Raw genomic sequence first — 72,089 nt, forward strand, 5'->3', positions numbered from 1 at the left:
GGGGGTAGGAGGGGAAAGGGTGTGAGGGAAAGGGGGTAGGAGGGGAAAGGGTGTGAGGGAGGGGAAAGGGTGTGAGGGGGAGGAAAGGGTGTGGGGGATGTCACAGTAGGGGAAGCCGGCCTCACATAATAAAGGTGAAGCCCGGCTGGCTGCCCCTGAAACCGAGTGCAATGGGCTGTTTAGGTACGCCCATAGGGCCGGGTTTTAACTGCATCTCCTGTAAATCATGTTTCCCTAGCCATCTCTGTAAGCTCATAAGTTGGGTAACCTTGTGTGTGTTAGACCCCGTATGGGAAATAGCTGTAGAACTGGGACTTTGGGAACAGGAGTTTAAGGGTGGATGTTGGGGGGCAAAAAGGGTTAAATGTGTATAAAGTGTTGCTGACCGGTTGTACCGGTAGTACTGTAATTGTACCTGCAAATCGTGCATGTTTAGCGGGTACGTGCCTGTGTATAAAGACCAAACCCAGCCCAAGTTTTAAAACTGTATTTTGTAGAAAATGTGTATATATCTCTATGGAGGCAGTCCCGGTAATTCGATTAGCCGGGATGCCTGCATAGAGTTCATTGATCAAAAGGTGAGGATGGGAGTCGAGAGGTGTCGGACCATCTGGTGAGCGGTGAAGGGCGGAGAACCAGGTCCAGAGACAAGGCTCCCAGCGGGGAGACACTTTGTTCTCTGCAGACACTGTGGAGCCTACCAGCGGGAGGTATGGGGCTGGCAAGGGGAAGCCGTTGCCCGTAGGCACGGTTCCCATTGGCCAGTTCGAATTTCTAGCTCGCTGGCTACCCGAGTCCCTGGATACGCCCCCTCCTCTGACGAGTTCAACAAGCCAAGCTTCCCGTTTGTGAGTGGTGGTTGCACTACGATCCGTGCGCTGGTTGGACGGCAGTCCCTGTTCCATGTTAGTCATAGGACACTGAGGTCTATGTAAGGCGACTGCCAATCAGAGAACAAGAATATCTTGGGACTTGGTCCAGTGAAGAGCTGGCGGGCTTTTCAGAGGTGCTTTGCTCGCAATAGCAAGGAATTAGGCATTGAGGTGCTGGAAAAGCCTAGCTTAGCGGAGGACAGTTGTACAGTCGTGACCAAATTTTGAGCGGAGAACGTAGGGCCGGTGTCCAGCGGGGAGAGCCAGGTAGCGATCCCGAAGATAGTACCGTGGTGTTCCTGGACGTGGAGCAGACAGGGTAAGCCTTCCTGAAGCAGGCGCCCAGCACCTAGTTGAGGCTAGTTTTCTCCCCCCAGATGATATGTATTTCCCTGTTTTTGTGCATTTTTGTATGTCTGCTGGCCTTGCTGGAATAAACTCATTTATTCAACGTCTTTGTTCCGTCTGGTGTAAATGATCCCGGAAGGTAAAGGTGAACAAAAGTACTGGTCCCCCGTAACAGGGTTAGAGGGGGCAGGGGGAAGGGGTGAGGGGGCAAGGAGGTAAAGGGGGAGAGGGGAAAAAGGGCATTGAGAAGGGGAAAAGGGAGTTGAGAGAGGGAAAAGGGCGTTGAGAGGGGGGAAAGGGAGGTGAAACAGGGGGAAAGGGAGTGAGACAGGGGGGAAAGGGAGTGAGACAGGGGGGGAAACATGGGGGCAAAGGGGTGAGACAGTGGGGGAAAGGGAGTGAGACAGGGGGAAAAGGGAGTGAGACAGGGGGGAATGGGAGTGAGACAGGGGGGGAAACAGGGGGGCAAAGGGGTGAGACAGTGGGGGAAAGGGAGTGAGACAGGGGGAAAAGGGAGTGAGACAGGGGGGAAAGGGGGTGAGACAGGGGGGGAGACAGTGGGGCAAAGGGGTGAGACGGAGGAAAGGGGGTGAGACAGGGGGGAAGGGGGTGAGAAAGGGGGTGACAGGGGGGCAAGGGGGTGAGACAGGGGGGCAAGGGGGTGAGACAGGGGGGCAAGGGGGTGAGATAGGGGGGCAAGGGGGTAAGATAGGGGGGGAAAGGGGGTGAGACAGGGGGGGAAAGGGGGTGAGACAGGGGGGGAAAGGGGGTGAGACAGGGGGGGAAAGGGGGTGAGACGGGGGGAAAGGGGGTGAGACAACGGGGAAAGGGGTGAGGCAGGGGGTGAGAGAAGAGGGGAAAGGGGTGAGAGAAGAGGGGAAAGGGGTGAGAGAAGGGGGGAAAGGGTGTGAGAGAAGGGGGGAAAGGGTGTGAGAGAAGGGGGAAAGGGGGTGAGGGAAGGGGGAAAGGGAGTGGGGATGGAAAGAGGGTGACATGGGGGGGAAAGAGGGTGACACGGGGGGGTGGGAGAGGGTGACACGGGGGGAGGGGGAGAGAGGGTGACACGGGGGAGGGGGAGAGAGGGTGACACGGGGGGAGGGGGAGAGAGGGTGACACGGGGGGAGGGGGAAAGAGGGTGACACAGGGGGAGGGGGAGAGAGGGTGACACAGGGAGAGGGGTAGAGAGGGTGACACGGGGGGAGGTGAAGAGAGGGTGACACGGGGGGAGAGGGTGACACAGGGGGGGGAGGGGGTGACACGGGGGGGAGATGGGGTGACACGGGGGGTGAGAGAGGGTGACACGGGGGAGAGAGGGTGACACGGGGGGAGAGAGAGTGACACAGGGGGGGAAGAGGGTGACAAGGGGGGGAGAGGGGGTGACACGGGGGGAGAGGGTGACACGGGGGGGAAAGGGGGTGACACGGGGGGGGAGAGGGTGACACGGGGGGTGAGAGAGGGTGACACGGGGGGTGAGAGAGGGTGACACGGGGGGAGAGAGAGTGACACAGGGGGGGGGAAGAGGGTGACAGGGGGGGGGGAGAGGGGGTGACAGTGAGCTACAGAGCTTAACCTGACACAGAGTATACTACCTGACAGAGCGTACAAGTGGGAGGGATTGGGAAGAAGAGGTGACACATAGGGGATGATAGGTGACAGAGGGGCAGCAAGGGCAGTGATGGGGACACAGTGCTGGAGAAAACCTTGTCCTAGTCTAATCTCCACTCCCGTGCTCTCAGCTGCATGCAGCTGCGGGGCCCAGCAGGTGTCGCTGCTCTCAGCACTGCAGCAGAGAGCTGGTCAGGGGCGCTCTGGCCGCTCCGCTGCCCCTCTGCTGTATTATGAATCGGATCCCGGGGAGGAGAGACCCGGTACTGCGCTGTCACTGGGCTGTTGTTTTTATCCGTCAGTGTTATCATTTCCCGGTTTTTGACATTTGATCGCGGTCCGGGGTCACATTTCCCGGTAAGTGGAAACACTGGTGTCAAGACACCAAATGGCCTGCGCCCGTATCTTGGGGAAGCCATGTTATTATAACTCTGAGGGTGAAAGCTGATGGGCTGTGACATGCTACATGGGACTGATGGGCTGTGTCATGCTACATGGGACTGATGGGCTGTGACATGCTACATGGGACTGATGGGCTGTGTCATGCTACAGGGGACTGATGGGCTGTGTCATGCTACAGGGGACTGATGGGCTGTGTCATGCTACAGGGGACTGATGGGCTGTGTCATGCTACAGGGGACTGATGGGCTGTGTCATGCTACAGGGGACTGATTGACTGTGTCATGCTACATGGGACTGATGGGCTGTGACATGTTACATGGGACTGATGGGCTGTGTCATGCTACCTGGGACTGATGGGCTGTGTCATGCTACATGGGACTGATGGGCTGTGTCATGCTACATGGGACTGATGGGCTGTGTCATGCTACATGGGACTGATGGGCTGTGTCATGCTACATGGGACTGATGGGCTGTGTCATGCTACATGGGACTGATGGGCTGTGTCATGCTACATGGGACTGATGGGCTGTGTCATGCTACATGGGACTGATGGGCTGTGTCATGCTACATGGGACTGATGGGCTGTGTCATGCTACATGGGACTGATGGGCTGTGTCATGCTACAGGGGACTGATGGGTTTGTCATGCTACATGGGACTGATGTGCTGTGTCATGCTACATGGGACTGATGGGCTGTGTCATGCTACAGGGGACTGATGGGCTGTGTCATGCTACATGGAACTGATGGGCTGTGTCATGCTACATGGGACTGATGGGCTGTGTCATGCTACAGGGGACTGATGGGCTGTGTCATGCTACATGGGACTGATGGGTTGTGTCATGCTACATGGGACTGATGGGCTGTGACATGCTACATGGGACTGATGGGCTGTGTCATGCTACAGGGGACTGATGGGCTGTGTCATGCTACAGGGGACTGATGGGCTGTGTCATGCTACATGGGACTGATGGGCTGTGACATGCTACATGGGACTGATGGGCTGTGTCATGCTACCTGGGACTGATGGGCTGTGTCATGCTACATGGGACTGATGGGCTGTGTCATGCTACATGGGACTGATGGGCTGTGTCATGCTACATGGGACTGATGGGCTGTGTCATGCTACATGGGACTGATGGGCTGTGTCATGCTACATGGGACTGATGGGCTGTGTCATGCTACAGGGGACTGATGGGCTGTGTCATGCTACATGGGACTGATGGGCTGTGTCATGCTACATGGGACTGATGGGCTGTGTCATGCTACATGGGACTGATGGGCTGTGTCATGCTACAGGGGACTGATGGGCTGTGTCATGCTACATGGAACTGATGGGCTGTGTCATGCTACATGGGACTGATGGGCTGTGTCATGCTACAGGGGACTGATGGGCTGTGTCATGCTACAGGGGACTGATGGGCTGTGACATGCTACATGGGACTGATGGGCTGTGACATGCTACAGGGGACTGATGGGCTGTGACATGCTACAGGGGACCTATCGGCTGTGACATGCTACATGGGACTGATGGGCTGTGTCATGCTACAGGGAACTGATGTGCTGTGTCATGCTACATGGGACTGATGGGCTGTGTCATGCTACATGGGACTGATGGGCTGTGTCATGCTACATGGGACTGATGGGCTGTCATGCTACATGGGACTGATGGGCTGTGTCATGCTACATGGGACTGATGGGCTGTGACATGCTACATGGGACTGATGGGCTGTGACATGCTACATGGGACTGATGGGCTGTGACATGCTACATGGGACTGATGGGCTGTGATATGCTACATGGAACTGATGGGCTGTGTCATGCTACAGGGGACTGATGGGCTGTGACATGCTACAGGGGACTGATGGACTGTCATGCTACATGGAACTGATGGGTTTTGTCATGCTACATGGGGACTGATGGGCTGTGTCATGCTACATGGGGACTGATGGGCTGTGTCATTCTACATGGGGACTGATGGCCTGTGTCATGCTACATGGGACTGATGGGCCGCGTCATGCTACAGGGGACTGATGGCCTGTGTCATATTGATGGGCTGCATCATATCCCACTGATAGACTGTCTTACATCTGAAATTGATTCTTGTCATACTTCATTGTACTACATTGCATACCTTAGATACAGATTGGCTGTGTCATATCCATGTGCTATGTCATATTGATGGGGTGAGACACATCCTTGATGGGCTGTTTCATAATTATGAGATGTATTATGCAATCAGTGGGGGAGAGGGGAGGGGAAAATCCTGCTCAGCTCAAAATAGACTTTCTAGGGAGGTGCTATCAGGGTGAAACATAAGCGTATTGGGGGAGAGAGGAAAGAACCCTATGTGATGCACTCAACCCTACTAGATGAAAATAATAAACTTTTATTAATGTAATTGAAAGAAGCAAACAGAACAAATATATTTAAAACCTAAATAGTGTACTGTGCAGTTCTGATGTGAAATCACTCTAGATGACCAGGTGGTGTCATAACTAGTGTGATACACAGTAGAATAGAGTTACTGTTGATTCTCACAATACTTGTATGGGAATAGTTCAGTAGATGAACAGAAAATATAACCCTGTCAGGGAAGTAATTGGTGTACAATCTACACAAGTATTGTGATACACAAGAACACTGGGAGCATTGGTAATGCAGCACTGTGTTACAAAGCTGCAGTAGGGCACATAGCACTGCTGCATACACAGATAGCTAAATGCAGATCCAGGCTGGAAGGGACCCCCGTGGTGATAGATCAATGGGAGCGCTGCTGGGAGGTAGGTGCAAGTAAGTAAACCCCGTGATCAACCTGTTACAACAGGGCATAAGGGGACCCCAGACTGATAACTCGCACTCACGCTTTTGCAGCTGCTTCCAGGGGGGGGGGGGGGAAGAGTTACGTCTCAACCCTTCTGTGTATATATACTCTGGGCTATCCAGTGCCAGCAGGAGGTCTAGTATACCTAGTTGCTAGCTAGTGGGATCCACATTGGTGGCCCACATCAAAGTATTAAGCTATTCTACAAATCGGAAGCAAACTCCTGTGAGTTTGACACTGCAGTAGTACACCGGACGTCGCTATGATTATTATTATTATTTTCATCTAGTAGGGTTGAGTGCATCACATGAGATGTATTATACCTGGAAACTTATGGTCTGTATCACACCTGTACTATACAGCTGAGGGGCAGCGTCACGTCTGTACGAGGGAGAAGGAGGGACTCAGTGAGTACAGACACAGACTGTAAACAATGAGTTTGAATCAGGGGAACCTGGTTCAATTCCCGGTGTCTGCTCCTTGTGACTTTATCTCCCTGTGCCTCAGGCACCAACATCATAGAGTGTAAGCTCACCTGGGCAAGGACTGTGTCTGTAACAATCCCATGTGCTGCGTCCCACCCACGTTACAGTAAGCCTGCGCTTCTAGTGACGGCGACGCGACGTCGCGCCAAAACAAATGCATTGCTGCCATTGCGTGCGCTTACAGTATAAGCGACGCAGCGACGGCTTGATTGCTGGAAGTCAAGTCCATTTGATTTTTCCAGCGACCGCAACGTGACGTCGCCGGCACTATAAGCGCAGCCTAATTGTGAAACACTTTGAGTCCCATTGGGAGAAAAGCGCTATATGAAATAAAGTCATTATTAATAGACAACTGAGAGGGCTGTGTTGCACCTCTTAGGACTGATTGGCTCCATCGTTGCTATGTTTGTTTCCTTTGCATGAAAGCATTAACTTGATTTTATACCATCCACTCCCTTCAGCTGCAGCTGTGTTTCAAAGGTGCCAGGTATGAGAGATGATCATGTATCTGTATTATATGGTTGTAACTGCTAAAAAGGAGTAGCCGGTCTGCTCAGCTTTATATCTTATTTAATAGACTCTAGCCATTTCAGAGGATTTATGGACATATGTTACCGAGGAGTTTTATCACACACAGGTTATGTTTCACACTCAGCGTATCTGTGCATCACTTTTTTTTATTTTTTTATCGTCTCTCTGCACACACAAAACTCCAGGCTAACTATGCATCAAATCTAAGAAACTTTTCCTACACTTGAGGCAAACAGAGATGCATCAAAACAAACTTCTATTTGCGTTTTCTTTATGTGGATGCATCTTCAACGTATCTTCTCTGTGCTTGCAGTGTTTTGTTGTGCTTTATTGAACTGTGTCCTGCAAGAGCAAGGTTTTAATTAGAGCTACATTTTCCTTAGTTCGGTGTTTTTTCACCAATTTTTTGGTTAAGGAACCCTATAATTATATTGTGAAATTCTGCAGAACCCCAACCCTCTCTAATAGCGCGTCTGAGATCACATGCATTGTAAGGAACCCCAACCCTCACTAAGGCTGCGTCCATACAGGGTCAGACCGAGCGATCAGACTGCCTAAAGGCAGTGATCGCGTCTATACAGCGTGTGCGCGGAAGCGGGAGGGGGCGCGCGATGCGCGATAAATCAGTCAAAACTTGCGCGATAAATCAGTCAAAACTCGCACGATAGGGCCGTCACATGAGCGGTTCGCACAATGAGGGCGAACCAGCTCCGTGACGTCACTGGCCCGCCCATAGACACGCCCCCGGACGGCGCGCGTACTAAGACCAGGGAAAGCACCCGCTTTCCCTCAGCCTCTGTTCGCCTCCGCACGGCTGCAGTGTCTATGGACGCAGCCTAATAGCGCGTCTAAGGTCAGATGCCTTGTAAGGACCCTCAACCCTCTTTAATAGCGCGTCTGAGATCAGATGCATTTTAAGGGAACCCCAACTCACTCTAATGGCACATATGAGATCAGATGCATTTTAAGGAACCCCAACCCTCTCTAATAGCATACCTGAGATCAGATGCATTTTAAGGAACCCCAACCCTCTCTAATAGCGCGTCTGAGATCAGATGCATTGTAAGGAACCAAAATGCTCTCTAGTAGCGGTCTAGGACATGTGGCAGCCATGGCTCTTTGGCCGTGACCAAAACATCGCTGACTTTACGTCACCGGAACATTTCGCCGCGATGTCCACTTCCGTGCCCGACCTCACAAGCCAAGTCTGCCGCGCCCACTATGACAACGTCCCAAAGGACATTTAAAGATGCTGTGTTGGAGCAGCCTCTCAAGGCAGTGTTGCGGGATATTTAAACATGCAGTTGTCCGAGCAGCAGACCTGGCTTGGTCGGTCGGAAGCAGGAACGGACATCGCGGTGAAATGTCCCAGCAGCAAGCTGCCCCGTGGAAAACTGTCCTGGCAGTGTTTTGTTCACGGCTAAATGTCCCATTCTGTCTAATAGCGCGTCTGAGATAAGATGCATTGTATGGAAACCCCAACCCTCTCTAGTAGCGCGTCTGAGACCAGATGCATTGTAAGGAACCCCAACCCTCTCTAATAGCGTGTCTGAGATCAGATGCATTGTAAGGAGCCCCAATCCTCTCTAATAGCGCGTCTGAGATCAGATGCATTGTAAGGAATCCCCAACCCTCTCTAATAGCGTGTCTGAGATCAGATGCATTGTAAGAAACCCCAACCCTCTCTAATAGCGTGTCTGAGATCAGATGCATTGTAAGAAACCCCAACCCTCTCTAATAGCGCGTCTGAGATAATATGCATTGTATGGAAACCCCAACCCTCTCTAAGAGTGCGTCTGAGATCAGATGCATTGTATGGAAACCCCAACCCTCTCTAATAGTGCATCTGAGATCAGATGCATAAGGATCCCCGAAACCTTGTGCGTTTTCAACCTGCAAATAAAACAGTTTATTATGCTATAATGTCTGGTGTAAGACTTTATTAGAACAGTTTGGCAAGAAGATATCCAGCTCTAATAGCGCGTCTGAGATCAGATGCATTGTAAGGAACCCCAACCCTCTCTAATAGCGTGTCTGAGATCAGATGCATTGTAAGGAACCCCAACCCTCTCTAATAGCGTGTCTGAGATCAGATGCATTGTAAGAAACCCCAACCCTCTCTAATAGCGTGTTTGAGATCAGATACATTGTAAGGAACCCTCTCTAATAGCGTGTCTGAAATCAGATGCATTGTAAGGAACCCCAACCCTCTCTAATAGCGTGTCTGAGATCAGATGCATTGTAAGGAACCCCAACCCTCTCTAATAGCGCGTCTGAGATCAGATGCATTGTAAGGTACCCCAACCCCCTCTAATAGCGCGTCTGAGATCAGATGCATTGTAAATTCTTCTGTATTTGGTACAATTTTCAAATGTCCTGAAAATGGCAGGGAACTTTTTAGGGGTGCCCGGGGAACTCAAGGGTGCGCAGTATCCTCTGTTGAAAAACACTGCTTTAGACGGCTGGTTGTTTTTAATTACCAATGTTGTCCTTCGAAAGGTACATCAACATGTATATGTAATGGCTGACGGCACACATTCTATTCAAATTTCTAATTGCAATCTATTGAATTAGATTTTGTGTACTCTCAAATTACTGCAATTTCACTGCCTTTTTGTGTTTCAACCTTATATATTTCACTTGCCATTAGCAGATGACATGAAACCTGTGTAGTTTTGTAACTGCAGTTGTTCTTGTGTAACATCTTGCATTAAACACGCTCAACTATAAGCCACTTACAAGTGATCCCAGATGGTTTATGTGAACAGAACAGAACTGTTCATCAGGAATGAAATCTTAGCCTAGAATTTTAATCTGGTGTTACCCTGCCTAATCTCCCTACCAAAAGGCACACTTGTTAAATCACTGTTGCAAGCCCTTCTTATTCACAGAAAGCTAAATTGTTCCCAGGGAAAATTCAATAATGAGAGACACCGTGGATTGAGAGTTCGTGTAGATTCTGACGCCATTAATCTCTGTTTTTATTCATTCAAATGTCACTTTGCATCAGTGATCAAACAATGCATTGTCCGTGCTGGACTCGTTGCTGATTGTTATGGAAACGGTGAAAGTTCCTGAAGGGTCATAATTGGGTTTTTCAATGTTTTTAACCCCTTCGCTGCCCGGGAAGCTTGCCACGCAATGCGCTTTTCACCAAAAGACTTGAGATACAAACTGAACACCCTCCAAATCATTTTGTTTACAAGGGAAATGCTTTAAAAATGTTAAAATACTGATTTCTATTTCTTCAAAAAGTGTAATTGGAACCGATAAACACGTTGCCCGTAGTTCACTTTTATCGGAGGTAGGACCGTCCCTTTTAAAGCTGCAAGATATAGCAAATAAACAAACAAACAAACAGACAAACAAAATGTGTTCCCTGGGTCTAATGGGCCTTTTTCTGGTGGTTTTGTGTCTTTTATTATCTTTCTTTGCATTAGAATTTCTAATTCATACTTTTATTTTTTCAGAGTTTTGGGGAGTAGATAAAGTTGTTGTTATTAACAACAACTTTATTTCATGTAGTGCTTTTCTCTCAATGGGACTCAAAGTGCTTCACTATTACAGTATAATGTGCAGTACGCAGCACATGGGATTGTTACAGACACAGTCCCTGCCCAGATGAGCTTACACTCTGTTTTTGGTGCCTGAGGTACAGGGAGATAAAGGGACTTTAAAGTGACCAGGGATTTTTAACCCGGTTCCCCTGATTCAAAGTGTGTGTCTTTGTTTACAGAGTCCAGTGTCTTTACTCGCTGAGCTGCTTCTTCAGCGCAGTCATAGTTCTGTCCTAGTAAATAATGTTATTGCTGCCTATTAATGAAAGTGCTTATTACAAACATTCCATGGAGATATTAAAAGTGGTGAATATTTTTATTAGAATTTTGCTTACAGTACTTATGGGTTTAGTTAGAAACTGCATCTTGAGTCTAAACAGCATAAGTGAGGGGCAACAACACAAAGGATTACACATTTGCTGAAACCCAGCAGTTCATGTGGAGCCTGATATACAGGAGATTTCCTCCCTTCTGTGCATCAGCCATTAAATAATCCACAATATATTTGACAAAGGAAAAGAAAAGAGGATGGGTGCACCAGGTTGTAAAAAATTAATCTAATTTTATTGATCCAAAGGCTTATAAATGTAGCAATATAGAAAAGTTCACATAAAAATATACATATGTATTGTACACCAACCTCTCATGTGCCGCAGAAAGATCTAAAAATAGTGCAAATTGCATCAGATCTTGGGAGTTACTGCAGGGGTCTGGTAGAAAAGCCGACGTCCGTTTCGCATTCAAACCGAACGCTTTGTTTTGTTAGACCCTGACGACATTGTTTGACCTGTGATAAATTACACATATGTCTGCTCTTGCTTACTTCCCTAGTGGTGGAGATGGACCCCAGCAGTCTGTGCCCTAATTCAATGAGACTGGATCCACAACTGAATCTCCAGTAAGTTGGTGTGGGGTTCCATACTGGATGACGGGGGATTGGTGCATTGGCTTTAGTACTAATTGACAACCAGCAGTGTCTATCCAAAAAAGCATGATGACCCTCCACGTAACTCTGCATGGGTTTGTAGGTACATTTAGGGGCTTATTCAAAAAGCAGCTGATCGCACTGCGATTGGCTTAAAACTCCCATTGACTTGAATAAGCCCCTTCCTTTCATATGTATTATATAATGGAGGGGTTTTCTAAACATTTGGGAAGGGTTAATAATTTGCTAAATCCAGAATATGAAACCAATTTGTAGGACTACAGATAACATAAAACAATGTCAACTGTTGACTGAAATGATTAGTTAACGGCTATATTTTTGAGAAAAGGAGGAAAAAATAAAGTATGTGGTGGTAGATGAGGGAATTTGATCAGTAAGAAATGAAAGAGTATCTGCTTAATAGTGTTACGTTTTGAGAAAAGTTACTTAATGACCTGTTGGATGAGCAGATATGACAGTAGTAGGATGGATTTGGTTTCCTACTGGCTGACAGTGAAGAGGTTGGATATTCGGTTTTTCTGCATACCAAATGAAGGGGAATGCAATACAGTGTGTTTTTATAACTTAACCCCAGCACTCTTCAGAGCTGGGCAGGAATGCAGAACACATGGCAGATCTCATGCATGACCTGCACAAGTCTATGGGATCTATTGATGATTTATTTAAGGCGCTGGTATTAATTGAGGAGTGTGATTGTCTCAGCCCTCCTCATACTGTAGCTATTCAGTTCCCCAGTAATGAGCTGTCATGTGGCACAAACAATGTGGTGGGGGGGGGGGAGAGAGAGAGGAAGGGGGGAGCTGCTGAAGTTACAAGGAGAGTCTTAAAGCTACCGACTTCATTATTGGAATCAGGGACAAAGTGCTATATTCCCCATTTACTTCCAGCTAAAATGTGGCACAGAATGAGGGTCACTATAATATATAAGCTGTGTATATATTTAGAGATTAACTCTGACGTTGACCTCCCTTTCCATTGATGTTAAATTTAGCACTTCTGATTTTCCCACATTAACTTTATACCCAGCCAACTCCCCAAACCTCCGGAGAGCGGATTGTAAATTCGGGAGAGATGTCAATGGGTTAGCTATAGTAAGACTAATATAATCCACAAAAAGTGATAATTTGTAACACTCATCTTTTATATTGATCCCTTGTATATTTGGGGAAGCTCTGATTGTTGCCACGAGGGGTTCAATTGTCAGGGCAAAAAGAAGAGAGGCGGCACCCCTGTCTAGTCCCGTTCTTAATTGTTATCAGATTCCTCTCCCCGTCCTGCCCCGATCTTCAGAGTGGCTGTTGGCGCCTGGTAGAGGGCCCAAACCCCTTGTAAAAAAAAACCTGAAAATCCAAATGGCTCCAACGTCCTATCTAAAAAATCCCATCTTTTCCTATCAAACGCCTTCTCCGCATCCAGGGTCAACAAGACTGCTTTCGTCTTAGATTTATGTATCTGATCTATCACATGAATAATTTTCCTTGTGTTATCTTGACGCCTGGCGTTCGCTCACAAAACCCACCTGGTCATAATAGTTACTCTAGGGAGTATTGGGTTCAACCCGCTGGCAATTTTTTTTTGCTATAAATGTTCAGCTCCGTATTGAGCAATTATATTGGTCTGTAGCTACCACAACATAAGGGGTGTTTACCCTCTTTAGGGATCACCACTATATTGGCTTTCGTCATCTGTGGGGGGATTTGTTTTCCGCTAAGAAAATCATTGAATAAATCTAGTAAACATGGCCCTAGGATTCCTATAACATTTTTATAATACAGATTTGAGAAACCATCTGGACCCGGAGCCTTTGATGGCTTCAATGAGCTGCCCTTACTAACTCTAACTGGGTTATTTTTTCATTTAAAACGTTGTGGTCTTCCTCCGATAATTTTGGGAGGTTACAATCTCTATGGTAGGCCTCAATCTGGGTCAGGTCCGGGGCTTTAGCATTCGGAGTTGAATTGTCGCGGTCATAGAGATCCGTATAAAATTTAGCAAATTCCTCTGCTTTCTTTGAGGGGTTGTAAGCCACTTCTCCCCCTTTTAACCGAATAGCAGGGACTAATGCTCTCGACGAGATCCATATGAATAGCACTGTGGATATTCTGAACACATGATACATAAAGCTTGGCCCCCTGCAGACGCACTTGCCAGAACTCCCTCCTACTGTCTCTGTACGTTCTCCCTACCTACCAATTAGACTGTACGCTCCTCGGGGCAGGGACTCCTCTTCCTTAATGTTACTTTTATGTCTAAAGCACTTATCCCAATGACCTGTTATTTATATTATCTGTTATTTATTTGATTACCACTTGTATTACTACTGTGAAGCGCTATGTACATTAATGGCGCTATATAAATAAAGACATACAATACAATGCAATCCCTCTAAGTTTATTAGATAATAATTGTTGTTGCAGCGCTATGGTGCGCTCAGCTTTATTCTTCCTTCTCTCAGCTGCCGCTGGCTGTCCGCGGCTGTTGCGGGAGAGATCTGGGGTCCCCGGCTTCTGCGTTTTCTTTTGTGCCATCGCCGCTTGTTCCCCCGGCTGGTGCGGTGTCGCACGGGGCTGATCGGAGCGGTGATCAGGGGTTATAGTGTATTGTAACGGCGCAGTGCGCGGAGCGTCCCTGGCTCGGGGGAACCGCGGTGACGTCATTGTACATTTTCATAAATCGTCTTCTGGAACAGAAAGACAAATCGTGGTCCATTTAAGTCCTATATCAAAGCGCCACCACCTACCTGTTTCATAAATTAACTGGCTTTGCAAATGTAGGTACTTATTGTATAGGGCAGGGGTGCGCACAGTTTCTCTCATGCACCCCCCCCCCCTGTCTCCTCTTTCCTCCGGCTCGCTCCCTCCTGCACGACCCGACTCCGGCGTCTGATGACGTCACAGTGTCGTTTAACGCTGGTTGCCATGGAGACGCGTCGCTGGAACTTCAGGTAAATGAAAAGTTACAGAGGCCTTGCGCGATCCCCGGCTTTTATTTTAAATGCTTTCGGGGGAAGTGCGGGGCCTCTGTAACAGCCGTGCCCCCCACTTTGAGCAGCCCTGGTTTTCAACTTTCTTTGGTTAAGGAACCGTCTAATTATATTGGCAAATTCTGCGGAATTCCAACCCTCTCTAATAGCGCATCTGAGATCAGATGCATTGTAAGGAACCCCAACCCTCTCTAATAGCGCGTCTGAGATCAGATGCATTGTAAGGAACCCCAACCCTCTCTAACAGAGCGTCTGAGATCAGATGCATTGTAAGGAACCCCAACCCTCTCTAACAGCGCGTCTGAGATCTGATGCATTGTAAGGAACCCCGACCCTCTCTAATAGTGCGTCTGAGATCAGATGCATTGTAAGGAACCCCAACCCTCTCTAATAGTGCGTCTGAGATCAGATGCATTGTAAGGAACCCCAACCCTCTCTAATAGCGCGTCTGAGATCAGATGCATTGTAAGGAACCCCAACCCTCTCTAACAGAGCGTCTGAGATCAGATGCATTGTAAGGAACCCCAACCCTCTCTAACAGCGCGTCTGAGATCTGATGCATTGTAAGGAACCCCGACCCTCTCTAATAGTGCGTCTGAGATCAGATGCATTGTAAGGAACCCCAACCCTCTCTAATAGTGCGTCTGAGATCAGATGCATTGTAAGGAACCCCAACCCTCTCTAATAGCGCGTCTGAGATCAGATGCATTGTAAGGAACCCCAACCCTCTCTAATAGCGTGTCTGAGATCAGATGCATTGTAAGGAACCCCAACCCTCTCTAATAGCGCGTCTGAGATCAGATGCATTGTAAGGAACCCCAACCCTCTCTAATGTGCGTTTGAGATCAGATGAAATGTAAATTCTTCAGTATTTGGTACCATTTTCAAGTTACCTGAAAATTGCATGGAACCCTTTAGAGTTGCTTTGGAGGACCCAAGGGTGCCTAGGAACTGTTGAAAACACTGGTATAAGCTGTGATTATCCACTTTTGCATTATTGTTTTTTTTCTAACTTAAGGAGATCTTTGTGCCATTTCAACTCTGTTTTTGTTTGTTTTTTAAATCTGGTGTTCTGTTCAGGAGATATAAGCATTTGAAATATTAAGTGTCTGGGACGTTAAAATGGAGCTCTCCCCAGAGCAGTCTGAAGGCTACCATGGTATAATCTCACAAATCATGATTTTTAACACACACCTTTTTTTGGGTGTGTTTGTTTCTGAGCAGGACATGTTTAGGGCAAGGTAATAACATTACAGTATATGAGTTACACTCATACAGCCTAGTTGCTAAATTCAAATGTAATAGCATTGGATTGGAAATGAATACAGTTTTTGTTAGGGGGCACTTTTCAGGATTTTAAACGTACCCTAGTGAAAGGATGCAGCAATCGCAAATCTATGGGTGTCAGCGTTGGCATACAATGCCATGTTTAGGAACTGTTAACACCATGTAGGAAGAGCCTATGCAGGAAAAAAAGTTTGATCATCTCAAACCACTTGGAGATTTCACAATTACGAATTTGATCAGCAAGAAATCTGCAAATAAATAATGTTAAATAAATAAAAAAAATAGACTGGGGCTTTCCTTCACATCGCCCTCCAGCCGACAGCACCACGCACCGGTCGCGCCACCCCCGCCGCCTATACCGCGCAGATACAATGGCTGTCCCTCCATCCTACACTGATCTTGGCAAATTTGCCAGAGATATCTTTAACAAAGGCTATGGATTTGGGCAGGTGAAACTCGATGTGAAAACCAAATCTGCAAGCGGAGTGGAATTCACAACATCTGGGAACTCCAACACCGACTCCGGCAAAGTGAACGGGAGCCTGGAGACCAAATACAAATGGGCGTAGTACGGCCTGACCTTCACGGAGAAGTGGAACACGGATAACACCCTGGGACAGAAATCACCATTGAAGACCAGATTACTAAAAGCTTGAAGCTGACATTCGACACAACCTTTTCACCGAACACGGGCAAGAAGTGCGGTAAGGTTAAGGCGGCTTACATGCGCGAGTTCGTCAACCTGGGCTGCGATGTGGATTTCAATTTCGCCAGCCCCGCCATCCACGGCTCTGCTGTCATTGGTTACGAGGGTTGGCTGGCAGGCTACCAGATGACCTTTGACACTGCCAAATCCAAGCTGACCAGGAACAACTTCGCTGTCGGTTACAAGACGGCCGATTTCCAGCTGCACACCAACGTCAACGACGGGACTGAATTTGCTGGCTCCATCTACCAGAAAATCAGCGACAACATGGAGACCTCGGTCAACCTGGCCTGGACCGCTGGGAACAACAGCACACGCTTCGGTATCGCGGCGAAGTACCAGCTGGACTCCAACGCATCCATCTCTGCAAAGGTGAACAATTCCAGCCTTGTTGGTGTCAGCTACACCCAAACCCTGAGGCCAGGGGTGAAGGTCACTCACTCCGCCCTGGTAGATGGAAAGAACATAAACTCCGGAGGACACAAGCTGGGTCTGGGCCTGGAATTGGAGGCGTAAGCGCAGCTCCCATCTGTTTGCAAACAGCCGCCAAGGGATATCCAGGAAAATAGGCCTTACCTATATATTTGTTTTCAAAACCATAACCAGCAAAGCTTCCTTTGACCTCCCTCTTTTCCTCACCCTCCCTCTCCCCACCCCACAAAGATCATAGGACAGGAGCTGTATTGAAGTAGAACTTTTTCCGTGTTATCTGGCCTAACCTAGTTAAAGTCGCCCCAGTAAAACCCTCCTCCTTGGGGACCTGCAGTGAGGCATTCCTTTATACGTTATTTAAATGTGTATTTAACGATTTAGTCGTGCTTCACACCACTGAGGATATAGATCTCTCCTGAATGGTAAAAACAAGATGTACATGTGTATGCATGTTTGTTTTTATGTTCCTTTTAACATTTGATAAAGCCAAGTCCGACACATGAGCAACGGAGACGTAGAACTTTTTCACCGAGAGGGACAGCAGTTTTGCGTAAATTAAATCACCTTTTATTTCGTGAGGATTTTTGATATCCCGTAAAGTAAAAATGATGAATAAAAAAACGAACTTACATGTGAAAAAAAAAAAAAAATAATAATAGACTGGCTAAATGCAGCTGCAACTTTCAAGAGGATGGTACTGTGGGAGCTTGGAAGAATATATATATGATGTAGAAAAGTGCTTCCTCCGCCCAAAGACACAATGCCACTTTAACCTGTTGACTGCCAGACGCCCTTATTCCTATCCTCTGGCAGCAAAGGGATTACACGTTGTCACATCATGTTGCTAGTATAGCCATGGTGGGATTGTATTAGAGAGAGAACACTACATGTTTAGAATGGGAGTTTGTTACATAGCATTCCACACAAAGGCCTCTCTTGTGTTAGGATTAAAGAAAAGTACATTCTGAAGTGGAAAGCTTGATTTAGGCTCGCGAGATTAGTGCGCCCGTTGGAGTCCCAGTGATATTGCTTCTTGGTCTGAATGTGTCAGGATGGAAAGGCACAGTCCGGAGCGTTCCGAAGCGGATTCCTTGCCCCTCACCCTGTCCAACTTGGAGAGCCTTCACCAGGACCGCGGGCGCTCCGACAGCCTGAGCAGCGCTGGTTCCTGCGGGAGGTTTGTGCTGCGGCAGAGAGTGGCCCAGCTCATGACCTGCATGGAAGATGTGAGCTCCGACGACGACCTCCACGAAGTGCTCTCCCGCTCCCTCGATCAGGCTTTTCTGATCTGCGGGAAAAGGATGGCTCCAAAGACTCAGGATTTCAGGTTCCAGTAATCGACTTGGCGCCGGTTCCCCCACATTAACCATTTATTTATTCATTTACTAATTCTGTAATTTCATACATTCTATAAATAGTGGAAATTCTTCTCGGATTACACAATGCTTTCATTAAGTTTCAAGTTGTTGGTCGGGTTGCAAAAGTGGAATAATACTAGAAAGTGGTGTGTGTGTGTATGTATGTATATGTATATGTATATGTATATATGTGTGTGTGTGTGTGTGTGTGTGTGTGTGTGTGTGTGTGTATATCACGCACACGTGTGTGTGAGATATATATATATATATATACACACACACATACACATACAAATACACACACACACACTGTATGTATGTATATACACACACACACACATACATATTTTTTTTTTTGTTTAACTTTAATGCTGCAGGGACCTGGGCATTATAAAGATAATCTTCTTACATTTCATTTTTTTCTCGGCATTAAAGGAGTTACTGAAAGGTAAGAACTTAATGCTGATATAGATCTATGTAAACACACACACACACTTTATTTTGCGGCCCCTCCAGCACTGAAAATGTTAAGACGATACATCAAGTAAAACCCCTTCTACTTATAGGATGTGGCACCAGCTGCAAATATGTTTAATTTACATATTTAAGTGTGACAACATATATTGTGTATATTAGCTCTTTAAAAGGATGTATGCAGTCTGGGCCTAAACCCGGATCATACAGCTGTCTCCAATTCCTCAATCCTTTCTGTTTTGGATGGTCAAGCAATGCACTATTTTGATACGAATACTTGGTGCTTTGCTTTATTCTGTTCTTATTCATATCCAAAATAAGCCCTGTATAGATATTTTTGTGTGTATGAATTGCGTCCTCTTTAGACTGCTACCAGCCTCAGTTTGCTCATGCTTACACCCAGCACTTATACCACTTACTGTTTAAGGGTTTGCTTGTACTTCTGCGTTTCTCCATTTTAGAAGCACACATCACGTCTTGCTTGTTTAAATGATTTTCGGCTTTCAATCTTGTGTTTCCTTCTAGGCTGCACTTAGTCACTTGGAACGTGGGGACAGCGCCTCCCCCACGAGATGTCGGCTCCTTACTGCTGCTGGATACGTCCGGCTCAGACATTGATATGTATGTCATCGGGTAGGTACACGCGAGTCGTTCCTGTTTCTGCCGCTCACACGCGGGAGGCCTGGGAAAGGCACTCCTGTCATGATTCAGATGCAGTTCTACCTTATTGCTAACATTTCAGTCCTTGAGAAAGGTCTACTGCGCGTGGACCATTGTTCGCACCTGAATGGAGTGCTGAAATTGACCGCACTGAAATTGACCTTACCTGAATGCAGTTCTACTCTTCTTCTGCATGAATCACGTGATTGTTACCAGAGACGGGGCCCAGGATAAATGAAAGGAACAGGACTTCCAGCTGTTAAACCCCCCCCCCCCCCCAAGCCCACGAAGCACAGGGGAGATCACTTCTTGCCCTTTCCAGTCTGATGCTGTTAAAATTGAGCTCTTCCCAAAGCCCAATGCAGCCTTACGTCTTAGCAGGACATTCTCAGGGGGAAGGATACCAACATATGATTTAAACTCGGCTTCTGGGGGGATCGCTACTTTACTAAAAGCACATTTTTTATTTTATTAATCTAGACACGTGCATATATATGTATTTGTATATAAAATTATACCTCTATTGAGACTGTGAGAATGGCTTAGATTTAATTCTATTTCAGGTTGCAGGAAGTCAATGCGAAGATTGTCAATTTTCTGTCTGATTTGGCCTTCGATGACCCATGGAGTCTCTTCCTCATGGATATATTGGCTCCACTTGGTTATGTCAAGGTAACGTATCCATTTATACTTCAGTAGAAGATAACGCTCCTCTAGATACGTGCACCATGCTACAAGGTCGTGTTTTGTCTATACACATTTTTTTTATATATTTGACACTTTTTTACATCAGTATTCAAAATAAAATTCTCCTGGAGAAGCTCATATTTTCATACTTGTATACCTACATACTTGTATACCTACATACTTGCATACCTACATACTTACATACCTACATACTTACATACCTACACACTTACACACTTACATACCTACATACTTACATACCTACACACTTACATACCTACACACTTACATACCTACATAGTAGATGAGGTAGGAAAAAGACATATGTCCATCAAGTTCAACCTATGCTAAATTTAGACGACAGATACTTATCCTATATTTGTATTTACAGTATTTTGATCCAGAGGAAGACAAACAAAAAAAAAAACCCAGTGACATATCATCCAATGCTGTCTCAAAAGAGGAAATCAAATTCCTTCCTAACGCCAAATATTTGCAATCAGATTTCTCCCTGGGTCAACATCCTTCCCATGTTTACTTATTTAATATATCCCTGTATATCTTTCCTTTCTAAAAAGATGTCCATAGTGGTAATCAGATAGGTTGCCCCCGCTTCAGCTTAGAGTAGGTTGGGGGCGGTGCGCATGGCTAGGTAACTGATAATGAATCAAAGATAGAGAAAAGTAACCCGATAAGCACTCAGTCTCCCGGTCTGAATGATTTAGCGTGGGAGTTAAAAAAAATCTTTATTAGTCACAAATAATTAAAAGGTAGGCTTTAAAATGACATAGAAGACGTACAGCAGATCCTATGTTGTGTTGCAGTGAAACACCCTGGATCCTAAGAAGATTGGGATATTAAACTTCTCTCTCCCTGAAGTCGCACGGCGATTAGCTGCGGTTCCCTGCTCATGCACAATACAGACTTCGTGCAGTGTCCTGACGGTCACGAGGAGTCTCCTTCGGGTAGTTCAAGGGGGGTTATTATATAATATTGTGGCAGTAGTGACCCATTCATGAATATGGACTGCCGCATTTAAATACCTCCATTGATCTCCTCATTTGTATTATTTTGGTACACACGACAGGCCAGTGCAGCGTCTATTATCAGCATTAGACTCACGACAATTGGGATTTATTATATACTAGCTGAGAGACCCGGCGTTGCCCGTGAGTTACATTTAGCGCTAGGAAAAGGGGGGGGGGAGAGGGGGGGAAAAGGACGGGACGGGGGAAAAGGAGGGGAGGGAGGGGCAGTGGACAGGAGGGGGGGGACAGTGGACAGGAGGGGGGGACAGTGGCCGGGGGGAGGGGGGTGCAGTGGCCGGGTGGGGGGGGGGACAGTGGACTGGAGGGGATGGGAGGGGGGAGAGTGGACAGGAGGGGGGGAGAGTGGACAGGGGGGGGGACAGTGGAAAGGACAGTGGACAGGAGGGGATGGGAGGGGGGGAGAGTGGACAGGAGGGGGGAGAGAGTGGACAGGAGGGGGGAGAGAGTGGACAGGAGGGGGGGGAGAGTGGACAGGGCAGGGGGGAGACAGTGGACAGGAGGGGGGGTGAAAGTGGACAGGAGGGGGGGGTGACAGTGGACAGGAGGGGGGAGAGTGGACAGGAGGGGGGGTGACAGTGGACAGGAGGGGGGGGCAGTGGACAGGAGGGGGGTTGGTTTGCTTTAAATTGACGGGTCCCTCCTCTCCACTCCCCCTGTATCTTTCTCCGCTCCTGACCCCCCCGCCCCCACCCCCCATGTGTAGCTCCGGTCCCCACTCTACAGTGTCTGAGACACAGTGTAACACACACACACGCACACAGACACACACACAGTGTCCCACACACACACACTGTCACGCTGTGACACACACACACACACACTCACCTCTCCTTCTGGCCGCCGCCATGTTAGTTAGTCCGCGAGGGAGGAAGGGGTTCTTCCGTTCGCCGCCATCTTAGGTGCCGCGTGGCAGCGGTAGGCTGCCCTGGCCAATGCCTGTCCCCGCGCCAGGGAGGTAAGCGGGAGGTGAGTGGAGGCAGCGGCAGGCTGCCCTGCCCACTGCCTGTCCCCGCGCTGGGGAGGTGAGTGGAGCGGGAGGTGAGTGGAGGGAGCGGGAGGTGAGTGGAGGCAGCGGCAGGCTGCCCTGCCCACTGCCTGTCCCCGCGCCGGGGAGGTGAGTGGAGCGGGAGGTGAGTGGAGGCAGCGGCAGGCTGCCCTGCCCTGCCCACTGCCTGTCCCCGCGCTGGGGAGGGAGTTGAGCGGGAGGGAGGTGAGTGGAGAGGGAGGTGAGTGTGATGGGGAGGGGGAGAGGACAGAGAGAGGTGTGTGTGTGTGTGTCCCTGTGTGTCCTTTGGCCCGTCACTCCGCCTCAGGCCAATGAGAGGTGTGCGGGGGCGGGCGGGCCAAGGGACCAATGAGATTGCCGCTAGGGACACAGGCCATGCAGACATATAGTGCTTTCAGAAATATATAGTAGATATATATATATATATATATATATATATATATATATATATATACATACATACATACATACATACATACATACATACATACATACATACATACATACATACATACATACAGTGGTTGACAAATCACCAAAAAATCTACTCGCCACACAAAAAAATCTACTCGCCACCTAGTACCAAACGTGTGCTGCTTGGGCCAATATTTAATCGCCCGGGGGTTAAATCCACTCGCCCGGGGCGAGCAAATGTATAGGTTTGTCGAACACTGTATATATATATCAGTCAAATACTTGTCTTGTCTAAACCACTCATCTGGCCAGGTTTAGACTTATATGGTGAACTGGCACCTCTGCATTGACTGCTCCAGTGCTTGACACTGAGTACTTAGAAAGACCTTACACTGTTGCACTAACTGCCTTTTTTTATTTACTATAGCACGTGCACTATTCAGTCAATTGGCTGCGGACTCCTTACCCACTATAGGTTTCCCCCAGACAAGCTGTATCTTGCAAGATTGCAGCTTGCACTCACACACGTGATTGCAATTATTGCTCACTTACCTGCAATTAGCATGGTCAGCCTGGGACGGTGTTTATATCATCCGGCTTATAGCCCCTTACACCACCACATTGTGTGGATCCGTTCTATTAAGGCTCCCTGAGGGATAATTAGAATATTACATTCTTTAATATCCCAATCTTCTTAGGATCCAGGGTGTTTCACTGCAACATTCGACATAGGATCTGCTGTGCGCCTGCCAAGTCATTTGTAAGCCCTACCTTTTATTATTTGTGATTAATAAAGATTGTTTAACGTCCACACTAATCATTCAGACCAGGAGACTGCGTGCTTCTTACTGGGTTTCTTTTCACCTATCTTTGATTCATACAAAGATGTCCAACCTGTTGTTGAACAAATCTATTGTATCTGCCATCACAGTCTCCATGGGTAATGAATTCCACATTTTAACTGCCCTTACTGTAAAGAACCCTTTCCTTTTGTTGCTGGTGAAATCTCCTTTCCTCCAACCTTAGGCTAAGGTCCCGCTGCACGCACGCCTGGCGTTCTGGCGGCGCGTGCACAGCGCTAAACCTCGATCTGTGGTGTGTGGGGCGTGGCCTAAACTGGGCGGGTGGGCGTGGCCATGAACTTGATAGGAGAATGTACATAGCGTGTGTGTGTCTGAATATATCCACCCCCCTCCCCTGTTCATGCCAGGCTGCTGGCGATCTCCCCTCTCCATTGGCTCACAGCGCACCATGTGACGCATCACCACACGGGAACACAATCTTGTTGTATCCCCTGCTGACTGACGTGCCACAGTGCGAAGTGGGACAACAAGCAAGGATATACCGGGCCAGGTAGAAAGGAGGAGAGGGAGTGGTGAGAGGCGCGCACGCCACCGTCGGCAGCGGGGACCTAGCCTTAAGGCAGGGGTGCGCAAACTGGGAGGCACGCCCCCTAGGGGGGGGAGATTTGTCTGGGGTGGGGGGGGGAGGGGTGCGGGCGTTGCAGAGGTCCTGCGCTCTTCCCCCAGGTATTTAAATGACATACCGGGGGATCGTGTGAGGCCTCTGCAACAATAAAACTTACCGGGATTCAGACGCTGTGACGCGTCTTCATGACGCCACTGGGTCATGTGACATGATGTCACAGGCGTCAAATGATGCAGCGGGTCACGTGAACCCGGAACGTCATTTGACGCAGCTGCCAGGTAGAAGGGGGGGGGGGGGGGGGCGCGAGCTCCGGAGCAGGCAGACAAGGGGGCGCAGCAGGAAGAGTTTGCGCTCCCCTGACTTAAGGTATGACCCGTGTCGTTTGTACTGTCCTTGGGATGAATAGTTCTTTTGAAAGTTCTTTGTATTGTCCTCGAATATATTTGTATATAGTTATCATATCCCCTCTTGGGCGCCTTTTTTCTAATGTAAACAAATCTAAATTAGCTAGCCTCTCTGTCCATTCTCTATATTAATTTATATCGAAGCATGTGATGAGGATAAAAAAAAGAGAGCTAAATGACTGAAAAAACTTCTATGAATTGAGGAAGTGTATCTACTCCCATCGGATTATCTGTTTTTGTTATTTATGTGACTCTTCTGCGGCTTGTCTTCCAGCTTTCTTCTATCCGGATGCAAGGCCTCCTCCTCCTGACGTTTGTGAAACACAAGCATATCCCCTTCATACAGGACATTCGTACAAACTACACTCGCACGGGCATCTATGGCTACTGGGTAAGAGGTCCCATTGGTCAATTTGTGCTGTTAATGATGGTCTCCTTGCATAGCAGACGGTGTGATGAATCATGGGGACTGTGCATTATATAAAGGGACGTACCAGTCTACAACAGGAGTGGCCAACTCCAGTCCTCAAGGGCTACCAACAGGTCAGGTTTTAAGGATGTCCCTACTTCAGCACAGGTGGCTCCGTCAGAATGATAGCCACCTGTGCTGAAGAATGGATATCCCTAATTCTTGATCTGTTGATGACCGTGGAGGGCTGGAGTTGGCCACCCATAGTCTACAATACACCTAACTGCAATCAAGAAAATAGCTGAAAGAGTTTAAATAATAAATATTGGAAGGGGAGGTGAACTGAAATGTGGGTATCCGACAGAGTCAGTGGTCGTCTCAAACCAGAGAAAATATAAATGTATTAATCATAATGTGATTTCATTCTGATATCCACACCGTTTTGTAAGCAGTAAAGCACATGTACTGTGCAATAGATCCCAAGCTCAAACAATTCCTAATCTACAATTCTACCTGAGCCATCAGGGGATTTATGGTGTAGTCATTTAGGACTTCAAACCAGTATCCCACTTTGTTTTTTTAATTCTTTATTTATTAACCGTTTTTTTTTTTTAATAACAGCGAACATACCACACAATATAATATAATACACAACAAAACCATACAATGCAATACAACATAAAAGTTATATTATACATATACGTATAGATTATTGAATAACAAATGCAGACAGTCGCCAACAAAATAAAAATATTCGGTTGATATGAAATTTAAGAAACAAGTCAATCCCGTGCTTGATAAACCCATTTTATCCCTTTAGGTCCCATCTTGGCAGATGATTCCTCTTTCCTATCTTTTCACCATGTTCTGTTACCAATGAACTCTGACCATGGTCGCCAAAGGGGTTCAAATTTGAACCCTGTATCAGTAGTTGTGTATGAGAGTCGCTCCATCCTCATAACCTCCCATACTCTCGATTCCCATTGTCCGATAGCGGGTGCATACAGTTTTTTCCAGTTGGCAGCGATAGTACATCTCGCTGCGTTCAGCATATGTATTAACAGAGATTTCTTAATTCTGTACCCCTTGATCCCTTCCCTATTTAGCAATAAAATACTCGGGCCTTTTGGAATTCTAATCTTGGTGTTATAAAAAATCTGCTCCACTATCCTACCCCAAAAACACTTTATTTTCTTACACTTCCACCAGATATGAAGCATTGTACCCACCTCTCCCCACCCTCTCCAGCACTTATCAGACGTAGCTGGATAACATTCGTTCAATTTTTGTGGTGTATAATACCACCTATACATTATTTTCTATGCGTTTTCCACTATGTTTGTTGACATTGAGGAAGAGCTGGCATTATTCCACATTTGTATCCATCAGTATCCCACTTTTGAAGGCCAGTACTACCATCTCTCTTTAGCAAGCTCTACTGTTTACCCTGCTCTGTACAAAGAAGAGCCCCTAAGAGGCAATTCCCCACAGACCTTTTCTAAAGTACTGTAGTTTTTGTTTTGTTTTTCCTAGCAGAGGCTCAGGGAGATAAAGTGACTTCCCCGATTCACAGGTAACTGCCCTTGCGCTCACAGGGGGACTGAAATTCTATACTAGGGCTACTTCTGCTGCACTAACTATGAATGCAAGGGTGATGGGACTGAACATTATCACCTATTTAACCGCGCAAGGATATTCCACGGCATTATATGGGTGACAGATGTGCACCAGTGGTTTTTTTATCTTGTGTTTCCACGGAGTCAGAATGACATTTGATAAGGGTTCTGCTATTCCTAAAAGGTTGAAAACCACTGCAGTGCATAATGACACAAGTACCGTTAGAGGTTTGCTAGTTCACACCAATACAGCCGGTTATAAGTGCTGTGTCTGCATGAGCTGACCAGATAGGGATGATGATAATTTACCGGAGGGGAAAGAGGTAGTGTGCACTGTGTGTGATCCAGTACAGTTAGATAATCAAAGTGCGGAATTGCCTTTGTGTGGCTATGCTTGAATGTGACTGTACACCTGTTGTATACATTTCTTATAACAGGGCAACAAAGGGGGTGTCACAGTTCGCATGTCTGTGTACGGACACATGATTTGCTTTATGAACTGCCATTTGCCTGCTCACATGGAGAACGCCAGCCAGCGACTGGATGACTTTGAGAGGATGCTGGAGGCTCAGCAGTTTGATGGAGAAAGCGTTGGGAGCGTTCTAGATCACGAGTAAGCTTAAAAAAAACAAAAACATCTGCTCTAAAGATGTTCGAACTAAATGTGGAATTTCTCTGTGTCCACCAATGGCTTTACCAAAACTACTTTAATGTATGCACCTCCATGGCCCATCAACATCATGTCAAATAGGTTGTTCATTTGTGACTGTTTCCATATATTAAGGATGTTGCCATCACCTATGAAGTAAAAATGAACAGCATGACAAATACATTAAGAACCAACCATTTTATGTTACAATCCAAATTCCAGTTATGAAGCCGAGTTATAAAGAAGACATTCAGAAACGTATATGTATATGATTTATAATGAAAGTAAGAGTGACTTTGTTTCTTTATTATGTGTCTTTGTTATAAATGTTTCCTGAGGGATTTCTCTCTCTCTCTCTCTCTCTCTCTCTCTCTCTCTCTCTCTCTCTTCTCTCTCCTCTCTCTCCTCTCTCTTCTCTCTCTTCTCTCTCTTTTCTCTCTTTTCTCTCTTTTCTCTTTTCTCTCTTTTCATTCTTTTCTCTCTTTTCTCTCTTTTCTCTCCTCCCCCCCCCCCCCCCCACTGAAGCGCTGTGTTCTGGTTCGGAGACCTGAATTTCCGGATTGCAGACTTTGGAATACACTTTGTCCGAGAAGTTCTAAACAGCAACAGATACAACCTGCTCTGGGAAAAGGACCAGGTACAGCAACTCTTTGGCCTTTTATATTGTTTATATTACTACAAAGCAAATGTACTTATCCGGGTATCAATCCAGATTAAAAAAAAAAAGGGGAATATTAATAGAACCTAATACAGATCCAGTACACATTGGGTTACTATTGGGTCACCATAGAATGGACAACATCATTATTTGTGAGAGAAAGCAAAGTAATCAAATATACAGAATATGATATTAGACTTGAACGTTTCAGCTCAAATGTCCCCTGCAGATGTACTCTAATCTGCAAAAGACACGTGAGATCTCGAAAGCGCATTTATGACCATTGCTATGGATAACTCTCAAGTTTGGTCTCCAACCCTGACAAGGCCACTACAAGTCTGCACTACACATTTCAGTATAAAATAACCAGCATGAAACCCATCACTGCCAGAGGGGCCTGCACCGCGTGGCATTATTGACTATTTCTAGCCTTTTTCGAATGCTTACAAGTGACCATTGGGGAGTGAAAGTGCTCATTCTAGATCGTCACTATTGTGATGTAGGATGACATCACCCTTTATGAGTGGGACGGAAGCAAGCGGTATAAAAATCAGCCTCCAGTTGAGTTCCTGTGTCATTTGAAGCCAAGCAGCATGGCTTGAGCACAGGTGCTTTTGCTAAGGGAAAGCAGCAGATAGGAAGGACAAACCAAAATTCAACTGCTGCAGCTTTCACAATCTCACTGTTTTATTGTGTTTCAGTTGAATATTGCAAAGAAGAAAGAACCATTTCTTCAAGGATTCATGGAAGGACCACTGAAGTTTAAACCTACTTACAAGTTTGATCTGAACTCTGATGTTTATGACACCAGGTAGAGGGGGGAGAAAAAAAAAAATATATATATAATGAAATTATAAAGAAAGAGTCAAGCATATAGATGTTGACAAAATTGGACTTCCTATTTGAGATGCATTTATCTTTATTTTGTATTTTCAGATGGAAGAAGTCAATGCTTGGACTTAAGTAAGGTTAAATCTAATCCTCTGGCATCCCAGACTAAACCTTCCAGTAGTTTGTAGCGGAACTAACTGGGATATGTAGAAATACTTACAAATACTGTAGCATCTCCTCTCTGCTTGAACTGGCTTTTCTCAATTAATCATGATATATTATCATGTAAAAATGTATACAATTATTTCCTTAGTTTGGTCTCTCAAATATTTACAGCCGGATGCTACAGCTTGGCAAAATATCTGTGTGTTTGAAACATTGCTAACACTGTACTTCTTCTAAATAACATTCGCTTAGCATTTTGTGATATATTATTGTAGTCAGAATACAGGACTTCATTGCTACAAATTCAATATGTTGGGCATTGTATATGTTCCTATGTAAGAGTTTGTGTGTGAGGCAGGTTAGAAATACAACCAGGTCGCATAAGAGCTGATGTACATTCGCCCTTTAAATGCCCACTGTTATAGCAATGTACATTTGCACTTTAAATCAGCGGTGCGCAAACTGAGGGGCGTGAGATTTTTTTGGGGGGGGGAGGAGGGCGGGCGGTTGCAGAGGTCCTGCACTATTCCCCAAGGCATTTAAACGAAATGCTGGGGGACCGCGCGAGGCCTCTGCAACATCTACTTACTGGGGTTCAGCCGGGTTTAGGACGCATGACCATGGCAACGTGACGTCAAATGACACGCGGATCACGTGACGTCACACGACCAAATGATGCCGTTCGAAGTAAGGAGGGGGGCAGCCAACGGAGGAGGTGAGGCGCGGGGGGGGGGGGGGGGGGGAGGGTGCTGCAAAAAAAGTTTGTGCGCCCCTGCTTTAAATGACCACTGTTATCCAAAGTGATCAGCCGAACTTTCATTCAAGTGAATGGGAGTTTTCAAGCAATCGTGGTGTGACTGGCAGCTTTGGAGCTTATTGAATATATCTCTATGGGGCTGATTCTATATGTGCCTGAGCAGGGAAGTTGGAAATTTGGTCCAAAAATAGCTTGATTGGTGGCTTCAGCACACAAAGAATCAGCCCCTTAGTTGGAAAACTTTAGTGAATATGACAATTGATATTAACACTATCAGTGATGGGAAAATTGAAACATGGTCAAATTTAAAAAATGACTTACATTTCCTGAAGTTCAAAAAATATATATTAATGGTGTAAAAGGCATATTTGACTTCCATCTCAGTTATTTATGTATCATTGTCACAGTGCACACATGAAATTCATACAAGTCAAAAATGACGTGAATGTTTTTAATAGTAAGACATAATGTGGAAAGACCTGGAACTCCCCCCCCCCCCCCCCCAAAAAAAACATAATCACAAATTCAAAATACATAGGCAATAGTTTGTGCCTCCACTAAAAAATGTCAAGAGCCTCTCAATATCCAACGAACGTAAGGTAGATAAATTAGACTCTATTTAAACTCTAGTTACTAGAGTGAAGTTGGGCACTGTAGCAAAAAATATATATTTAATGAAACATAAAAATAGGTTTGGCTATTTTAATGTTTCACTAATTATATATTTTTTTCTTCTCAGGGCCCAACTTCCCTCTAGTTTATCTACTTTGATAGTAAGGCCCCCATTCAATTCTGTGCTCCACCCATTTTTTCTTTGGTGAGGTGCAAGGGAATGATGATGACAATAGTAACAACTTTACATTGTATCTTTCCCCAATGGGACTCTGTAAGAGGCATGTGCAGAGGGACATACCAGGAGACAGTTTTGGGGAAATTAAAACATGGCTATATTCAGCCTGTCCCTTTTAACAAGGCAAAGCATATAAAAAGAAAGCCTACTCCACTTTGTAGACTAAATGAACAGTACATGCCCTAACTATCTGAATGGCTGGATTAGCCAGTTCTCAGTCCAAAACACATAACATGCTATCAGGGAAAAATGTTTATGAAAGTCTTATTGTAATATGCCGGTCCGGCGTCTCCGGTTTCTCCAGGCAAACTTCAGATGTAGGAGTTCCAGTCTTGCTACTCCCTTGGGGGCCCAGCCTCTGGCAGGTTCCTGTGTCCTCTTTGTCCAAGAATATAGGTTGGGTCTCCGGGTGTCTTGATATCAGCACAGCCTTTGTGCTCAAGACAATGTCTCTGTCAGCACAGTTGTGACTGTACTAAGGAGTCTCTCGGGCTTTCTGCAGCAGGGTTTTTTTACCCTCCGATTACCCAGGTGGAGCTGGTTAATTGACTCGCTGCAATTAACCAGCTCTCTGCTGGATTTCGCAGACCACTATAGACAGCTTTATTTAAACAGGGATAAGTCCCTGTTACAGACCCAAACAGAAAAAAGGTAACGCTATAAAAGTAACAAACACAGGATGAAACGTAGGATGAACAGAATACAAGTTGTGGTTCAATAATCAAATGTCTGGATAAATAGGTTAGGCTTGAGCCTATTTTTAAAGATTTCCAGAAAGGGGCAGAAAGTTCCAAAGAGAAGGTGAGGTTGAAAAAAGACATGCGTCCATCAAGTTCAACGTATGCTAAATTTAGACAAACGACTAAAAGCTTGAGTGCCAAAGGAAGTCAAAGAAATTCTTGGAACTGTTAGCTAATCTTCACCTGGGGACCGACGTGAGCGAAGGGAGTATAGGGAACCAAGAGCTCTTTGATACATGTGGGCCCCGATTTAATGTAGGGCTTTGAATGACAACAAGCCAGTTTGCAGCAGATTTCCATTTTACAAGCAGCCAGGGATTTGAATCAGTTGAGGGAGGTGCCACCCAGTCCACAGAAAACAGTCACCACTGTCTCTCACCACCAGAATAGCGTTGAGCACATGAACCAGAGCTGTTTCAATACTATGCTGTCTTCTGAATCCTGACTGGAATGTGTCATAAATACTGTGAGTTGAGAGACTTGTTTCCAGTTGGGTTCCAACCACTTTCTCTATATCCTTCCCTAGGAAAGGAAGGTTTGACACAGACCTGGAGTTGGCCATACGTTCCAGGGTCTAATGCAGGTTTTTTTAATTGAAGTGATATGATGATTGTGGTGCTAGAAAGATCCCTGTTCGCAAAGAGCAGTGGACTAGTTTGCCAAATACTGGTCTGATACATCAACACACACTATAAAAATGTATGTTGGGCCTAGATCTAAATTACAGTTAGTGGGGCGTAACCCCTGAATAGTATGCTCAATGTCTTTCACATAGTAAAAAGTTAGGCCATGAAGCCAGAAAACCTTCGTTCACATGCCTGGAACCCCGAAATTCAGACAGCACTGTTGGAATCCCATCCTGGATTAAGGACACTTAATCATCAAACAAGAGAGTAAATTTATCACACCATGACTAGGAAAATAGTACATCAAACTGCAGACATGGTGACCTGCAATCGCCTGTCCACAGTGCAGAAGAGCTGAGACGGTCAATTGTCCTCTGCCACAATCTCTCGTGACAGGAATTCTTGATGTCTTATGAGCGATTGTGGACTGGTATTTTGCTATATGGTCGATCAGCTAAAGCTTGTCCTTAACCACGCAAGCATTATGTCAGAAGGATCCAGGTTAGCCGTCATACCCTCAATGGGCGATACCTTGAATCTCTAGGGGGAATGGCCTATTTTGGGGGACTACAATTGAGAACCATATTCAGCGGTTATCTGACCAAACAACCAGGTCTACAATTGGGTGAGAGACTGCTAAACCATTCTGCTAAACAAAATCAAGTGGGGTGTCCACTTTTATGCGAGGCAGAGGGAATTACTTGTGTGAGGCCCAGAGAACTCATCATGCAGAGGAGGTCTTGAAAAATTGTGAGAGTTTATCATTGGCACAGACATTGAAATTCTCAAATGTAAGCTATCTGGGATGCTCCAGTTATAGGCCAACGACATCTGCAATTTCCCATAAAAATATATCTTCCCACGTTCAGATGGATGTAGATTGTATGTCTTTATTTATATAGCGCCATAAATGTACATAGCGCTTCACAGTAGTAATACATATCATATAAATAACAAATAATATAAATAACAGATCATGGGAATAAGTGCTTCAGACATAAAAGTAACATTAAGGAAGAGGAGTCCCTGCTCCGAGGAGCTTACAATCGAATTGGTAGGTAGGGAGAACGTACAGAGACAGTAGGAGGGAATTCTAGTAAGTGCGTCTGCAGGGGGCCAAGCTTTATGTATCAGGTGTCCATGATTATCCAGTGCTATTCATATGCTTCTTTAAGCAGATGTGTCTTAAGGTGAGTCTTAAAGGTGGGTAGCGAGGGTGCTAGTCGGGTATTGAGGGGAAGGGCATTCCAGAGGTGTGGGGCCGCAAGAGAGAATAAGGTTTAAGGCGGGAGAGAGCTTTAGATACAAAGGGGGTAGAAAGAAGACATCCTTGAGAAGAACGCAAGAGTCGGGATCGTGCATAGCGAGAAATTAGGGCTGAGATGTAAGGAGGGGCAGAAGAATGTAAAGCTTTAAAAGTGAGGAGGAGAATTGAGTGTGAGATACGGGATTTGATCGGAAGCCAGGAGAGGGATTTCAGGAGGGGAGATGCGGAGACAGATTTAGGAAAGAGTAGAGTGATTCTAGCAGCAGCGTTTAGGATAGATTGTAGGGGAGACAGGTGAGAGGCAGGAAGGCCGGACAGCAGGAGGTTGCAGTAATCGAGACATGAGAGAATGAGGGCCTGAGTCAGAGTTTTAGCAGTTGAGTAACAGGAAAGGGCGTATCTTTGTGATATTGCGGAGGAAAAAGCGACAAGTTTTACAAATGTTTTGAATATGAGAGGAGAATGAGAGAGAGGAATCAAGTGTAACCCCTAGGCAGCGTGCTTGGGGTACTGGGTGAATGATCGTATTTCCAATAGCAATGTGGAAGGAGGTAGTAGGACAAGGTTTGGGAGGAAGTATAAGGAGCTCTGTTTTTGCCATGTTAAGTTTCAGTCGGCGGATGGCCATCCAGGATGATATTCCAGAGAGGCATTCAGAAACTTTGGTCTGTATAGCAGGTGTAAGAAGATGAGATGAGAGTAGATGAGAAGTCTGATCCCTACACCTGTAGCACTCCAAGCAGCAATACACTAAAATGATTGTTGGCACCACTGAGAGAGCCGTAAGGTACTGAGTAATTTTAAATCCGATTGCCACATTCCTTTCACTATTCCCATTGTCTTTTCTTGAGCAATGGACCACAGAATAATTGGTTGGGACCGCAGCATCTAAAATTGGGGCTGTGTCCCAATCTATCTAGGTCTCTTGATGATTCAGTAAGATCAGCTATAATAGCTGTCCTGTTCCTAATAGATGAAGCATTACAGAAGACCGTTCTGGTAGGACAAACAGGGAGGCTTGTGCTAGTTTTTTGCCCATTCAGTATGGAATCTCTACAAATGGGGATCAGGCAAGAAGAATCCCTAATTCTGCTCCTTCATACCATAGAATCCTAAAAATGGAATGGTTCCAACCAAATTATTATATATTTGTTTTATTATTTTTTGTACGGCCGTACAGTCACATAATACCTTTTTAGTGGTATTTAAGATACATGGGTCTACAAAAAATTACATTGTTGATGAGGAGAGGCTTATATAAACCACTTAATGTAGATGTGGATTGTTTGGTAGTGAGCATCAACTCATCAGATACCCAAAACTGCTCATTTAACATCTTCCGATGAGAGATTGTGTCTGCCTATTTCTACTTTGTATAGGTCAATTTCTGTTGTTATCTGTGGCATGTTACATCAAGTTATTGTTGATGGCAAGTATATATAAATTCAGCATTTCCATTACACTAAGACACTACGACCAACCATTGCCATCCACTGCACCTATTCCCTCACCTGCTGTCTCTGTAAGTCTCCCAACATACCATTTAGATAGTAAGCTCTTCGGGACAGGGATTTCTTTCCTATTGTCTGATTTTGTTGCGCTTAATGTATTATTATAATTCCTTGTACTGTATTCTTTGTGAAGCGCTGAGTACACTTTTTGCGCTATGTAAATAAAGCTATACATAAACACATGTTTTAAACAGTGCTAAGACATGGTGCACATTAATGCCTGATGAAGTCACTGAACCTCAGCATGCGCTAAGTCAGGGGAGTGCAAACTTTTGCTGCTGCTCTCCCCTGTCTTGCCTGCGCCGGTACTCCCGCCCCCCATCCTACCTTGCAGCTGCGTCAAATGACGCTACGGGGTCATGTGATGTCATTTGATGCCGCGTTGCCATGGCGTCTGAATCACGGTAAGTTTAGTGTTGGAGAGGCCTCACGCGATCCCCCGGCATTTAATTTAAAGGCCTTGGGAAAGAGCTCAGGGCCTCTGCAACCGCCCGCGTGCCTCCGGAAAAAATCTCCCGCTCCCCAGTTTGCGCACCCCTGCACTAAGGTTTAGAACTATCTAGACATCAGAAGGATAGGAGCAGGACGTGTCGCATAGTTGCCCGTGTTACTTCTGCTATGGGTATGTGGATATTTTGTCTCGGTGCAGGGCACTTGATTTACAAGCACAATAAAAAAAGGACATGTTCTTTGTTTCAAACTGGCAGATATTTTCACGTAACCTCCTAATAATCGTAGTCTTCAGTTATGTGGTGGTGTACGAGCCCTTGCTCTGTGCTATGTACAGAAGTGCTTTTTGGAAATTCAGCATGTCTATCCGCATGAGAACATGTGCTTGTTCATCCCCGTCAGTCTCTCTGTTTCTTCGCGTTGAAAGCTGCTGTTTTATAAAGCAGTCATGGTTGGCTGTAATAAACTAACCCATTTCCCTGTCACTTACCTTTAACGCTCATTGTTCTTGAAGGAGCAAGTCATGCGTTTTATTTTTCACCATTAGAATTGAAGCAGGGGGACTCCGGAGCTGAACCCCAATCATTTCAGCTCCGGGGAACCCTTGTTTCCCGAGATACAGACCTCCAGAGGGCGGGTCGGTATCTCTGCAAATTTTAGAGCTCCCGCGTCACGTGGGCCAAAAGGGAAGCCGAGCCTGATGATGTCACAGCTTCCTATTGGCTCGCGGGGTGCCGGAGCTTTGAGACTCCGCCATTCCATGAACCCTGCTGGGCGAGCGGAGCGGCTACTGGCACCCCCTACGTTGGCAAGTATCTCTGGAAGCCGGGGGTCCCTGGAGCTGAAAGTAATGGGGTTCTGCTCGGGAGACTCCCCTGCTTCAATTCTATGTTTAAGCTTGGATGGCCTCTATAAAGCTACCTATGATAAAGGGAATATTTTCCGTGGGGGTCAGTTTGAGTGCCTTTTTTTTTTTAATTCTTAGAAGTGGTTAAGAATAAAAAACGATAAGCAGCTGCAATATGATAGTAGTAATTCTTAGGTGAATGTGGCAGATATAATATAAAGCAGCATTGCTTAGTGAGAGCCACCAGTGATAATGCATATACTGTACTAGTCTGCAGTGCAATGCAATATTGAGTAAATACTTTAATCTGTGTAAATAGTGTACTACTATGACAACAGAAATGCAAAAACATTACATTTATAGTAACCCTCTATTTGATTGTATCCGGTATATTCTGTGTTATCCTGTAATGCCATCAAGCTTTTGAAGTGAAACTTCTTTCGTGACACCTAGTCCTGATAGAACAAAACTGGATAGATGGGGGACGAAATGTGAAACGGAAGTGACGTCACGTAATGGACGCCGCTCCGCTCACACGTCCCCTGTCATATCGCCGCCGGCGCCGCTCCTAATCGCCCCCCCACCCCCACACACACCTGGCTGCTGACATATGCGGCGGCGATAGCCGCCGCTGCTCCTAACGGCCCGCCTAACTGTTCCACGACCGCTGCCATGCCGCGCACGCGCAGTTGTGATGGCGCCGCTGACGGACGCCACACATGCGCAAAAGCGGCTGGCAACGGCGTCATTTCCACCCACACGCTCCTAACGCCCATTGGCAGCGGCGCCATTCAGCCCTCCACTGGCACACGGCGCAAACCCGGGCGCAACCCGCACGGCACAGACACACACACCCACTGACTGACCCACCCACACCCCCGCACCCACTGACTGCACGCGCATTATAAGTCAAATTTATTTGTGTTTTGTCAATGAAATTGTATTTTGATTTTTAATTAAAACATCACCAATACAAATACAATTTCTGTGACAAAAGTTAAAGAAGTTTCACTTGCTATGCGCGTGCACAGCACACACAGCTTTTTTTTAATGAAGTAACAAATTGTAATTTTAGCCGCCAGTTTGGAGATGTCTTTTTGCTTAATATTTGTGCCTGGCTGTTTTTGCTCTGCAAACGGTTACGTTCTTCCCTTCTCTTTCTTCAATGCCCCTTGAGCGAGGCTGGTGCAAAAATACTCTGGCACATTCACAAATCGGATCAATATCAGATGGGTTTTTTTTTCTCCAAGCGATAACAATATAATTCAAAATGTGGGAAAGGTCAATTCTGGTCATTATTACTGGGGGTTACAGAGTAGTGGTACTGGGTACCACGTCAACTCATTATGGGAGACCTGTTATAGGGCGCTTTTAGAAGCATGGAAGTTGGTAAAATGACACTGTGTGCTCATCTGCATGTTTTTACCCAGAATCCCTTACTGCAGTGGAAGCACTGTAGCTAGGAGTTAATGGTGAAAGGCCGGGCTGCAGACCTGTCTGAGATGTGAATGTGCTCACAAGTGGTATTTTTATTTGCTGTAAAATGATTCACTAATACCATACACTGCAGCATGTTTAATAGTCTCTTGCGTCTTCGCTGGCAGATAAATGGCAGCTTTTCAGTGCCTGCCCCAGGAGCGAAGACATCGATACACCATGCCGACTATAACACCCTGACTTTCCTTTTCTAACTATTCCGCTACCGGTGGGGGCCCTATAATCGCAAAGGGGTCAATTGTTTTACCTCATCATCTTCTTTTTTTTTTTTTAACGTCATTCTAGCGGCAAGAAACGTAAACCAGCCTGGACTGATCGCATTCTTTGGAAGCTGAAGGACGGTTCCGAAACGAAACCGGGAGAAAGCGAGGGGTCGGAATTTGAGCAGATTTTAACAGTTCATTTGGATAAGTACACCAGTCACATGAACTATGGAATAAGTGACCACAAACCCGTGACCGGGACTTTCACTCTGCAGGTAACTCGAAGTGCTTGTTACACGTGACTGTTACCCCATTGCCGTGGTTATTAGTGTAGTATTAGAAGAGCTTGTAAGGCACGGGTGGTGTTCAATTCAGAAAATGGAAAGCAAATCCCTGGAAGCTGATCTGAAAACAACTTTTTTTTGATAATTTAACAGTCCGATTGCCTTCCTTAAACAAATACTGTATAGCCCTGCTTAAAGACAGCGGTGGGCAAACTTTTTGAGCTCCGACCCCCTTCATGGGAGCCGCAGCGTTCGCGCCCCCCCCCCTCCCAATGTCTCCGTGTCAAATGACGTCGCGGGTCATGTGACGTCACGTGACCCCACGGGGTCAGTTGACGCGCGTTACCATGGGGTCAGTTGACGCGCGTTGCCATGGTGACGCGTCTCCGAAGATCCGGCTGGCAGCAGGTGAGTTACAGAGGTCTCGCGCCTCCCCCGGCATTTAATTTAAATGCTGTGGGAAAGAGCGTGGGGCCTCTGTAACCACCGCGCCGCCCCTAGAAATTCTCCCGGCCCCCCAGTTTGCGCACCGTTGCTTAAAGAGACTATCTGGGGGAGCGTTGGTCTACCAAGGGTCACTTCTATACTTAGCCAGTCCTGTCCTTCTCAGAGAGGGAATAAACAATTGGATTTTGCCTGTGCAAACGCTTGTTGACTACACATTGCCATCTCACAAAAGGGAGTAGTCCGAGGTAATCAGACCCCTCCTTAGTCTTGTTTACAAACGAACTTATAAAAAGGATTTAAAAATACTCAGAGGTGCCGGATTTTGGTAAAGAAAGGAATCGATTTTGTATGTTACCCCTAAAATATGTTGCTGCCATTAGTACCCTTTGGTCCTAGGAGAGACTGCCCATGTAAGTCCATTCAATATTACATATAAGCCCACGTGTGTAGTGTGTGCGGAGGAGAGCTCTGGATTTATTTACATGCAATATTACTAGATGGTAAGTGTGTGGCGTTAACGTTTTCTTCCTAACCTTACAGCCTGAAACATTTTCGTTTCTCTAATCGCAATGTTAGTACCACAGCGGCTGAAATCGTCAAGTTGGAAAAAAAACAAAAAAAAACAAGAGATTGTAAAAATGTTTTGTTTTTTTTAAATGTTATAACGACATGCCACTGCCAGGAAAAGAGACCGAAGAGGCCTTTAGTTCTTTGCATTAAAAGAATCAGTTGGCCACCAAAGATATTTTTCTGCAAACCTGTTTTCTTTTTCTTTTTTTCCCCCTTCTGTTTTCTACTATGCTCATTCTAGGAACAAGAGCAGAATGTAAAGCTGTCCTCAATGCATTGAGTGTAGCTATATTCATCATATCTCAGAGCTTCCGTAGGATGCAACAGTAATGTTTGCTCAGTATATGTCCGGGACGGCCAACTCCAGTCCTCAGGAGCTACCAACAAGATAGGTTTTCAGGATATCCCTGCTTCAGCACAGGTGACTCAATCAATGTTCGACTGAGCTACCTGTGCTGAAAGTGGGATATCCTGAACTGGTGGTAGCTCTTGAGGACTGAAAGTTGGCCGTCCCTGACATATGGTGACATATCGTGATCGATTGATTGAGAGAGGTGGTGACATATCGTGATCGATTGATTGAGAGAGGAAGTGTGTGTGTGTTCACATCTATATGCAAATACTGATAACCAGTGTTCGACAAATCCATTCACCTACAGGCCTGTGGCGACTGGATTTGACCCCGTGGCGACCTCCTCATGGCCGCCCAAGCATGGCGGGATTGGGGGCGGGACTAGGTGGCGAGTAGATTTTTTGGTTCGGCGAGTAGATTTTTGGGTGATTTGTCAACCACTGCTGATAACCATATGACGTGTTTTTCCAGGTGAAACCTCTTATTCTCATGGCTTCGGTTGCAATCAGAGCGGAGGGAGAATGGAACGCTGACCACGATTCTCTTATCAGTTATTCGGTGACACCAGACTTCCCAAGCAGCACGTGGGACTGGATTGGGCTTTACAGGGTAAATTCAGGAGGATTTGTGATTTTTGTGAAATAAGATGTGCTACTAATTCTGTTAGTGCAAATTTGTAGAAACGTGATTGTTTGTACCTACTCTCCCATTAGTTACATCGCCGTGCAATGTGCTGTAGCATTGAGGAATTATCACAATTCTATTTCTATGCTATTGTCAATCATATAGAAGATAATATAATAATAATAATGGCCTATAGAATACGGGGGGGGGAGGGAAGGGGGGCGTGTTCTTTTTAGGGTATGTCTTTGTCACAAATGTTTCAAGTGTGGTTCCCCTGCACAATACACAAAGAGAAGGACACATGTAAAATACATAACAAAACAGTAGATGGAGCTCAAACAATCCCAAATTAACAATAAAAAGTGAATAAATCAAAATATGTGATGACAAATAAAGTGATAATGTAATATAGAGTGATAATGAACAGTGAAACACACAATATATGAATAATGGAACCGACTTCACTCAAACCCTCAGCAAGACTGTTCCAAAAGTCTTCACTTAAGTAACTCTCCAAATCCAGGGGAGCGAAGTTCGGACCATAAAAAATAAAGAAAATCTACATAGTGCAATAAAGCTACAACAGTAAAAAATTATATTGTAACCCAAAAAGGCCTACTCACAATAGAGCTGGGGTTATCAGGCAATATTGAGACCAATCCAGCGTTACTAGGCGCCCTGGATAGTCTATGGTGGTAGTCGGCAATCTCGGACAAAGAGATAGACAAGCATAGTGCAGATCAAACACAATACTTTATGCACAGATAAAACAAGGCTCACGAATAGAGTCTTACTATCTCAAGGCAGGATAAAGGCAAGAACAGTGCAGTAGTGCGGCACAGTCTCACCGCTCCCTCTCACACGCTACACGCCTGCAGTCTCTACCGCATCCGTCGGGTCCGATGCGTCACTTCCGGTCACGAGATCGCGTATAGACCATAGACTATCCAGGGCGCCTAGCAACGCTGGATTGGTCTCAATATTGCCTGATAACCCCTGCTCTATTGTGAGTAGGCCTTTTTGGGTTACAATATCAGTTTTCACTGTTGTAGCGTTATTGCACTATGTAGATTTTCTTTATTTTTTATGGTGCCAACTTCGCTCCCCTGGATTTGGAGAGTTACACATGTTAAATACAGCCTGATCCCTTACTGAAAAAAAGTGTGTGTGTGCACGCGCTGTTGATATATTTTTGTTGGTGAGTCTTATAATACGTGTCCCGGCATTGCCTTTTCTTAAGAGAGAATAATTGAAGAACACATGATGTGTGGTTTTTTTTTCAAATTATTGTTTTGTAAACGATCGATTCGATTTCCTCCTGAATCAGTGTTTACTTTAATATTGTTTCTTTCTAAGAAGTCAGGTCAGTTAAACATACCCACTGTATTTGCCATCAGTCTTCAACTGTAGTGAGTAGCACATTTCTACTGATGTTACTGGTTCTCTGTAAAACGCGTTGACGTCTGTTTTTTTTCTATATGCACTCTTGTTATTTACCCTGCTTTCCTAGGTTGGCTTCAGACATACAAATGATTATATCACCTACGCCTGGGTTAAAGATGATGAAATTTCTTTTAGTGAAGACTGTAATCAGGTAATACACACCAATGTATTCTTAATATTTCTACGTGACATGTTTGTGGCTGGCTATTGCATGAATGTATCGTGAATTTGTTGCCTGGTATGTCTGCTTCTTTCTGCAATCGGGTGATTTTAAACAGATAAATGAATATATTTTGAAAATTATATTTGGATTAATTTCAATAATTCATTGAATTCCCGTTGTAGGTTTACATTGGCGCTGACGAGATCCCACTCGATGGAGGAGAATTTCTTCTTTGTTACTACTGTCACAATTTGCAATCCTTAGCTGGCATTAGTCAGCCTTTCCAGGTAAAACTGTAAAGTTATATGGCCTTGGGCTACACCTATAGTGCCAGCGACAGCGACATCACACTGCGGTCGCTGGAAAAATCAAATTGATTTGACTTCCAGCGACCGCGACCAAGCCGTCGCTCCGTCGCGTCGCGCTTACTATAAGCGCACGCAACGGCGGCAATGCATTTGCTTTGGCGCGATGTCGCTATACGCGCAGCCTTGCTAACTGGGGAACATGCTACATTCTAACATGGGGAATAAAAATGCACTTTTAATGTTACAGTCCCCTTTCCCCAATTCATACAGTTTTCCCCCTTCCAGACATCACACATTTCTGGAAGAGGTTACACAAAACATTTCATACACAGGCCAAAATGAGCCTCACATAGGCGGCCATTGCACGGTATTTGGGGCAGCCAGCCGAGCTTCACCATTATTATGTGAGGCTGGCTACCCCAACTGTCCAAACCACTTCTTAATAATGGACTGCTAACTTAGTACAAAGCATCTTACATACATTTTATAACTGGAAGTAATGAGCTAAACATATCCCGAGTAGTAATGGGGCTATATCATGTAGACTACTCAGACACTAACGTTTGTCTTCCATGTTCATATTTTATTTAGATTCAGCCAGGCCGGACCCTGGAAGCCAAGGAAGTAACACAAGGAAGGGCGGAGGGTCCCAGCAACACCGAAAATCTCATGCCTGGTGAATTTTAGAGTTTTCTTGATGTGAAATCCACTGAAGGAACAATCTCTTTCACGTTCTGCCTTTTTTGCTGTGCTATCATTTTCTTAGTGGCAGATATGTGCAGGATAAGGTAGGGACTTAAGCAGAACTCTGAGTACAATACTTTACAATGGCTATTTGTAAACTAGGAGAACATCTCTCACACTGGATAATGTAGGACACTTTTGGGCATGATTGAAGATATTTGTGACAATGAACTGATGATCTTGATCATTTTTAAGAGAGGATTGTATTTGGGAAAGTGTTTTTAACTAGTTGATGCTTTTCCCAGGTTGTCAACCATGTGATAGATTTTTTTTCCGTGTAGGCCAGCGAGTGTTGACATTTTCTTAGAGTCACTGTGCTGTCACTAAGCTAGGCAGCCACTGGCAGAAACATTGTGACTGTGCAGGCATGTCCCCAAACATTTCCGTAGACCTGTCCACCTCTACTTGCACATTGCACCTCTAAGTATTATCCTTTGTGTATAGGTTGAGTGCATTTCAATCCAGTAAGTACTGCTGCTTGGTGCCAGGGTCTGGCATGCTGTGTGGGACTCACTAATCCCGAGTCCTTCAACTCTGGAGCCTGGTTCAGGCAGCTTCTGAATCGGTTGCTACCCTTTTGCATTGTAATGTCTGTTATTATTACAAGTGACCTTTTTTTAACGCTTGGGAATCAGACACTGGCTGTGCATGGACCATGTGCAAAATATTCAGGTACCTGCAAGTGCTACAGAGAGATATTAAACGTTTTACCGGTTGGATAGGATATTTTTTTTAATATGGGCATTTATTACATTCCTGATTTAAAAAATGAAGCACAACGCTTTCACATTATATTGCTTGAGATCACTACACAGGTAATACTGAACATCCTTACGCAGCTAGCCTGTTTCAGTGCAGGGGGTTAGAATCCAAGCATTCTGATTCTGACAGAAGTGGCCCACTGCAAGTTCTCAATTGTACGTCATTACCCAGAATCCCTGGCTGCAGTGGGAGCATGGGGAAGGGCAGGGTTGTGGCCCTGTCTGAGACATGGGAATGGGCTCCTACAGGAAGTGTTCTTTTATACCTTTGCTGATTTTAGAGCTCGTCTCGAGTCCATACCGTCTCTCGAGCCCTAAAATGTAAACACACCGCTGGATATAGATGCTCACGTTTTATTTGTAATAGTTAACTTTTTTTTTTTTAGAGAAAGGGACCTAAGGTCAATAGTGCCTTGTTCCTACAGTATTAGCTTCAGGCAGTGTTTCTCCTCACCTGCAGCAGCACTTCAAAAGTATGTTGTGTGTCAAATATATAACCAGCCCCAAAATGCTGTGTGACAGATTTTTAACACATAATGAACAGCTTTAAGGAATATAAAGTTTTTTTGTCTGTTTTTTTAAGAAGCCTTGGCCACTCACTAATATAATTGCCTGAATGCTAAGCAGTAAGACATACTGTAAGGCAGAGCTTATACTTAGCGCGATGATGCTGGCGCACGCGACAAACGTAAATGGCTAATCCCTATGCGGCCGCCCCTAGTGCAATGGCGAGACCGGGTTTCGAAAAAACAAAAAAATGTGTCTTTTCAAGCTTTGGGACGCATCCGTCACACCTCCCCATCGCCGCCTCCAATCTCCTGCAGTCAAGTTCACACATGGCTCGGCGGGCGAGAGGCGCCCGCGATGCGATGAGCGCGCCAGTGCGGACTATAACCGAAGCCTAAGAGGCATCTGACGCAGATTTACAGACTGAAAACTAAATATATCCCCCCCACCCCCCCAATAGAAATCTGTTGGGATTACAAGCAGTTTGGCCCCTGCTATGTCTTACTGCTTACGAAAAAAAATTGTTTATGAATTTAAGAGAACTTGTACTTTTATTTATTAGTTGAGTTGTATACTATTTTTCTCGCTAGAAGAGGATATAGAGCTGTGCAGAATTTTTAATTGGGAACCAATCAATTCTCAGACCTAGGTATGCGTTTTACTGTCTGGAGAGAAGCCAATCAGATAGCAGGGCAGGGAGCGGGAGGGTTTCATATTGAACCACTGGAGTTGTTACATTTTAGGACATTTAAGCTTTTGGAGGGATGTTAGGCATATTGTGTAGCGCAGACTTAAAGTTATACTTTTCACCACTAGAGAGAACTGCAGGTCACGTAACCCTCTGTCATTCTCTATAGTGGGGAGCAGGCCCTTATCACGGTGCAGAGTAAGTAATAATCTGGTTTGCAGGTAACTTTATTTTCTTATGAATGTATTCATTTGGACTACAAAAACTGTAACACTTTAGAATAGATCCCATCCACGTGTACTATCAAGTTCCAAAGTTAATGTTAAATTAGTGAATTTATGGACACGGACAAATAAACTGCCACTTCTAACCACTTTGTTGCTAATATGTTTGTTTTTTTGGCCATGTACAGTAAGTATTCATGAAGGATTCTGTGATGTTTCGAATGCTTTGTACGCCATCATTTCAACGCTGATGTTGGTCCCCTAAAAGGTATTACAACTTGCAACTAATCCACAGTTACCATCAAATTATTTTTCAAAAATGTCCGACATTGAAATGCTAAACTATTGCATACGTGAAACAAACAAAGCACCTTTAAAAAATAAAATAAAAAAAATAATGCAATCTTATCAAATGTGTGATGTTTCTGACTTTAAAGCTGCAGTTCAGTCAATATCCTGCATGTGTGTTTTTTTTAATAAATCAGTTCTGTAGTAAGAAAAAATACTTTTAGCATTTTCTGTTTTAAAAAAAACAACTTTGAAAGACCAATTTTCTTGTATTCTATTTTAACAGCCATTTGCTAAGGCACTGCCCCTTCATGTCCTGTCACAAGCCCTGGCACACCCCTTTGTCAGCCCTGCCCTCCCTCTAGCACATGTCAGTGCAGGAGTGCTCATGAATATTCATGAGCTTCCACTGAGTGACAGAAGCGAATAAAAACATATGCCAGCTCTAATTATGTCACCAAATTTCGCCTATCAATACATGGAGAACGAATTGACTGGCAGCTATACAGTTCTTTAGGTAATTAGAGATTGCACACATGAAACTATTGAAGTAAAACAATAAATTAAAAAAAAAAGACTGAACTGCAGTTTTAAGCCCTCTGAGGCATCTGCTGTTGTGTTTAGTAGATTGGAAGCTTACATATGCTTCCCAATACCTTCCGTATAAACAAATCTAATATGTAGTCTAGAAGGGTGGGGGGGGGGGGATGGGGGGGGCGGGACGAGAATGAAATATTGAATATTTTAAGAGTAATTTACATTTCCATGTTTTTGGAGCAATTGGCCCTGTAACCTTAAAGAGGCAATCCAAGCGAGCCATTTTCTTTTCACTGTCTTTTTTAACATATGATTGAAGCTGGGGGGTGGGGGGTGGGAATGGGGGCTGGAGCTGAACCTCATTCATTTCAGCTCCTGAGACCCCAGCTCCCCCCTCCCCCACCCCCCCCTCCCCCCCCACTTCAACACTAGCCGCTCCACTGGCCAGGTTCACATAATGGCGGAGTTTCAAAGCTCCCGCACCCTGCTGGCCAATGGGAAGCTGTGACGTCATCCGGTGCGGCTTCCTATTGGTGTGGGAGCTTTAAACTTTGCCGAGATACTGGCACCCACTTTGGAGGTCGGTATCTCAGGAAGCAGGGGGTCCCCGGAGCTGAAATTAATGGGGTTCAGGTCAGGGACACCCCCGGCTTTAATCATATGTTTTAAAAAATTATTTTAAAAAACACATGAGTTGCTCCTTTAAGTGTGCTATTAAGGGCACCCTCAAGGCCCCTACGAGATAAAAAATAAAAATAAAAAGTATGGTGTTTATGGAACATAATATCTAGGACTGATTGCAACCATGGATGGCGGTGACCTCCACCCCCATTCTGATAGCAGTCACTGAGCTGCCTGATGTCTTGGGGTGAGTTGGTGCCAAGTGACTGCTACACTTGGTACATGTCACGTTCAATCAGTGAAAGGGATACAATAGTAATCTGCACACCTCTTTATTAATTTACCTATTTTAAATGGAGAGTTTTCTATTGCAGGATCACATTTCTGCTACCCCAGGGAAGTTGCCCATATTACAGGTCCCCCCTTAAAATTTTCGGATGTTTCTGCAATGGCTAAATATAACTTCTGGGCTTGTTACTGCCAGTAACCAACCAGCGATCCAGGGGATCGATGACGTCCTCATTAACACACATCGTGCTGGAACCTTTTATTAAACAAAGGTTTCCTCACATATAAGCCTGTGGGTGGTAAAAGGAGATTAATGAATAACTGAGTACTGTACTCACCGGCCATAACAGTTGCAAATTCCGAAATATATTTTTTCCTATGGTATTGATTTATGCAAAAAAGAGGCAAACATACTTTGCACTTTATTACTTCAAGCCCAACATCCCCTATACAAAATATATTATTGTTGCAGTAAAGTACTATGCCTTGTAACACCGTCTGTCAAGTGATATCCTTTTAGAGGTCTTTAATAGTTTTGCAGATTTAGACCCAAACGTCTGTAGGGACAATACGAATTTGAGAAAATATTCAGTACCTACTGCATCCATTCGAGGTTAGTTACAGATTCACATCGGAGGAAAGAATGCAGCACTACTACCGGCATTGCTGTGATCAAGGCTAAATTTATAAAGAAGAAAAAAACAAAATGGTGGTCCCGCTATAGGTTTAAAATATTTAACTGCAAAAACTACCCAACGTGAGGTGGGAACAATGCTTCATGCCTCAAATAAAGCCTAAAAAAGGAACACTGAGATATTTGCTAAAAAAGCACTCAAGAGTAGCAAAACAATATCCAATGTATTATAGCCTGTGTCAATCAATAGAATGAGTCCGCTAAATATATACCTTACTAACTACCTAAATATGTGGGGTTGTGACTCAGACACAATTAGCTCCACACCTAGATATAAGCGTCACTGAACATATAAATGTTCAATCAAACAAATAACATCCAACAATACAATGTATAGCTGCTAAAAACACTGTAATATAACCCGACCTGCACACAAGTCCTGAAGAGTAAATCAATAATGGAATCGGGACACTTATGCTCACAACAGTAATGTAAGTTCAGAGGGTGTCGAACTTGAAAATTAGAAAGAGCATTTCACATAAATATTTGAGTGGATGTAATAGCTGAATATGCTCATCCATGCCCATGTTGGAAATCTCAGGCTCAAATCTTTCAATGTCACGTTTATATCAGTCTCTTCAGCATGGTGTCTGCTACTCTAAGATGTTCCACTCCCTCCAACATCAGATTTACTCCACTGCGTCGTAGGATTATGTATCGAATGCAGACCGGCATCTCCTAGTAGCTTGTATTTCCCCACAAAGTCTTTGCACATCCTCCTCCCTCTGAGAGAAACCTCTCGGCACTCCAGTGAACTCTGAACGTATTAATGCAATGCTCTCTCATCACAAAAGTTCTTATGTGCTGTACTCGTGCTCATCTGTACTCCAAGTGTTCCACATAGCACTCATTCATGGGATGAATTTCTGCAAGTAGAACGATGCAAAGCCAGGTACAGACACACACTACTGCCAACGTGTATTCTGCCCCCCCTGCATATGGGGCTTTTCCAAGCTAACTCCGTAGCATCACCACATGATATTTATAGATCAAAGGGGACTGGAAGTTCCATCTAGCGAAATATCAATTGCAATATGTATAAAAAAAAACCTCAGTATTTACAAAAAAATACATGTACCGTACACCATATAAGAGAATTATACTTCTCCTCTAAGACAGTGTTTCTTAACTGTTGGGATGCAAAGGTCATCAAAGTGGGACACAGCCGGTGCTTCGCACCGGTGCGGCTGGTAATGGGTGAACTGTTCCGACGGCTTCCCAGAGGTGGCCGGCAGCTTCCTAGCTCTCCATGCAGCAGCGCAGCAATCCTCTACCTCCCGTTGCCACCAGGAGTTGGGTCCAACTTCCACCCAACCGGAGGAGGGAGCTGCGGAGTCCCCAGACAGGGCAGGAATGGATTGGCACTGAGGAGACGTCAGCCAAAGGTAAAGTAGTTGGGGGCAGGGGGCTATTGGAGTGAGTGAAAGGTGGAGGCGTGGAGGGGAGGCTGTGTAAGGACTGAAGAGAGAAGGGGGTGGTGTCGGGGCAGGAGAGAGAGGGGGAGTGTAAGGGAGACTTAATGGTTGTAATGTCCATAAAAAAAATGTAAGCGTAAAAATACACTCCTTGGACAAAGTGGGGTTTTGTTTTTATCATGGTGGGACCAGGTTTTTTTGACAAAATGGTTGATGGGACGTAAGATGCAAAAGGTTGCTGCTACTCTAATGCATGTGTAAAAAAAGGTGTATGTGCTACAGCGCTAATGCTTAAACGAAAAGGAGTGTACTATATACTCTACCGGTAATAACCACAGTGCCTAAAAATAATAGGTAGGCTGCCAGGAACAATGATAGATGGATCTATATACACAACAGATACAAAAAATATACCTGCGCCTCAAAAGTCAATAATATGGTGAAAGTCCTGACCATATAGCATGAACCAGTCCTGATGAAGTAGAAATCATCTGATGATTCTTGATAGTAGTCTCAAAACATAAGGAAAGAAAACCAGAAACCAATCATAGTGTATAACTGTATAGAATACTAAAAAAAATCTATAAAATTGGAATAATAACAAACAAATACATGTACAACACTTATATATCCAGGAACCTGCTGATAGACAAAATGAAACGTACAAACAGACAGACATAGATACTGCAAAACTAAAAAACCTGCAATGAGCTAATTGAAATAGACTGATTTAATACAAAATGTGACATACACATAAAAGGTGGACTATGATTGCTGCTCCAGATAGGGAAAAATTGGAACCCTACTCACAAGAAGCCAGATAAAGGTAGGCACAGCAAGTAGTATGTCCACGGGTAGTGTCCACTCAGGAGCTGAAATCTCCACCGGTGAAAGACCGTCCCCCAGCTGTGTGAACCACCACTCAAACGGAGCTCCCCGCTGTCTCTCCACCTCCATGTGCAGCTATGTGTATCGGCCGTACACTCCTATGAGAAATCGTGCACGCATATGCGGAAGGAGTAGCAACTCGGCAGTGGCTATGATGCGTGCGCATACACGGAACTAATTCACTAATTACTAATTAGCCCATCACAGGTGAATAGCTACCTCCAGAGTTCGGGATCGTTTTGCACATAGTGCCGAGCCCGAACCCTTCCGTGTATGCGCACGCATCATAGCCACTGCCGGGTTGAAACCTTGCATTTGTCCATCACTTCCTGTAAATGCGATCCATCTGTGGATTAATTCTTCTCTGTCAGGCACATTTTCATAGCATACTTTCCATCTAAACATAGCTATCAAACGGAGCTGGATCTAATCCAACAGTCCATGATACACTTTTTTGCCGAAAGAAGAATGAGATCCATCAAGGCTTGGTCTGGGTTTGGACGAGTAAACCAGGGGGTCATGACCCCAAACAAACAGGGCCTATAATCTGTACTTATCTTCCTGTTTAACAGCCTGCTCAGGAGTTGGGTGATTTTATTCCAGAAATATCTGATCTTGCCACAGTTCCATATACAATGCAAAAAATTGGCATCAACGCATCCACATTTAGGACAGTTGCTGGAGATATCTGGCCAAATTTTTTTGAATTGTGCCGGGCTAATATAGGCTCTGTTGAGAATCTGAAGTTGCATTTCACGCAGATGCACTGCTGGTGTTGCTCTCCTCAGCCTATTAAATGACTGCAAAATTAGATTCCAGTCTGGGAAATCTCTCGTCCAAATGTCTATGAGGCCCTCCCAAATTCTCAGATCTCTTGAACTTGTGTGAAAGGTTTATATACAGTCAACCCCCTTATAACGCTGTGCTTGGGGTCCAAAGAATCACTTCGCGTTATAAGCGGATCGCGTTAGAAATAATGTACATGCATGCAAGTATGCATTGTATAATAAAGTATTTAAGATACCAATAATCGTTTTGTAAAGTATTCATAAATACAAAAATTGGCAGCCACGCTTGCATCGCGTTATAAGCGGATTCGCGTTGTAATGGATCGCGTTATTATGGGGTTGAGCTGTATGTGTCAAGTTTTAAATTTAAATAAGGGATCTGGTTTTAAAAAAAGAGTCTATACATCCACATTCAAAAACCGTAGGCTGTTCTCTGATAATAAAAAATATATAGTGTTTAAGTTGCATATATGCCAAAATATTGCCTGCTGGAATATTTAACTCTATCTGTGCTTCCTGAAAGGAAAGCACTGAGTCCCTCTCTATATACTATAGAATTGATACAGTTTACATAACCCCATAGATTCCATTCTCTAAAAACTACAGATTCATGTCCATCTGGCAATCTGGATGGCAAGTATTTTATCAGTGCTTTGGGTTCCTTTAAAAGGCTCAGTAGTTTCTTGCAGGCTCTCCTTGTGTCTGCGAACAATATATTGTTTCTTACTGCTACTGGTATACTGTAATTTGATCTCAAATTTGTGTAAGGGCTGATAAGGCTATTGGAGCAGCAATATCTCTATCACAGGGAGCGTCAAAACGTACGTATTCGTTAGCCATTCTCTTGCTATTTTAAACAGACATATATAATTAAGCTTTTATAGGTCTGGGAGGGAACAACCTCCTGTATCTTTATGTAATTTCAGTTTGTCAGACTGATTCTATGTTTCTTACCTACCCAAATAAAATTTGATATCTCTCTATTTAGTCGTCGTGAATCTCTTTTTCTTAGTAATAGTGGTAACATCATTAATATAGTACATTCTTGGAATACCTGTCATTTTTAAAAGACCTATATGCCAATCATGCTTATTGGCAAAGTTTTCCAAACACTCAGATTTTTGCATAATTTGGCTATACCAGCACTAATATTATCATACAATTTTTTTTAGATTTGACGGGATCAAGATTTCAGGTATTTTATACTGCTAGCTGTTATTATAAAAGGGCATTTTTCTTGCCATACCGGTATTTTGTTTAATCCTATGTTCAGGACTTCTGATTTTGTAATATTTATTTGTAGTCTGAAAATGAACCAAAAATATCTAAAGTCTACAGAATAACAGGGAAGGCGATTTTGGGTCTTTTAATGAACAATAAAGTGTCGTCCGCGTACATGGCAATCTAAATCTCGGTCTTCCCTATCCTAATCCCTTCAAATTTTTGACAATTCTTCAAATAGATAGCCAAAGGTTCCAGGGTGATAGCAAACAGTAGAGGAGATAGTGGGCAATCCTGTCTTGTCCCTCTCTTTAAATCGTAAAGGGAAGGTGCCCGCAAAAACCCTAGCTCTTGCGTTAGTATAAATCCCTTTAATAAATTCACCCACAATCCAAATTTCTGTAACGCAGTATATAAAGGATCCCACACTACCATATCAAAGGCCTTCTCAGCATCCAGACTGAGAAGGCATGTGGACACTGTAGTCATGTTATTTTGTACCTGTTGGATCACAGCCAACACTTTCCTAATATTTGAAGTAGGAGTTCTGCCTCATATGAGCCCAGTTTGTTCTGGGGATTTTAGGTTAGTTACCCTCTAACCTTTAATCTTTCGGCCAGAACTTTTGCATATAATTTATAATCAATGTTTTGTAACAAAATTGGTCTATATTAGGCCACATCATCTGGGCTTCTGCCCCCTTTATGAATTACTTTGATATCTGCCTGCGTAAAGCTACAAGGGCATTCGTCACCATTTAATAAACGGTTAAATAGTCTCATTAAAGGATCTACCACATTCTCACCCAGTGTCTTATAGAATTCAGCTGCAAAACCATCTGGCCCTGGAGCTTTTAAACATTTTTAAGGCATCTGAAAAATATGAGTATTCCTTATACAGAGGATGAAGAGTCCTCCAAGCATCAACCAGCCTGAGATATTTCTTAATATACGTCAAATCAATTGGTAAGTATGGTTTCTTAATGTTTATCTTTTGCCCTTTCCTTAGGGTGGAGGACCTATCCATTATCCAATTGTCTGTTACATTGAAATCCCCTCCTAATATAATTTGCGAGTTCTCTACCATCCCCACTTTATTTATGATATCCAGAAAAAACTCTTTAGAGTAGACATTGGGGGCATATATATTACATAGCAATATGGGGCTGTTCTCTAGGACAACATTAACTAGCAGAAATCTACCCTACGGGTCGAGTGTACTGTTCAATATCTTCAGGTTTACATTTTTCCTAAAGAAAATGGCAGTACTGTACCTCATTTCTTACTATTACAGTGAGCACTCTCCAACCCACCCTCTTTTCAAATGATCATGTTCTAATTTAGTTAGATACGTCTTCTGTAAGAAAACAATATCTGCCTTCAATCGGTTCAAATGTGATAGTATTTTTGCCCTTTTAATGGGGAGTTTCTTTCGAACATTCCATGAGACCAGTTTTACCATAACATCGTCTGAATTGGGATTAGGTACCTAAATACCCATTTATATGTATGATCATTGTGTCCGACCATCTCTGTCCCATTTCCCATCCATTCTATTAGCAAAGATTATATTAACCACCCTAGTTGCCATAAGAAAATGTAGAACCGTCAACCATAATTAACAAACTCAGAGGTTAAAGCGAACCTCAATAACTTTCTTAACTCACATTTTGAATAACATAGAGAAGGCTAATTGAGTGCTGGGCCTGGGGGTGCCCCTCTAACTTGATGATTTTTTTTTTTTTTGCTAACTGTATAAAGCAAATAACATTATTATATCAACCTGCATCTACACAAGGTGAGTTATACTAAGGAAGAATAAAGATTAAGATGTTCACAGATATCAAAATTACCATCTGTTGATATGATCATATCCCTCTGTGCCAAGTATATATACCTCCAGCTCGGAGATTGCGGTCTCTCCCATTGGACCATCCTCTCCTGACAGACATTTCTAGAGTCATGGGGGTTTACCAATAGTCTCCGTACGTGTCCTGCTCAGGAAAGCTTCTGCCTCTTTGGGAGTATCAAATATTTCCACCCCTTCCTGGGTGAATAGCTTTAACTTCGCCAGATAAGCCAGGGTAAATCTACGACCTTGCTTGAACAAATCCGAGCATATTTTGCTGAACTCCTTACTCTTTCTGGAAAGCTAAGCAGAGAAATCTTGAAGAATGTAAACCGAAGTGTCCTGTATTTGCAACTGTCCGTTTTTCCTGTAATGGCGTAGGACTTTCTCCTTATCCGTGTAGTTGGTGAACTTTGCAATTGTCATCCGCTGTTTTTTCTCCTCGGAGGCCCGATTCTGTATTCTCTGTCCATCGCAAGCGGAAGGTCTTGCAGATCCAGTCCTAACTGATTAGGAAATTATTCTGCTACGATGGCAAATAGCTTGTTCTGTGGGATATTCTCAGGCATACCCACAAACCTCAGATTGTATCTTCTAGATCTGTTTTAGAGATTGTCCACCTTTAGCTCTTTGGACTGAGTGAGTTCCCGCACAAGTGATTTTAGTCTGCTATATCATCTTCATTGTTTGAAATTCTTTGCTCAGCCTTCAAGATTCTTCCGCTCTGCTTAGACAGTTGTACAGTATTTTGACATCTTCAATAGTTTTGTATTTTCTCTAATTTCTGGTCAATTGGGTAGATAGCTTCCCTGATGATTTTGATGAGGTTTCCATCTGACATGAATTCAATCTGAACACCAGATTCAGTGTTTTCAGCTGCCATGTCCGCTGTTTGTTTTTTTTGCGTTTTTCATGTTTGCTTGATTTAAATGTACCTTTTTTTAATCTCTGAAGATGTTTGTAGGAGGAATTTGTCCCTTAATCTGCAAAATGTCCAGTCTTAGAGGAGGCAGTTTAATACATCTTTGGACATATGCACACCTGTATATACATTTACATCCAACCACATATACTTGTATATATTTATTTATTCCCCTTCAAAATAGATTGGCAGGTCACCAATAGCAATTAGATGCAGTAGGTTTAATCTTCCGCCTTTCTTCAGCATAGTATTCCTTGGATTCCCCAGGCCTGCACCACTCACATGCATTTACATGCTAGCATTAACATTGACGGTCCTGCATATATTCCTTGCTCATATCTTCAGGTGTAACTCCTGTCATTTAAAGCTTATCCCTCAAAAGTTCCAAATTTGCCTATGGGGCAGGAGTGCCTCACTCACCAGGGGTTAGATTCTTACCGGTGTCCACTTGAGGGGTCTCCCCTCCTGCAGCGCGCTGAACGAGCCCTCTGGAGAAAACTCCTTCTCTCCCCTGCAGCAGTCGCATGCAGAGTGAGACTCCTGACATCTCTCCCCTGTCAGCGAGCACACCGAAGGGACTTTCCCTGCAGCTGGACCAGCCGTGCACCGCGCGCCCAACCCTCACGTCCCTCCAGAGCAACCGCAGATGTCCTCGCAACACTCTGGATGCAAGTCCGTGGTCCGTGGATCCCCTGGAGCGCAGCCATGGCCTCCGGCTCCGCTTTGAAGGTTTTATTTATTTCCCCCCCACCTTCCCGGAGCTGCTCCGGTGCCGTGACCGTGCCTCCGGGGGGGGCCCGATCCTTCTTTGGCTGCGGCAGAGGGAGCAGAGTGTCTCCCCTCAGCTCACCTGCACAGTGGCCATCTTGCCCGGCCGCCTCCCCGGAAGTTCGGAATTGCCCTAGTAACTATCTTTAATATTATTTTTGTGGTGTGCAGCATCCACTTACCTATAAAAAGCAACCACATTTAATTTCCGGATTCATTCCCCACAGGGTTCATCTGTTCCCCAAAGGGTCCAATTGTTCCCCAAGGGTCCAACTGTTCAAAGTATAAATCCATTTGCAGAAGTATCATCTTGATTTCCCCTTCGCATCCCGATTGAACTTGTCCCAAGCCCACTCATTTCAGACCCCAATTGTTTCCTCGTGCAGCTGGTCCAAGTGCCGTGCAACACAACCAGTCTCTCCTCCTTAACTCACGTCTGGTTTTACCTACATATATTTTTGGACAGGGGAATTGCTAAATAGAAACGACTCCCTCTTACAATGTATAAAATGGATATCTTATACCTTTTTGTCCATCTTCCATGAATTCGCAAGCTTCAAAGTTGCCACATCTACAGGAGCCTTTTGGGGTTTCTCTACTCGACCACATTCTTCCTCCCGTGCTTAAGGGCTATTTACTAATAGTGCCTTTAAATTGCATGAACGTCGTGCTACTATCTTTGAGTAGTCACCCACCGCCTGTTTCAGGCTCCCATCTTGTGTTAAGATATGTCAATATTTCCTTAAAGTATCTCATTCAATGGGACCCATGTTGACTAATAAATCTGATATTTGGCTCTGGCCTATTTCTTTTTTAGATGCCATATAATAAATTGTCTTTACTAGTATTTGGCCCTTCTGTATCCAACTGATTGAATAGCTCCTCTTCTGTAAAATGCCTGCAGCAGGGGGGCTCAATTCCAGTCTTCATGCCTTGCCCCCCGCACCCCCAACAAGTCAGGTTTTCAGGATCTCCGCTTCAGCATAGGTGGCTCAATCAGTCCCTGCTTCAGCACCTGTTTGAGCCACATGTGCTGAAGCAGCGATATCCTGAAAACCAGACCTTTGGGGGGGGGGGGGCCTGGAGTGGAGCCCCCCTGGCCTTGAGACATCTGTGGCTATAATTCAAATTTAAAAAGAAGATCCTTCGTTTTTATATTTTAAAGCCGTTCTGAGAAAATCAAGGGTTTGCATCAATTGTTCCCCAAATCACAAGGCAACTAGAGTTTCTTATGCCGTATGCAACTTTCATTTAAAAATGGAAAATGGTAAAGTAAAGATGTAACCGACATTAACTAAGTTGACGCAAAATGACTCGCAAAATGATGCGTTAAGGAACATGCGTTAACTCGTTAACCATTGTTTTCAATGGTGCGTCTGTTGAATAACGCGCCAGCATTAACCCAGCACATCGCGGTATCCCCTTCTACATCTATATGGTTGATTTGTTTTTGCACGTTTAAAAAATTGAGTTTATAAGCAGAAAATTGGCCATATAACCAGTTGCAATTTCCGTTCCCCCTGAAGGTGTAATGTCTGATGTCAGCCCACATCAATTGCATACTGTATCCATAACGGGGAGGTGACAGTCTGTATTCCCTTACCCTTCTTTGCACAAGAAGATTGCCACAAAAATGCTGAATTTCAGTAGTGCTTTTGCAATCAGACTTCTGTTTACATGTAAAAGATGACTATGCTTTCAGTATATATGCACAAAAATTCAAACCCTGCATTAGCAGCTGGCAAACATTCAGTGCTACTTCCTATAGTAATGCTGTATATTAGCTGGTCTCTGAAAGAGCACAGCACATAAGGAAGCTATGATATCAATATTTTAGCACAGATCACATTATTTGTATAAGCAACACTGGGCTTATGAAAACCAAGGGGACAAAGTCTTGTCTGGCTCTGTGTTTGTCCTGAGGAATGCATGGGACCCGCAGGAACATAGCTCCGCTTACTCATCTCGGCCTCACAGGGAATTGTCTCCGTCCTGTGACTCACTTCTGGCTGCTGTCACAGACTCCAGAATGTTTTTGATCCTTAGGACTAACCAAATATGTATGTGGTCACTTAAAAGAAATATTAACCCTTCACGGTCAAAGCGGACAACAATATATTGAAAAGCAAAGAGGCTACAAAGGAAAATGAAAAATACGCAATATAGGTTCCAGCACTGAAAAACGTACGGTAGCTTGAAAATCACATACAGGTATGTTTGCATGTATAAATGATACACAAGGTCACCGTTCCACGCTAGAACGAGATGAGTACAAGGGTCAAAAGACGTTATCACTATATATATATATATATATATATATATATATATATATATATATATATATATATATATATACACAATAGGGGTCTGCGCTCGTGTGTGGAACGCCAGAAGTATAGGATATATAAAATCAATTAAACCGGTAATAAATCATAAATACATCAACATAATATTAATGAATTAATATAATGATATACCAATGCAATATATCCTAAATAATGAAATTAATTAATATCCCCTGAAGAAGTCTGTAAATCAGATGAAACGCGTAGGGAAGGTGTGCAGTGGACTTTGCAACGCTTGCCATTGAACTGCTGAGTATCTGTACCGGTCCGGTAATTAGAACTGTTCCCGTGACGTCACCCGCTGGTTCGCGACTTCAACCGTCCCCGGTGGGAACTAAAGATCAACTGTTTGGTGTATACCGGGGGAGAGACCATCGTGGAGTGCCTGATACGTCAGTTCCTGCAGGCAGTGAACAACGGAGGCAGCAATCTGTTCCAGTGGAGTCACGGAGGGACTACAGCAGCAAAGCAGCGTTTCCTGGTCCTAGGAGCATGAGTATTACTCATACAATGCTTTTAATTGTTTTATGTTTGTGAGTTCATTTTTATTGAGATTTTTGGGAATTAAATATATTTATTTTGCACAGTAATGCACTAGGATTTGGCGCTTTTTTCCCCTTATATTTATATATATATATATATATATATAATATATATATATATATATATTTTTTTTAATATATATATATATATATATATATGTATGTATTTATTTATTTATTTATTTAAGCTTCAGACAGACTGACCAATATTTTAGGTCACAACGCCTTTCATCAAGGTCAGACAGAAGTGTAGTCTTTATGATTAGGCAATGATGAAATGTAACCGCTGCCAGAATCTCACTATCTTAAACACTGTGTGGCGAGACTGAGACATGCTTGTGAAACCACCGAGGTTCTCGAAGATGCACATTTCAAGGGATCTGTATATTGGACTTGTTTGTTTTTGCCACCATATTACAGTACTGTGGTTAGCTTTTTACTGTAATTTCAGACCGTATACTGACCATGAGAGGGCAGTGTTCATTTATACTGTGAGGGTTCGTTTGGGTGTGTCACACAGTACATAGACTGAAATGACAACTGTCTTATACATATGTCTGGGTTACTGTGAACAAGAACTAATAACAATAATTTTGTAATGTGGGTCAGTTTTGTCTGGATAAGTACCCTGACATGACACATCTCATTGTTGTTGCTGTATACAGTTTGTGAATGCATTTACAGTTTAAACTTGAAGTCTGTGTGTAGTCGTAGCAAATACTCCAGTCCTACAAGCTGAGAATTTAATTTTTTCCTCCGTGAGATTTCGGGCATACGCTCAAAGCAGTGTTACAGATCACATTTAGATGCATAATTTTCCCACTATGTTGCTTAATTCTTTTAAACACAGCAACAGCAGCAGCATCTTCACTCATTCCCAGTATTTTGGGATCTCTTGCACTGAGACTGTTCCAAAATCTTTCCATTCAAATTGTATTTTCTTTGTCCGTAACCATCGAATCTCAATCATCTGGGTGCTTAGCCTTTGAAAGCTCTGGACACTCACAGCTAATCCATGTGAGAGTAAGTGTATTGTATATAGCAGAAATAAAGATGGAACAAGTAAATGGAGTTAGTTGGACGAATACTGAACTTCTCGGAACAAATAACCCTATCATTGAGACTTGAACATATTGGCAGTAGGCGCCTTAGTGAAGAAATCAGCATGTGAAATATACTTGTCGATTAAAAAAAAAAAAAAAATACGTCTCCGTAAACATGATGTTGGCAAGACGTTGATAATAATTAAATTGCCTTGGGTCTCTGTGAGTCTCGCTCTGCTGCGGATTTATATATCATAGTCGAGACAGTTCTGCAGATAGTTTACAGTTGTAGCCAAGAACATGCAGCAAACAGGAAGAATCAATAAAGTCTTTGGTAAAAAAATTAATATATTTTTCTAATATAGCGCTAAGAATGTACATGCGCACAAGGAATCCATCCCTGCCCTGAAGAGCTTACAATCTTATACCAATGTCCGTGAGGCACGAGGAGAGCTAACGGATGTGAATCACATTTACCCAATGCAGTGCTCTAATTTGTAGAGATGGGCAGCCCAGTCCAAATCCGTTTCCCAGAATTTCCCACGATCCGCCCCCAACCAAAACCTACCTGCGGATTCGGTAGCAAAAAATCCGAACAGATGAATCCGAATCTGCCATTGGCTACAATCCAGTCGGATTTTTAAGAATCCGCACTCATATTCCATATTAAATCAGAAATCCACACTGTGAATTGATAAAAATCTGCACTCTCTTCCTCCCCCTTCCCTTGGATTTAATCCGAGTGAGGTTTTTAACAATCCGACCGACGGATTGTTAATCTGCCATATGGATTGTCAGTGATAGGGGGGAAAAAATCGGAAAAAGCAGATTTGCCTTTTTGAGACTAAGCCGCGGAAATCCGCGACTCAAAGGAACTGGACGATCCGAAGCAGATTCAAATCTGCCCCCCAAATGTGCCCATCTTTACTAACTTGTGCGCTACACCTCCTGCAAAATAAAGGATTTCAAAGGGCATTATATCTGCATCAAATGTATTTTTTAGAAAAGTCAATTGCATTGCAATGTTATTTGTGGTAGACTCTTCTGGTAACAAAAGTATTTTAGGTTCCCTAGCATTAATGGAACAATGTGGGAGGAATCCTTCAGAAAATACAAAAAAAAAGGCAGTAAAACGCTTTTGCCTTAGAGACACAAACCCAAACAAACACATTTTGAGACTTGAACTAAACCATCTAAACAGTAACCTGAGGCTACATTAAATAGTGCTAAACCTTAATGTACGGCCTGTTCATCTTGTATAGACCATAGGGCGTGCTAACCTTTTGGCACTGTTTAGTACATCTAGATCTTAATCTACAACTGAGAAATTTGAATTGAATCCGTTAAAATGTTTGTGTTTTTTTCACCGCAAGTACAAGAACTTGAGTTATCCTGGGTTTTGTAGAAAATATAACACTAAATGTGCAATTTAAGGCTAATCTAACTATACCCCTAGTTTTAAAAATATATTCTCTGTAGCATTCCACTTTTTTATAAGGCACCAAGGCATTTATCTAACTTGGTATGTCACAATAAAATAAATGTGATTTTTCTCCATGTGCCACTAATAATATCACATAGTTTCATGCAGTAACTTCTCCTTTTTTTTTTATACTCGTATCACATCAGTTTCCACCGGTTTTGCTGGCTTTAAAACTGTTCCCACCCAGTCCGCATTCTTCTGTTTTTCCGGCCTATTAGGAATGACACATCCTAAAAATGACAGCATTAGAGACAAATGTTGTTTCAACATAAGAGCACTGATTAAAATAACTTTCCAATTTGCCCACAGGCTGATCAGGACTTTTTACAGCTTGTTCAAAAATGCTAAGTATCACGCAGTGTAAATACAGCAGACATAATATTTTATGAAAGAATGTAATTATCCATCGCACACAAAAAAGAAAAAAAAAATAGCCAGACATCAGTGCTGTCACGTATGGCACACGTGAGCTGCATACGGGACAAGGATTAATACACGCCTCTCAAGCTGGCCCACTTTTTACTTTTGCAAAGGTCTCTCAAAATGGACAATATCTCCCCTCAATCCATCCCAATATATCATCTGTCATGAACAGCATACTTGTGAGCACGTTGCTTAGATATGAAACCAGGGTTAATACACACAGCTACTCTGGCTAAGTCGCCTTTCTCATGCGCAAAGTACTTTCAATTTGTTAATATTACCCCTTTACTCAATTACTATCATATCTATACGCTCCCACCACCCAAGAATTATGCAAAATGTGTAATTAATATAAATCTGCCAGGGTCTCCGGTCCCCTTTTATTATAGAAAAACCTATGTACTTGACACATAACAATCTGTTGTAGCAAAATGTGTCTGAAAATAGAAATACTCTCTCAAGAGTGTATAACAGTTAATTCAGAGCCCCAAAGCATTCATTATTAAAGAATTGTTTAATATATAAAAATACAGTGCTTAGATTACAGAAAAGAATTATTACAAGAACATACAGTTACAATAAACAAAGAACAGTTTCTTAAAATAGCAAGATAAAACAGAAATCCCTATATACATTACCATATGGCATAGGTTTTCCTCCAGAGAGGTCACTGGCATAGAAAGATGAAAATTCACATGTTTGATCCCAAAACACACCTCTTGTTGAATTCTGATTTTCATAATACCTTGCTAAGACTTATGTACTATTTTTCCCCATTGAAACCACATAAGCCCACCACCAGGCCCATCATTTCTTATATTTAATAAAGTTCAACAACTAAGGGGTGAATTGTGTGTCACCCCTCTCTGGGATGCACAAGTGATCATTCAAGACTGTCACAGTTTCCTTTGAAAGTGTCTTGTTTATAATCATGTCAAGAAAGCCATAATTTAATCCCATCTCTGGCAAAACAAATGCCCCTATCTCTAGATTCTATCAGTCCCATACAGCACATATGGTTATTTTAGTGGGCCATAAGTGATAACCCATCAATTATGACCTCTTTGTAGAGCTGCACAGACCCAGGAAGGGTTTTGACCTGCCGTATACCCAATATATTGTATGTTTAAGACAAATGGTAACCGCATTAACCCCTGAAGCATCAGATTGATTTAAATACGTAATATTCCCCACCATTTTCATTACAGGTGCTTTACTTTATCTTGGTTAATTTATTCTGCTGAGACATTTAATAGCACAATAAACACAACATTTTGTGGGTCAGTACCCCTTCTTTAGTTAAATGTAGTGTGGCTCAGCTGGATAAATTCGCCAAGATAAGGTAAAGCCGAGTGTCTGCCGATGTTTTTTTTTCCATATCTTTGTTTTTTGATCCTGACGCATATACAATCAACACCTACAGTTCTGTGTGATCTTTATTCCCCTCTAATATTGGGTCTATATAACTTATAGAGACTGTTTTTATAGAGTATTTTATGCATGGCTATGAATATGAACACATAAGTCCACTTGGTGACTTCGTGTCCTGACTGTTATTGGGAGCATCTCAGTGTTTTGGCAATTCTTAGAAGTGCAAGGTCACAGAATCCATTTAGATTACAGATACTTAGACAATGTGAGCGGGCTATTATGGCTAGTACATAATAAAAGGGTACCCTCAGCACTCTAAATAAATAACTTTCCCACTAGTGTACTGAGAAAAACATTCTCTATTTGCAAGTAATATGAAAACACACTCGGATATAAAACGAAACAATACTTCTGGTGATACTGAGAAACCCGTGTCCCATCGACCCCCATCTTATCTCCAAGCCAACCCAATGGGACATAATAACAGGAAACACTAAAAGATGAAACATCTACTGAAGGTCACCAGCAGAAACACTGCTACCAACATAAATACCAGGACATATCCAATCATATGGGAAAACAAATGTCCAATAAAGCAGGGCTTTGTATCGGGCACTAAGCCCTTCTTTAAGCCCGTTCCCATCTCTCTATGATACTTCCCTTTAAAGGGTCCTCTGGCTCATCCAAAAGCGATAAGGAAATGCTCAATCCATGCAGCTCACGGTATTGGAGTATGGAATTCACTGTATCTGAGATCATACCTGTAGAAATCATCACGAGCACCCGCCTGGGTCCAGCGTTCCTGGTAAGAGAACACCAGGCTTGTGTTGGGCTTTTCATTGTGAAGTTAGAAACCTTCACCATACAGGGCATGGTGCATCTTAAAAGCACGGCAGAATGGGCTCAGATCCCACAGTTTGCATCATGTTCCAAATATACCCTGTGACATTTATTCCTCCTCCATGACTGTTGTGATATCAAGATCTTCAAAGTAGGTGAAAATAGAGTATATGAATGGCTGGCATATTCCCATGTATTGGGTGAGAAAACTAAATCTACAGTACTTAGCTGAAAAACCCTGTTACCTCTAACTGTAGATTGTTTTCTTCCATGTCAAATTATGTTCAACAGAAGAAACCGGTCACTCGTCAACTAATAAGGCCCTTATCCTACAGTATAAACTCCGATAGTGCTGAACCGGTTCTATTGCATGGAAATCCGCATTGAAGTCAATGGAGCTTTCTTTCGCCGGATAGGCCTTATTTCAGTTGATAGAATAAGGGCCTAAGCCTCTCTCCTGCTGGAGAAGCAGCACTGAATGAGTCAAGGAAACCTCAAAAAAACATAACATTCAATAATGCTCTGACATAGAATTATCTGCCTTGTTGGTTAGCAGTAAGTCCAGCAATGAACCGTCCATGCGGAATTACACCGTCCTAAATTCCTCTGAGGGACAGAGACTGTCTAATAAACCCTTAGGGCGTGAGAAGTCATTCAGCAAGGGGGCGAAACACCTCAAAGCACAACACACAAGGTAGTTATTTTCCTATTATATTTTGCATGACTAGTTTTTATATTTTTATGATATACTGTAGTGGCAACAACAGTGATATGTTGCCGTTTTATCAAAGGATGAATAGCAAGCAATATGGGGGGGATTCACTAAACTCCAATAAGAAGGGTATCGGAGCTCGATCCCCCTTTATCGGCTATACAATAGTCAATCCTGGGCGCAAACCTTTCATCTAAAATTAGCTGGCATATACCTCATGACCAATGCGATGAAACTTGATATAATAATATTAATAACTGCTACTTTATTTTTTACAACTCAAAATGTATAATCTAACCTTCTATTTAAAAAAAAAAATATCTGAGGAGCTTTTCCCATGTGTTTAAAAAATACTCCTGTAAGCGAGCGCAGAACATTTTATTATGGAAATGTAACCTTCCTTACTGGCTCTGAAGATGGTCACATCAGATTGATTATATATGTTGGCAGTGCTCAGTATCTCAGGCCTTTACAGGGTGCTGGGTAAGTGCAGGCTGGGTGTGGATGTAACTGCGTATGTACATGGCAGTGCTCAGTATCTCAGGCCTTTGCAGGGTAAGTGCAGGCCGGGTGTGGATGTAACTATGTATGTACATGGCAGTGCTCAGTATCTCAGGCCTTTGCAGGGTGCTGGGCAGGTGCAGGCTGGGTGTGGATGTAACTATGTATGTACATGGCAGTGCTCAGTCTCTCAGGCCTTTGCAGGGTGCTGGGTAAGTGCAGGCTGGGTGTGGATGTAACTACGTATACACATGGCAGTGCTCAGTATCTCAGGCCTTTTCAGGGTGCTGGGTAAGTGCAGGCTGGGTGTGGGTGTAACTACGTATACACATGGCAGTGCTCGGTATCTCAGGCATTTGCAGGGTGCTGGGCAGGTGCAGGCTGGGTGTGGATGTAACTACGTATGTACATGGCAGTGCTCAGTCTCTCAGGCCTTTGCAGGGTGCTGGGCAGGTGCAGGCTGGGTGTGGATGTAACTATGTATGTACATGGCAGTGCTCAGTCTCTCAGGCCTTTGCAGGGTGCTGGGTAAGTGCAGGCTGGGTGTGGATGTAACTACGTATACACATGGCAGTGCTCAGTATCTCAGGCCTTTGCAGGGTGCTGGGCAGGTGCAGGCTGGGTGTGGATGTAACTATGTATGTACATGGCAGTGCTCAGTCTCTCAGGCCTTTGCAGGGTGCTGGGTAAGTGCAGGCTGGGTGTGGATGTAACTACGTATACACATGGCAGTGCTCAGTATCTCAGGCCTTTTCAGGGTGCTGGGTAAGTGCAGGCTGGGTGTGGGTGTAACTACGTATACACATGGCAGTGCTCAGTATCTCAGACCTTTGCACGGTGCTGGGCAGGTGCAGGCTGGGTGTGGATGTAACTACGTATGTACATGGCAGTGCTCAGTATCTCAGGCCTTTGCAGGGTGCTGGGTAAGTGCAGGCTGGGTGAGGATGTAACTACGTATGTACATGGCAGTGCTCAGTATCTCAGGGTGCTGGGTAAGTGCAAGCCGGGTGTGGATGTAACTACGTATGTACATGGCAGTGCTCAGTATCTCAGGCCTTTGCAGGGTGCTGGGCAGGTGCAGGCTGGGTGTGGATGTAACTACGTATGTACATGGCAGTGCTCAGTATCTCAGGCCTTTGCAGGGTGCTGGGTAAGTACAGGCTGGGTGTGGATGTAACTACGTATATACATTGCAGTGCTCAGTATCTCAGGCCTTTGCAGGGTGCTGGGTAAGTGCAGGCCGGGTGTGGATGTAACTACGTATGTACATGGCAGTGCTCAGTCTCTCAGGCCTTTTCAGGGTGTTGGGTAGGCGCAGGCTGGGCGTAGATGCTTGAATATAACTAGGATGGGCGCGAGGAACTTTTATAAATAAAAAGGTGCTTTAATGGACTGACATCAATAATGCTTCAGTCATTGCCATACTGGTTAATTGACAGAAACTCGTGGCAAACAGTATCATTCTGGACTTCGTCCCTTAGTAGCTCTCACTGCTACGCTGGGGAGGTACTTAAACTTGTTACCCATAGTAAAGGTTAAATTGTCCGTCTCTTGCATGGGGTTAGTAATGCTCCACCACTTGTCGAGTGGACCCTTCTGGCATACACTTTAGGCTCCTGATATACCAATCCCCTTCTGTACACTGCATACTTTCGCCATATCTATTTGATAGGGAATGCACAAGGAACCTTCCAGTTGGGTCCAAACACACTCCAGAGTTACTATGCCAAGAACTCCTTACCAAAAACATGCTGCATCCTTTTCAATAACGAGAACAATCAAGAGCATTTAATACTGGAGCTTACTTAATTGGCACGTTCATAACAGAAAACAACAAATTGTAACAGGACACATCTTAATACAGTTTGCTGTACACCTATTTACAGGACTCACAGTGAGGTTCCCAGTCAGAACTCTGAAGAACCTGTTTCTACAACATAGGTGAGAGCTATACATACCATCCGCTTCTAATTGACATTTCATTTTTGCAAGTCCCATCATGCCAAAACTCGCCACGTTCATGTTTACCAGGGAATTATTTGCTCATCTCTGTTAGTAGGACTGGTTTTATTTTGTAATTTGCCTATTGTCTCCATTTATAAAGTCTGGGAATGTTGCCATATCCGTGCAGGTTCAAACTCAATACTCTGAATCCAGCGTTCCTCTTGTGTGCAGTCTTCTTCCAGCTGTTTCTTTCAGACCTGGGACCTGCACGGCTGCTATTTGTTTCTCTTGGCATCAATGCAACTTTTATTCATCAGAATTTCCAGGTTTGCTCAGGGGAGCAGGAGGGTGGAAACCATTTGAATAGCCATCTTGTGTATGTTGACTTATTCAATTATGCTGGTGTTTTACATGCAAACAAATGATATCAGAGGTGCAGTTTCTCTTCAGGAGAACTAGCGGATACTATTACTGACCTAACTGTTAAGCATAATAATAATAAATATTGAATACTATTGATGCAATGTGCCAGATACCCTTTTTCTAGAGGCACTGTACTTGCCTCAAATGACGTATAATTTCAGTTTGATAACTGGTGCATTGGTAGGTAAAAGTAAGCAATTGCTTGGGTGTCACTCTCCGCTCAAGGACCCCTATCTTTGGTATCATTCTCTGGTTTTATAGTTTTTAGTAAATTTAAAAAAAAAATCACCTGTGAGCACACACACATGGATCACACAGGTCTGCAACTCTGCCTTGTTGCCGTTGTATTGTATTGTATTGTATGTCTTTATTTATATAGCGCCATTAGTGTACATAGCGCTTCACAGTAGTAATACATGTGGTAATCAAATAAATAACAGATAATATAAATAACAGATCATGGGAATAAGTGCTTTAGACATAAAAGTAAAATTTCGGAAGAGGAGTCCCTGCCCCGAGGAGCTTACAATCTAATTGGTAGGTAGGGAGAACGTACAGAGACAGTAGGAGGGAGTTCTGGTAAGTGCGTCTGCAGGGGGCCAAGCATTATGTATCGTGTTCAGAATATCCACAGTGCTATTCATATGCTTCTTTAAGCAAGTGTGTCTTAAGGTGGGTCTTAAAGGTGGATAGAGAGGGTGCTAGTCGGGTACTGAGGGGAAGGGCATTCCAGAGGTATGGGGCAGTCAGTGAAAAAGGTTTAAGGCGGGAGAGGGCTTTAGATACAAAGGGGGTAGAAAGAAGACATCCTTGAGAAGAACGCAAGAGTCTGGATGGTGCATACCGAGAAATTAGGGATGAGATGTAAGGAGGGGCAGAAGAATGTAAAGCTTTAAAAGTGAGGAGAAGAATGGAGTGTGAGATGCGGGATTTGATCGGAAGCCAGGAGAGGGATTTCATGAGGGGAGATGCTGAGACAGATCTAGGAAAGAGTAGAGTGATTCTGGCAGCAGCATTTAGGATAGATTGTAGGGGAGACAGGTGAGAGGCAGGAAGGCCAGACAGCAGGAGGTTACAGTAATCAAGACGGGAGAGAATGAGGGCCTGAGTCAGAGTTTTAGCAGTCGAACAACAGAGGAAACGGCGTATCTTAGTTGTATTGCGGAGGAAAAAGCGACAAGTTTTAGAAATGTTTTGAATGTGAGGGGCGAATGTGAGAGAGGAGTCGAGTGTGACCCCTGGGCAGCGTGCTTGGGCTACTGGGTGAATGATTGTAGTTCCAACAGTAATGTGGAAGTAGGTAGTAGGGCCAGGTTTGGGAGGAAGTATGAGGAGCTCTGTTTTAGCCATGTTGAGTTTAAGGCGTCGGAGGGCCATCCAGGATGATATAGCAGAGAGACATTCAGAAATCTCCCAGAATACAGTGCTTCCACTGCAGACAGGGATTCTGGGAAATGACGAGCAAATTAACACAAATCCTAATTTTACCGTTTTGTGGAGGCTAGACTCTGAATCTTATGAAGAAAATAGTTTTTGGAGAGCTATGATTGAAGAGGGGGCAGAAGTATATTTCCACTTTCAGTACAAACCCAAGAAGGCATCACCGTTAGCCTAATGATTTAAAACTGATTTCCCAGTTCCTTACCCAGTACCTTCACCACACTACCACTCCTCTCCTCCAGTACTGTTGACATCAAATCTTCAAGAGGAACAGTCTTTAAAAACATTGAATCAAGCTGAAGATATCAATAGAGGACGCGCTCCAAAAACCTAATGGTAGGAGAAGCAATCGTGCCTACAAATACATGTAAAGTATGCCAATTTACTAGTGGACCTCAACTTAAATAAGCATATCTGTTAAAGCAGCAGTTCAAACTGCCGTTTAAAAAATAAAATAAAAAATAAAAATGATTATATATATTTTTCCATTCAATATAGGCATCAATACAATCTGCACACTGACAAGTGACTAGCTAAGTTGTCGATCGATCGGTGAAGATTCTGCTCGGGGGTTCACTAAATCACTGTCAGTGCTGCAGAAGAGGACCAAAGATGCAAAGTTCTGTGGGGAAGATCATGTGACCAGGCTGTCACTAGATACAATTGCTGCACTGCTAGAGAGAGGGCAAAAGGGGTGTGCCATAGCCTGTCTCCGAAGACGAAGGGGATGTGACTTTATAAATGGTTGCTATAGAAACAAAAATGCTTGTTACATTATAATACATAAAAAAATTCTTAAAATGTTTTTTTTTTAATGCTACAAGTATTTTCTCATAGTACAGAACTGATTTATTATTATTAAAAAAAAATTTAAAAAAAACACACACATATAGGATATTGCTTGAACTGCAGCTTTAAAGTCTTCCGGTTGCAAAATTAAGGAACAATTGGAACATATAACAGCACAAGATTTGACAACAAAAAAAGAAATGGAAACCAATGAGATTGTTTATTATTATTCTGGTACAATTTTTTTTTTTGTACTGGGTTTAACACCGTTTTGTAGACTAGCTTTTAAAGATCTATAGACTTTGCTAAATAGATGTAAGACTATGCAATTAAGCAATGAATACATTTGAATGGGATACTAGCTTTGCCTTTTTTTTTTGCCCTTTGACAAGCATAAAAAAAATCTGCAAAACTGACAACCTGTGTAAAATAACAACATCTGACAACGAGCTTCTTTTCATTTGTCACCATAAAAAGAGGTCAAGGATGTGTGAAAAAAACAAACTTTTCTTTCCTTATGCCTGAGGTTTCAACTGAAAGCAGCGAAACATTCAGGCAAAAGGGTTAACAACTGGGAGAGGATATATTACAAGAGACAAAAAACAATCGTTTGGTTTCTCGGGCCATAATAACGTGGCTTTGCCTTGTTACTGCAAACACAGTTAACTGTTATGCAAGTTTGGGACAAGTCACTGATATGTCATTGTCTATGAGAAAAGGAAGGAGTATTTCATCGGCTTCCACTTGCCCTATTTAACATAAGTGTATATGACATTTCTATTCCTGCTCGCCCTGCCGTAGAAAAACCGAAATACTGTTGGAGTATAAACAGGAAATAGTTTGGAATCCTAAAAATACTGCCAGATAAGAGCTATTGTCTGCATTCCCATCACTTCCTTGCCTAACCCTGATGGTGACACTGGAACTGAACTACCTTGCATTAATCTGCGGCTACAGACAGCACATCTCAAAGAAATATGAGTTGTTTCCCAGAAAGTTAAAAGCAGATCCAAACAGATAATTACTTGTGGTTTCAAAGGTCAGATTGGCATTCACCAGATTTGCTCCGGACTATACAAATATGTTTTCCACGATCATATGTTGAACATAACGTGGCTTGTTGGGCAGAGCATCATGAATTTCCTCGGTAAAAACAATTGTTGAAAATCAAGAGCCATGTGAACATATGCAGGGAAGGTTCCCCTGTATTGTACACATTCAGGATTCAGAGGCTGAGATGTACTAAAAACAGTTCATTAGAAGACTTATGAAAGAGAATGGGCTATGAGGTTCCATAAGGACTGGAAAGCACTGTTAAGTAAATCTGGGCTGCAGAATGCGATATGAACCAAAAGAGAGAAGCTGGGTCTACAATGGTCCAATTGCTGCCAAGAATTGGATGACCGGTTCTGATGAAGGCTGATTCTCTTTTCTATAGTGATGTATGTATTCAACTGTGGACACCACTTTGCACAAAGAGATCCAGCATGTAGTCATGCGCCTTTACAGAGCATATAAATGTGGTTTGTAGTGCTGTTTTTATGGTGTACAACTACCCTCGCCTTTCTGGTCTGTTCTGCAATGTATTGGCTGGTTAATGCATATAATGTAGTTTAAGGTAGACAACTTTGTATATGTAAATATCACGTGTGAGCACATTCACACATCTCTGACAGGTCTGCGACCCTGCCTTTCTCCATTATCTCTTCGCATACAATGCTTCCACTGCAGCCAGGGATTCTGGGTAATGACATGCAAATGAGCATGCACAGTATATCACTTTTCGTTTCTTGTCCTTTTCAACATAAGTCCATAGCCTGGACGAAACATGTTAGAGTGGTTGCCTGATGTTTGCTGCTAGCGATCAATAAAGTTTTTTTAGACATCCATGCGTTGGCTGCTGAAGTTGCTGTGAACCACGGACCATCCTACCCCCTTCTTCCTTTTCAACATAGACCTCAATAAACCTATGCCTGTCGTATTACACGGCTTTTTCAGCACAGCCTGGGTTAAATAAGTGCATTGCCAGTAACCCTACTCACAGACAGCTGTTTTGCCCTTTTGGACAAGAAGCAAAAAGTGACGCACTGAGTGCTCATTTGCATGTCATTACCCATAATCCCTTGCTGCACTGGAGTGGAAGCATTGCATGCTAATAAACAATGTGAAAGTGCTCACAAGTGGTATTTTTATTTGCTGTTAAATATATAACCAATCCCACTTGCCAATTCCATGATTTAGGAGAACCAGAGGCCGCAGCATGGGGCATGGTCTCCATAAGGGCTACAGATGGTCTGACCAGGTAATCAGATTAGTTGGGCTCGAAGGGGGGGCCGGCATTGACAATGGGGGCTATGCGAGGAGAGGTGGCCAACCTTTTTGGGTCCCCAGCCCATTCGGCTGCCCACACAACTTTTTCCACTTGGGTCTCTTCCCGCTGCCACCAGCCCTTGCCATGCAGCTTCGCTCCTCTCCCCCCACCCTTCTTCCTGCCTTTCCTACACATATCGCTCCTCTTGCCAGAGCTCACCTCTTGTATGCATTCATGCCTCTCCTGCACAGTTGCCAGTTTTCCTTCACCCCCGTCCTATCTTTTGCCTGTGTAACGGTGTTTCCCCCATCCGGTGGGAGATTTGGCCATTACGGATCGTGTTGTGCATGATACCTGCTGGTAACAGGAGGGCTGAATCGTCCGCTGGTGGTATTGGGGACACAGAACTAGGTTTCTGGGGTTCATACCTTACATATTCTTTAGCAGTGCAGCGCCTCAATCTGTCATAGGCTCCAGGGAACTGAAGGTGATCTCCCACAGTAGAACGATTACCTCTCCCCCCAGTAAGGTCACACACCAGGCAGGAGGTATAACAACAGGAAAGGTTTATTGTCCTCACTGTACAGCACAGTAACAAGGCAGAGTTCTGCCCGATGCAGTCTCTCAGCTACCACTGAAGGTTGGTCCCAGGACCTTCACTACAGGCCAAGGGCATCCCCAGTAGTCCCAGCTCTTCCCCAGCCCTCTATCAGAAGCAGAGGTATGGTACACACTCACTCTCCCCCAGAGGGAAGAGGACCAGAGAAGGCCCACTATGCAGGCTCTTGGCTGTGTGACCTGCCCCTCTCAAGTGAGTAGAGGCACTACTGAATTTGGGGCGGCACTGCTCTTAAGTACAGCCAGGAGGAGGGCACCAGGTCTGAATACGATGAGCTCAGGCAAAAAATGCATGGAAACCCTATTCTAAATTTTGGGACAAAGAACACTGACCTATGGCTTTGACTAGTCATGCCAGAGAGGTGTAGTCCTTTTACAA

The 72,089-nt window shown here is 44.0% G+C and overlaps 1 protein-coding gene and 1 pseudogene across 4 annotated transcripts; both read left to right on the top strand.

Moving 5' to 3' along the window:
- Window positions 1-3,027: 3,027 nt before the first annotated feature.
- INPP5K (inositol polyphosphate-5-phosphatase K) lies at window positions 3,028-44,796 on the top strand. Of its 4 annotated transcripts, XM_075589328.1 has the most exons (14): window positions 3,028-3,182; window positions 11,454-11,520; window positions 19,334-19,441; window positions 20,032-20,140; window positions 24,731-24,847; window positions 26,919-27,094; window positions 27,656-27,767; window positions 28,490-28,599; window positions 28,725-28,751; window positions 37,615-37,807; window positions 39,657-39,794; window positions 41,320-41,403; window positions 41,598-41,702; window positions 42,315-44,796. In XM_075589328.1, the coding sequence occupies exons 2-14, from the start codon at window positions 11,462-11,464 to the stop codon at window positions 42,408-42,410; spliced, it is 1,434 nt and encodes a 477-aa protein (XP_075445443.1). In that variant the 5' UTR covers window positions 3,028-3,182; window positions 11,454-11,461; the 3' UTR covers window positions 42,411-44,796. The 4 variants fall into 4 exon arrangements, with proteins under 4 accessions (XP_075445443.1, XP_075445441.1, XP_075445442.1 ...); XM_075589326.1 differs by lacking the exons at window positions 3,028-3,182; window positions 11,454-11,520 and adding an exon at window positions 17,931-18,303; XM_075589329.1 differs by lacking the exons at window positions 3,028-3,182; window positions 11,454-11,520 and adding an exon at window positions 18,066-18,202.
- LOC142489115 (non-selective voltage-gated ion channel VDAC2-like) lies at window positions 16,163-18,019 on the top strand (annotated as a pseudogene).
- Window positions 44,797-72,089: the final 27,293 nt, after the last annotated feature.

Source organism: Ascaphus truei, chromosome 3 (assembly GCF_040206685.1).
Source record: "Ascaphus truei isolate aAscTru1 chromosome 3, aAscTru1.hap1, whole genome shotgun sequence".
Classification (NCBI taxonomy): domain Eukaryota; kingdom Metazoa; phylum Chordata; class Amphibia; order Anura; family Ascaphidae; genus Ascaphus; species Ascaphus truei.

Coding starts and splice junctions, on each gene's coding strand:
- INPP5K (XM_075589326.1), top strand. CDS start 18,029: ATGGAAAGGCACAGTCCGGAGCGTTCCGAAGCGGATTCCTTGCCCCTC. Junction 18,304..19,333: donor CCAAAGACTCAGGATTTCAG/GTTCCAGTAATC, acceptor GTTTCCTTCTAG/GCTGCACTTAGTCACTTGGA. Junction 41,703..42,314: donor GCATTAGTCAGCCTTTCCAG/GTAAAACTGTAA, acceptor TATTTTATTTAG/ATTCAGCCAGGCCGGACCCT.